This window comes from Lissotriton helveticus, chromosome 12 (assembly GCF_964261635.1).
Source record: "Lissotriton helveticus chromosome 12, aLisHel1.1, whole genome shotgun sequence".
Taxonomy (NCBI): domain Eukaryota; kingdom Metazoa; phylum Chordata; class Amphibia; order Caudata; family Salamandridae; genus Lissotriton; species Lissotriton helveticus.
This window is the reverse complement of record NC_136073.1, coordinates 817,668,724-817,740,144: the sequence shown is the minus strand read 5'-3', so window position 1 is coordinate 817,740,144 and position 71,421 is coordinate 817,668,724. Positions and strand designations below refer to the sequence as shown.

General features: G+C 45.3%; 1 protein-coding gene across 1 annotated transcript; it reads left to right on the top strand.

Moving 5' to 3' along the window:
• The first annotated feature begins 18,520 nt into the window (after positions 1-18,520).
• On the top strand, positions 18,521-66,194 carry LOC144798619 (mothers against decapentaplegic homolog 6-like). Its single transcript, XM_078669576.1, has 4 exons — positions 18,521-18,811; positions 37,700-38,166; positions 39,189-39,290; positions 64,986-66,194. Exons 2-4 carry the CDS (start codon positions 37,740-37,742, stop codon positions 65,519-65,521), a joined length of 1,065 nt encoding a protein of 354 aa, XP_078525702.1. The 5' UTR covers positions 18,521-18,811; positions 37,700-37,739; the 3' UTR covers positions 65,522-66,194.
• Positions 66,195-71,421: the final 5,227 nt, after the last annotated feature.

Sequence of the window (71,421 nt, the reverse complement as noted above, 5' to 3'; positions counted from 1 at the left end):
CACTGGGAGCTGCCCTCCCTTCAGCAATGTAACACTTGGAGCTGCCCTCCCTTCAGCAATATAACACTGGGAGCTGCACTCCCTTTAGCAATATAACACTGGGAGCTGCCCCCCCCTTCAGCAATATAACACTGGGAGCTGCTATCCCTTCATCAAGATAAAAATGGAATCTACCCTCCCTTCAGCAATATAACACTGGGATCCGCCCTCCCTTTAGAAATATAACACTGGGAAATGACAACCCTGACGCCTATTCCTCCCCGCATGACTCCCCATCGCCCTCTGACACCCCACCCCAGCCTCACATAGGATCGAAAACCAGGAATATAATTTACTGAATGCCTTGCCGAGAACTGCTAACATCAGTAAGTAGAAGCCTGGGCAAATCGTTGAATGTGAGAGTACAACTTTTAATTTATTGACTCCTGCTAACGTCAATAGTCTCAAAAGGACCTTTCAATCTATTGGGTAGCCCCTAAAGAAGCAACATGCTCAGAAAACTGTTGCATAGGCTAGCACATAATTATTAGTCCTCTCAATTCCATTAAATATTACTTTTCTTTTGTATCATTTGTACCTCACATGTGTGACACATGAATGTGAGAACTTGGGGCATGAAGTACATGCAAGGTCACATCAGGACAACTTACCAGTTGAAGTATGCTGTATTTTTCCTTTATTTTCCCAAAAATATGAGATCTAATTGAGAAGACTCTTAGGGCCTCATTTACAATATGTTGACGCACAGGAGCGCAGCAAGCCTTCGTGCAGAGTGATGTCATCATGTGGCCTAAGTTTAAATCAAAAGAGGCGGCAAGCAAATTAAACATAGCCACAGGTTCACAAGTGGGCTATCTTTAAGCATGTGAATTAGTTAAACCTACAATCAAGAGTGTTTCTATGGACGAATGCTTAAATTAGTATACATACACAGCTTCATGTTGTTAAATAACTAAAAAAAATAAGATATCTGTGTTTGTTGTAGGAAAAATGGACAAATAAAATGCCGCAAAATTGCCGCTAAATTTCCATATTTGTGCCGCTAAATTTCCATTTTTGTGCCGCTAAATTTGCTAATCCATGCCGCTATATCCTGGGGGGTCTGCCTTTAGCAAAATAACACTGGGAGCTGCCCTCCCTTCAGCAATGTTACACTGGGAGCAGTCCTCCCTTCAGCAATATAACAATGGGAGCTGTCCTCCCTTCAGCAATATATCACTGGGAGCTTCCCTCCCTTTAGCAATATAATACTGGAAGCTGCCCTACCTCCATTGACCTTCAACTGGGAGCTTCTCTCTCCTCACACTGTCAACGTCCCTCTTCGAAGTGCCTGTATACTTCAAGCTGCCCCTACCAACTTACACCTATCCCACATCCTCCACTTTGATCTCTCCCCGGGTGCTTCATATCCTGCAGTGATGTCACGCTCTGTTCTACCCTTCCTGCTGGGACCTCACCCTGAGAACTACACTATTATCAGTGACATCACTCTGAGAACTGCTCTTACTGTAGATAAACCACACTTAAAACTGCTTTTGCCATCAGAAGGACAGCTCACTTGGACTCTTCCTTTCAATTTAAAGTAGTGCAGGTACTCAGTACCAGACTATACCCACCCATTTAAAGCACTTCTATAGTAACATCACTCCCAAAGTAGATAATCTACTGAAAGCTGCCCTCACCGCACTGACGTGACACCTTAGCTGCTCCGGTTTCACGCTGGGTACTACCTTCAGCGAAGTGTACTCTCACAGGACTATCCTCACCGTGGAGGCTATACAATGGGTCTTCAGTGTGTTGATGTTAATCTGGCAGCTGCCTTTTTGTTTCCATCATGCCAGGCAGTGTCCTCCTTGTATTCCTGTCACATTGCAATGACATCACCTAGAGAGATTCCATTACTGCAGTGATTTTATAAATGGAGCTACCCTGGAAGATGTGATGTTATCCTTGGAACTTCTGTGCTTGTTGAGATGTCACATTGCACCTGCCTAAGTTTGCTACAATGTTTTTGGCAGGTGCCCCTGTAGTAGTGACGTCACATCGAGAGCTTTAATAATTGTAATGAAGTTGCACTGAAGGTACTCTTATTGCAGCGGAGTAACATTGGCAGCTGCCGTAGATGTTGCAGCTTTTCCATGGGGCGCTGAAGTGATTCTTGAAAGAAACACATTAATCCAACATTGGCAAAGCCCATAGCCCATAGTTCCCGACTCCCGCCCTCAAAAGAGCAATTGGCAGTGTCAATATTGTTTAGTCATGCTGTATAGCAGTGTGGCTTATGTGACGTGTGGCTGTATGTAAAATAAAAGTGCCATGACATGGTCAGGTTTGCCGCATAGCGGGGCTGACGGGGCAATACGGAGGAAGTGCAAAATGGAAAAAAGGCCCTCCTCTTCTAGTCACATGCCACATTATTGCACTTTTTTGAATAATATTGGACGACAATGAGTGTGGAGGCGACACAGGAGGGAGGGAGGGCGGTCGCGTTGGGAGGAACTTGTACAAAAAAGGATGTGAGGGAGGAGCTATGAGCAAGCACACAGAAAAAATGAAGAGGGTTGGGGCAATTAATGTGGGCAACATGGTGTCCATGGGTTACTGATGTGAAAATTAGACAAACTATAATCTAATACTAATCTGTGCCTGAGAAGGAATGATTTAGCAAATTTTGCACTGTATTGCCTTTAGTGTTGTTGAACCCAGCACTGTAACTATGCAAAAAGGCTTTCCAAAACACTTTTTGAAAACGAAGTAGAGTATTTTGTATTTTAAATGGATGTAAACATGTACATGTTTGTTCCTGCTGATGATAAAGCCCCTGCTCCACAGACATCTGAAGCTAAAACAGGACTTTTAACCCATGCTGGGAAAATGTCACCCCTTTTCTAATGCCAAAAAGATCAATTAACAAATGCTAGATTGGCGAACAAGTTGTGCAGTGCCCAAGTGCACTTTGCATGCATCCGTCACATCTAACTTAAAATTGTTGGAGCAGCTTATGTTGTATTTTTTCTGAAACCAGTAAGATCTACAGAGACAATTATCAACTATGTCAAACAAGAGCAACATCATGCAAGAAAGAGTGGCACTTACGAGAAATACATGGAAAAATAAAGTATTTACGAAAATAAAATGTGGGTGTCTGTGCCATCTCACAAATGCAAGCATTATTAAGAGTGATTTAATCAGCGTTAGTACCATGTGCTTCTGGGAGTAGCTGCTTTGCGCACGCACTGAGTTTACAATATAAGGAATTTAACAAAACCATGCTTTTCTAAGTGTAAAGTTTATACATGAGACAAAGAGCTTAGACCGCATTCAAACAACCTGAGCAAACTGGACTTTTAGAAGAGTCAATGCGAGGGAAAAGGGGCTACTGGGAGGAAGTCTGAACAGCACAAAATGAAAAGCCTAGTTTATTTTATCAAAAAAGGAATTATACCGCAAAGACGGCAGTTAAATGATTCAGAAAGATACAGAAGGCTCTTCCCATGCAGCCACGGGGGCAAAGGTTGACAAAGACCTGAAGCGCTGGGAACGTCAAGGTCTTTGTCATGCAGTACTGAGGTGAGCTGAGCTCTTCTTCACACCTCTTCCTCGGCCACGGGCATGACAATAGAGGCTGAATTGCTTTGCAGGGTCCCCACCCTGCACACCCATTAGGGGGAAGGGCTGCCGAGGAGGCCCGGCAATGGAAGAGCTCTTTTCCGAGGAAGGAGAGAATAAAATCTGCAAAGTACACTAACAGAATCTGCTGCCTTTGTCAAAGACAGATTCCATGCGTGTTATCCAGATAAGAAAAGGAGATCTGAGTACTTGTGTTTTCAGCTCTCTGAAAACAGGAATTTCTGCACCTTGATGCACAGGCTTGAAAATTCAATCTGAAAACGAACCAGCTTCTAAACAACAGTTTAGGTAAAGGGTTAAGTGTACATGACTCCAGGAACGCAAAATGTCTCTTTTTAAGTCTGAAAATAGTGTTATGTATTCTTGGATTACAGAGGGAGTGTTTTAAAGGCACAGACTGTGAAATGTTTGTATTGTCTCGTGCGCGTTCACTTATTTAACTTTATAGGTAAAATATCTGACTTTGTTTACAAATTTTCCATTCTGTGCTGCATGACTTCTCGACAGTAAGTTCTAGCAAGGGGCCTCTTTGTCATTAATTGGGATTACCCCTACATACATATTGAGCTCTCAAAGAGTAGTACATCTAATTCTATTTTAATCCTGTGCATTTGGGAACTTTATTTTCATCAGCATATATGAGAACGATAAGCCACAGAATGCAAAAAATAATAAAGACTGGTTTGGAGTGTTCACTATTCATGGTAAACAGATTTTTTTAAACAAAAAACATGGCACTCTTTGAACACAAGCATAGAGCTATGATTTTGCATTGCCCCACACAACAGAAAGACTTAAATGGCAATGCTCATCAAGGTAGCACAGACAATGTGGCGCAAGAAATTCAATACAATGATGTGCAGCTAAATACAGTGGCGGTAGGGAAGGTGGTGAGGGATTGTAAAACAAAAAATGGACAAGAAATAATAAAAAATTTACCAGCTGCTCGCGCCAGCTGTCGCCTCTATACAGCCTCTCCTCATTGCAGGGGAAGCACCCGGGGTCCCTGGCTTCCTAAGCCAATGACAACGCTGCAATGCAGCATTGTGATAGGTTCCCCTTAGTTCCCTTAAGCCAATCACAATGCTGCATTGCAGTGTTGTGATTGGTCTGAGTGCAGAGGTTCGGCGCTTAAATGGGGAAAGGGAGCCTGTGCCTGTTCCCCACCAGGCTGTGTAATACAGTCTCATGGGGAACATGAAAAGTGTGCATAAATGTATGGCAGGCCCAGGATGGCTGATCAAACATTCATGCGCACTTTGAGTGGGCAACCCACTCCTCCCCTCGCCCCCGCTCAGGCCAGCCCCCCCCTCCATGCACCTAGGAATGGAAAATCTGCATGTACTGTGGTATGCTGCAAACTTACAGTGGTCTACCATAAACTTACCATGGTGTACCGGAGTAAATATATACCAAATTTTTCATAAGACTTATAACTTCAATACTACATACAATATTCACACATACTACCAAAAATTACCATATACACCTCACAAAGTGTATTCCAGTCACATTACATCTACATCAGTTTTCACACTTTCACAATGCATCTGTTTCAATTGCTGCACTCTACTCTATGCTATGCCACTCTACACCACTCCACATTACGTCACTCCACTCTATGCCGTTCCACGTCACTCCACACCTCCCCACTCTACGCCACCCAACTCCACTCTGCCCAACTCCACTCTGCCCAACTCCACTCTGCCCAACTCCACTCTACCCATCTCCACTCTACCCATCTCCACTCTACCCATCTCCACTCTACCCATCTCCACTCTACCCATCTCCACTCTACCCATCTCCACTCTAAGCTAATCTACTCTATGCCACTCCACTCTACACCACTTCACTGTACGCTATTACGCTCTATGCTACTCCATTCCATCACACTCCAATCTACACAACTCCACTGGAGGCCACTCCACTCTACACTACTCCATTGCATTCTATTCCAGTGTACTCAACGCCACTCTACAACACTACAGTCTACACTATTTTACTCAATGCCACTTCACTGTATTCCACTACACTGTACTATACGCTATTGCAGTGTACGCCACTCCAAGACACGGCAATCCACTGTACACAATAATATTGTATACTGTACAGTGTACACTGTACACTATTCCATTCTACTTCACTATGATCTCCACGCTGTCACTACACTCTATGCTACTACACTCTATGCTATTCCTCTGTACTACACTCCACTCCACTCTATGCTTCTCCACTATATGCCACTCAACTCTGTCACTAAACTGTATGCCACTAAACCGTACGATATTCCACACTACAATTCTCCACTGTACACTATTCCATTGTATGCTACTCCACTCTATACCACTATTCTCTATGCCACTGCAATCTAAGCTATTCTACTGTACAACACTCCACTCCACAGTGCACTATAGCACTATATGCCGCTGCAGTCTATCCCAATGCACTTGACCTCACTCTACTCTACAACACTCCACTTTATGGTTTTGCATTCTACAACACTCCACTCTATGCCACTCATCTGTATGGCTGAGCCCAATGCCAGGAACCCTGGTCCAAACATCTTTCGCAGCCACACCATTGACTAACTCCACCTGCTCAACCCTGGACACTGCTACGAATGCTGCCGCCAAGCTGCACCTCAGTCCACAGTGGGCCCCTTTGCCTGCTGACATTGCCACTTCACCTGCCTCCACATGCCCACTCCCACCGCCCACACACAGACTGCACTCCTCACCAAATCAGAACAAAACAAGGTAAGGTAAATCCTAATTGGGGTGTGGATTGTGAGAAAAGGCATCATAGATGGGAGAGTAGCCCATGCTCTTGATGGCGAAACAGAAGTGTAAGTGTGTGAGTGTGATCTGAAGGGTATAATGAGCTTCTGAAGTAGTGGCCCTATGGGCAGGAGCCTGAGACACCCCTGGGATCCAGGGGTGAAGAAGGATAAGCACCGAGGGAGTACTGCCACTGCCTCTGTTAGAGGAGGTCATATACTATTTGGGTGGTAACCCTGGGAGGTGACCCCTTCTATTGTAGCACACCAGAGGAAGTATCTCCATTTTCCAAGGCCCCAGAGGAGGAACTCTGTGGTCTCGAAGCATTTGTGGAATGTTGCTGCTGGCGTCTGGGTTAACTGCCTTCTGCTGTGGCATCCCATTTACTCTTGACTCCCAAAAAATAGGCCCTCCGTCCATGGACTGTCAGTGTATAGAATGCAGAAAGCAGTGATTGTCGACCTGTATGGGGTCAGGACTCAGTGTCCTATCTTGTATTGCATTCCAGTCCTTATAATGTAGTATTTGGGCCACTATGGAACATGGAGGGCCTCCCACTGAGGCGGCAGGCCTGCCCTCTTGATGGAAAAGTAGGATGTTAAGCTGTGGTGGGAACCAGATGTTTTTACCAGGTAGTCACTCATATTGCAGCTTTCCCAACAATTGTTGGGGCAAGAGTGGTCCTCTGAAACTTCTGCTCTGTCCTAAGCTCTGTAACTGAGTATGAAGGTCAAATGTAGGTGGCTGTAGGTCAGCCAATGTTAGCTCTGAGTGGGTGATGTGTTCTGCAAGGCATCTGTGATTTTTCCACAGGAGTTTTACATCAGTTGCCACAGAATCCACCTTTACTTCCAGGGGATGCCGGAAATATCTATGGAGTTTAGTATAGTGTCTAGTTTGTCTGATTCGGTGGCTGCCAGGCTGGAGGGGGATTTGTAAAGGCAGTGACTTGCCCTAGTCTTTGCTGCTTTGTTGCATCATATAATTTACGCAGGTGGTGGAGACAGGAAAGAAGGGGATATTTGGGGGTGAGTGGACCCACTTGCAGCCACCAGCCTGGGAGCCCCACAGTGGACCAGTCACAGGGCTTCCCTGTTACATAGCTGTGTTATGTAGGGGCAGCCACACCGTAAAGGTTGCGGCTGAACTCCCAGGATCAAGGCCTGGAGAGTGCCCCCTGTTAAGTCTCTCAGCACCCACCTGCTCAGTACCAATAAAACTAGGCCCATCTACCAGAGTTCCATGCCTCAATTGCACCTCTAGACCAGTGTTCTGTGCTCTCCATGCCACTGGAGTCAGGTTATCCTGTCTGATGAGGGGTGAGACCCCAAAACCGGTCCTAGGATGCTTGTTACCAGTCCAGGGAGGACCTGGCCTGGCAGCTCAGCCTGGACTGTTCCCATTAGGCGGAGGGTCAACACTGATTTGCACATGGCTGGGTTCAAATTGTGATGGAATGGGGAGTGAAACATGATGGATTTAGGCCCAGATCTCTGCACTGGGGTGAATGTATGACATTGTTCTGCATTCTGTCCATCAATTGTTCTTTTTGCATTTGGCTGCCAGGTCGTGGCCTGTCTCTCTGGACTGCAGCTCTGCTGACTCGCCGTGTTTGTCCTTTGACTCCCTACTGTGTTCAGCAGTAGGGGACCACAGTGCACCAGACCCCCAGGACCAATTGATTTCCTCCAGGAAGCACTCCGCAGGTCACTTCATCCAGTCTATAGTGGCATTGCCAGGCCGAGGCATCCCCGTTTTTGCCCCCGGCCCATGAGGTCCAGCTGCCAGGTCTAGACTTTGGCTCAAACCAGGTCCCAGAAACAGGTGGTGTGGGGACATGCACATCACTATAATAATATACCATCCCTGATCCAACTTGAACATTCCTAAAATTATAAAGAGAACGAGCTAAAAGCTAAGCTTTAGTTAACCCAGACTTCGAGTCATCAGAAATAGGACCCCTTGCAGAGAGCCCATTTGGTTTACTGAAGAACCCTCACCCACCAACCTAGGTGGCTGCATGCTTCATCATAGGGTTCCCACCCAGGGGGCAGAGTGCCTCCTAGGTGTGTTTTGACACCGATTACAGTAGAGCTGCTTTTTGTTGTTTTGCATTTTTAGTGAGTAGTGAATACTGTGAGACTGAAAAATTTAAGAGTTAAAACTACATCAGGGTACTCTAATTCTTTATATTGTGGTCCCTGGGGTAGGGTTAAAAACAGGTTATTTCGATGTGAATGAAAGAGTTGAACTTGCACATCTCTATAAGTATGTGAAGAAATAATAATCCAAGTGAAGTGGTCTACATGTTTGAGCCAAAGTGTGACCAATTTATTGGTAATATAGACTTGGAACCAAATAAAACATGGCATCTCAAAAAGCACACTAATTGTAATTCCAGCAACGATATAATTTACATGTACCTGCGAGTTACGTTACATAGGAATGGCAAGTAGGAAGGTCAAGACAAGAATTTGTGAACATCAGGTTAATGTCAGATGTAAGCGTAATACTACCAAAATGGTGGACAATTTCCTAAGAGCCTGTCATACGACAAACGATGTGAAATGGGTGATAATAGATCAAGTAGACACACATCAAAGTGACCGTCGGAGTTCCCTCCTAGAAAAGGAACAAAGATGGATTTAATGCCTTTCCGCTCATAGACAGGGCTTAAATGATGACATACCCTGGAATTCATTAACACGTAGGAAAGAGGATTGTATGTCATTCTTTCACATTCACGCCCTGCTCGTAGTCACACAGAAAAGTCTCAGAAGCAAATAGGCTAGACCTTTTAAAAAACCTAGATCTTTCGAACTGAGAAGGTGCACTCCATATAGAAAGAGAATACGCCTTTCCCTAGTTATGGAACGCGTACTGTGGCATAGATGTGTATGCTAATTTGGTATCCCTCTTTAATCATCAACACCTGAATACTTAATGCCCAGTGCACCTCTTTATTTTAATCTTAAAATCTGCATTTACTTCCCGAACCACTTCTGTTCTAATGACCCAAATATGCGCTAAATGCCTCCATATGGTCAGTGCCTTCTCACTCCCTGTGGGAGGAGAGGGTTAACGCACCAGAGGGGCCCGCCCGCCCCTAACCAATCAAAATTCTGCATCCCAGTGTTAATGCGCATCACGCGTCAACATAGGCAGGATGACTCAGTTCTTAAACCTCCTGGGAATGGGGATATGGCTTTACCCAGTTCCCAGAAGTGATGTATGAGTAGGTAACTCAACAGGTGGCTTAACTTGATGCAGTGAGTAACTAAATAAGAATACCGCTCGCTCGAAAAGCCACTCGATAAGTACCCCTTGTGCTGATACCTTTTCTTTCTTTTATCTTTATCCCTATTACCATGCACAGAGTTTGTGAACTTGAACATCATTAGTTTCATACTTTCAGTAAAGAGATTTAAGCTTAGACTTTTCACACTATTTCAGTGGGAACTAAAACAGAATCCTCTTCACACACTATTTCTGTGGGGACATGAGCATCACTATAAAAACACACTAACTTCGTGGGTACCTGAAAATCATACTATAAAATACCATCTCTGTGTGCACTTGAGCATTCCTGCAACTACACACAACCTCTGTTTGGACATGAACATCATAAGCTTAACACTTACAGTTTGGGTAGTTAAGCTTTGTCTTTACACAAATATTTCAGTGGAAACTTAAATACAATCATATTTCCACACTGCCTCTGTGGGGACTTGAACATCACTATGATACCACAATATCTCTGTGGGGACATGAGCATCACTATAATAAAACATTATCTCTGTGGGGACTTGAACATCACTATAATGACACACTATCTCTGTGGGGACTTAAGAATTCCTGTAATTACATACAAGCTCTGTTTATACTTGAACATCATCAGCTTCACATTCTTTGTATGGGGCTTTGGGAATACTGAAAAGTAGTTAAAATAGACTTTTGGTCTAAGTTTACCTTTGTGAATACAGAAAAGTAGTAAAGTTAGACTTTTTGTCTAGGTTTACCTTTCTGAATCGGGCCCTAGTTTAATGAAGACTTAAACGCAATCACCTTCATGCACTATCTCTGCGGGGACTTAAACATCGCTATAATAACACACTATCTTTGTGGGGACTGAAACATCACTATAATAACATTACATATCTGTAGAGACATGAGCATTCTTGTAATTACACACATGGATTGTTTGGACTTGAACATCATCAGCTTCACATTCTCCACATGGTGCTTTGTGAATACTGAAAAGTAGTAAAGTTAGACTTTTTGTCTAAGTTTACCTATGTGAATACCGAAAAGTAGTAAAGTTAGACGTTTTGTCTAGGTTTACCTTTGTGAATCTGGTCATATTTTAATGAAAACTTAAACACAATCATCTTCCTGCACTATCTCTGTGGGGACTTACACATCGCTATAATAACACTCTATCTTTGTGGGGACCTAAACAACATAGAATAACACACTATCTTTGTGGGGACTTGAACATCACTATAATAACATACCATCTTTGTGGGGAGTTGATCATTCTTGTAACTACACACAAGCTCTGTTTGGACTTGAACATCATCAGCTTCACATTCTCTGTATGGGCCTTTGTGAATACTGAAAATAAGTAAAGTCTAAGTTTACCTTTGTGAATACTAAAAAGTAGTAAAGTTAGACTTCTTGTCTAAGTTTACCTTTGTGAATCCGGCCATATTTTAATGAGGACTTTAAACACAATCATCTTCATGCACTATCTCTGTGGGGACTTAAACATTGCTATAATAACACACTATCTTTGTGGGGACTTGAACATCACTATAATAACACACCATCTCTGTGGGGACTTGAACATCTCTATGAAAAAACACCATCTCTGTGGGGACTTGAGCATTCCTGTAACTAAACGCAAGCTCTGTTTCTACTTGAAGCACTCGGGGGTGCCATGAGGTGGAGGGTCAAGACTGATTTGCATTTAGCTGGGTCTGAACTGGGGCGGTGAAGTGAGCTAAAGAACGATGATGGATTCAACCCAGATCTGTGACTGGGGGTGAGTGTTTGAAATGTTTCAGCGCTCCGTCCATCATCTCCTTGTGTTTGTTCCAACTTGAACATCATCAGCCTCACATTCTCTGTATGGGCATTTGTGAATCTTGAAAAGTAGTAAAGTTGGACTTTTGGTCTAAATGTACCTTTGCAAATACTGAAAAGTAGTGAAGTTAGACTTTTTATCTAAGTTTACCTTTGTGAATTGGGCCCTATTTTAATGAGGACTTAAACACAATCACCTTCATGCACTATCTCTGTGGAGACGTAAACATCACTATAATAGCACACTATCTTTGTGGAGACTTACACAAAACCGTAATAACACACCATCTCTGTGGGGACTTGAACATCTCTATGATAACACACTATCTCTGTGGGGACTTAAACATCGCTATAATAACACACCATCTCTGTGGGGACTTGACCATCTCTATGATAACACACTATCTCTGTGGGGACTTAAACATCGCTATAATAACACACTATCTCTGTGGGGACCTAAACATCGCTATAATAACACACTATCTTTGTGGGGACTTGAACACCACTATAATAACACACCATCTCTGTGGGGACTTGACCATCTCTATGATAACACACTATCTCTGTGGGGACTTAAACATCGCTATAATAACACACTATCTTTGTGGGGACTTGAAAACCACTATAATAACAGACCATCTCTGTGGGGATTTGAACATCGCTATAATAACATACCATCTCTGTGGGGACTTAAACATCGCTATAATAACACACTATCTCTGTGGGGACTTAAACATTGCTATAATAACACACTATCTTTGTGGGGACTTGAACACCACTATAATAACACACCATCTCTGTGGGGACTTGAACATCGCTATAATAACATACCATCTCTGTGGAGACTTGAGCATTCCTATAATTACACACTAACTCTGTGTGGACTTGAACATCATTAGCTTCATACTCTTTATAATGGGATTTAAGCTTTGAATGTGCACACTATTTCTATGGAGACTTAACCACAATGAACTTCACCAACTATCTCTATGGGGATCTATTTTGGAAAAATTGTTAGCAGCTAATTAAGCTCTGGGTTCCACTTGACCATATTCCTTAGTTCCATGTGTTAATTTCTTTATGTGTTAGTTCCCTTACCTCCTAATATTTTAGGCATTAATAGATAGGTTAAATAGAGCTGTAAGTGTCTTTCTTTAAGCATGATATGAGATTTTCTGGAACATTAACATACTCTGTCTTTAATGTATACCCCTAGTAAAAATGCAGCAATTCACATATGAATAGATTGTAATGTTGTTTGTGTATAATATTGATAAAATAAACATTTAGCCATGTGCCTTCAACTGTATTCAACCACAAATAGTTTTACAGACTAGGTCCCCACAAGGATGGTAGCACATGTTCAAGTCCCCACCCTTCAACTGTATTCAACCACAAATAGTTTTACAGACTAGGTCCCCACAAGGATGGTAGCACATGTTCAAGTCCCCACAAGGATGGTGCTGTGCGCGCGATTAAACAACCATATATTTGCAAATTTGAAGCAGGATCCTGTATCATGAATTTTTTCTTAACATTTTTCTGTTATTAATGTATTTTAAAAACATTGGGAAAGGTTAGTCCCCACAAGGCAGGTATTCACACATAGTCCCCACAAGGATGGTAACACGTGTGTGTGTGTGTGTGTGTGTGTGTGTGTGTGTGTGTGTGTGTGTGTGTGTGTGTGTGTGTGTGTGTGTGTGTGTGTGTGTGTGTGTGTGTGTGTGTGTGTGTGTGTGTGTGTGTGTGTGTGTGTGTGTGTGTGTGTGTGTGTGTGTGTGTGTGTGTGTGTGTGTGTGTGTGTGTGTGTGTGTGTGTGTGTGTGTGTGTGTGTGTGTGTGTGTGTGTGTGTGTGTGTGTGTGTGTGTGTGTGTGTGTGTGTGTGTGTGTGTGTGTGTGTGTGTGTGTGTGTGTGTGTGTGTGTGTGTGTGTGTGTGTGTGTGTGTGTGTGTGTGTGTGTGTGTGTGTGTGTGTGTGTGTGTGTGTGTGTGTGTGTGTGTGTGTGTGTGTGTGTGTGTGTGTGTGTGTGTGTGTGTGTGTGTGTGTGTGTGTGTGTGTGTGTGTGTGTGTGTGTGTGTGTGTGTGTGTGTGTGTGTGTGTGTGTGTGTGTGTGTGTGTGTGTGTGTGTGTGTGTCTCTGTGTCTCTTCCTATAGGAGGGGTGGAGGGGTGTTCTGAGCAGGGTTACTAGCAGTCAGGTTTCTCTTCCTCCGCAGCAGTCAGCTGCTCCCCTCGGCTCCAGACAGCGCCGGATGCTGTCTGCTGACCTCCCGTCTCACTCCCAGGCTGAGATAAGAACCCCCAGCCCTCCAGGGCGCCCCCACGCTGGAGACTCGAAGCCACAGGGACAGACACACTGTCTAGGGGGGGGCAGTGTCTGATGGGGGTGACTCCAGACCTCTGCAGAGGGCTCCAAGGAGTTCAGTGAGACACTGACAGTCATGAGACTGCCAGGAAGGAGTGCATGTGGGCGGGACTCAGCTATTCATAGGAAGTTCATCCCCCTGTAGAGTGGTCATCATCGCGCTTCTCCGAGTCCAAGCAGCGCCATCGTGACCGACAACGCACATCAGTGGTGTGACCCGTCTCGGCTCTGTCCCGCCCTGGGTCTGTCAGATCTCAGACCTGTGCTATAGCGCCTCCTAGAGGTGCAGTGTTGTTGGGGCGCAGCTGTGCTGTGCACCGATGCTCTGCAGTGCACCCCACACTTGGAATACAGGGGCCCCTGCAAATCCAGAGTTGGGGGAAACACATTTCTGCCAATGCATAAAAAAATATTCCTTGTGCAATGTAACCGGTGCTCATGTAAAGCGCTCCAATACCTTCGGCCCGAGTTGGCGCTATATAAATCTGAAAAATAGGAGAAAAAAAAGCACCCGAATCCGACCCCCTTCGTTCTGACAGTCCTGTCAGTGCACAGCCGGGCGCTGCTGCCCCCGCCCTCGCACTGAGTGCGGATAGAAGCAGGACCCTCGCGGCGCCAGTAGGGGACAGGCTTATCTCACTGGGAAGTTTCAAACCGAGCAAACATTCAGAGCAGGAAGTGCCAGAGATACAGGGATAAGAGCAGTCACACCACAGTTTCCATGAACTCAGCCTGTGTCGGGCACCGCGAATGAGCGGCTGGCCGCCGCCTCCCTACAGCTCTAGGCGTCTAGGCGCTATGCCATCACAGCTTTAGCCTGATGGGTCATCGGTCGTCACTCCTAAAGACACCCCTCGTGCATATATGTCATGTATTTGTGAAGCATCGAGGCGCTTGACTCTTCAAATACACACATCAAGTGTCAACGTTCAAAAGGCTTCTAAGCGCTTTAATCCTCAGCAATTGACCATGTATCTACAACGTTTTCAAAGGCTGCACTCCTCCGATATTTATATGCACACTGTATTCACAAACTTCCAGCTACTATACTCTGCTCCAGATGTACACATCGTGTATATGCAAGGCTTCCAAGCACTATTCTCCTCAAATATACGTATACTATATTAACAAGACTAGCAAGCGATATATTCCATGGCTGTTCGTTTACTGTGTTGCCTTGCTTCTAGGCACTAGTCCAATCTGTATCTATATAATATTTGCATCAGTCAGATATTCAAGACCTGTACTCCAAATATGTGTATATTTGGTATTCATACGGGATCGTAGCGCTCAACGCCTTGAGTACGGTGTTCACAAGACTCCTAAGCGCTACACTTCTTCGGTATGCACAAAAAATGTAATGAACATGTTTCCAAGTGTTGTATACTTTTAGGATTTAAACACATGTTTCTAAGACCTTTAAACTAGGTTCCAGAGAATAATTCTTCGCAAGGCTTCTAAGCGCTACACTTCCCGTTATGCCCAAAAATGTAATCAACATGTTTTCAAGTGTTGTATACTTTTAGGATTTAAACACATATGTTGTTTAGGATCTTTAAACTAGGTCCCAAAGAATAATTATTCGCAAGGTTTCTAAGCGCTATGTGACCCTTGCACAGACGTTTTACAACCATACGTCTCTAAATGCCACATGAACATGGAATACATATAATGTATTTATAAGACTCCAAGGGCTGCGCATCTTGGGTACAGATGGAATTGTTTCATAAATGCTATTCAGAGACAGCAGAATGATTTTGAGTGTTAATCGCTCCCTCCTGTCTTCTGCTCTGATCTTAAAGTCACAATTCGAACGTCATAATGTCAACTTTTCTCTCTTTCAGTGTCACATGTCACCTGGACACTTTATTATTTGGTATTGGGAATAACCCTATTATGTACCTCCTAGGAGTTGCAAAACTGCGCCACCGAGCTCTGATAAGCGAAATGTATTCACCTGGCTTCTAAGTGCTATAAAACTCGAGTCCAGATATTTATTTTTAAGGGTTCTGAGCACTACACACCTTGAATTAAGACACAATGTGTTCATAACTTTCTAGGCACTACACACAGCAGCAATATAAATTATGATTTCTATGTTCTGTATTCATATAGCACCCTTGTTGTCTCGGGGCAGATGTTATCTATTATTGATAACGTTTCTAAACACATTTGGTATTGGGACATCAAGTAAATATATTAGGCATTCTTTAGACGTCTAGGCATTATTTAAGTTAGGCCTAAACATAATACGGTTCTTTAAGTCTTTTAAGCCATTTACGTTTCCCGTATAATTGATATATTGATAAGGCATCTAATTCATCTACACTTCGTGCACTGAAAATACATTCAGGAGGTTTCCAAGCGCTATCCATTTGGGTATTCATAAGGTTAGTATGTGTTTTACAGCTCTGATACTAAAATAATCTGTTCATTAGGTTTCCAAACCCTGTACCACCCAGGTACAGGCATTAATTATCCAAAGTGCCTCTATGAACTATATACCTCATCTAAAGACATTGGGGCAGATTTACAAGCCCCATGTGCCACTTTTGCGCCATTTTCCCCATGTTATAAATGACGCAAAAGTGGCGCAAGGGGCTTGTAAATCTGCCCCATTATGTTTAGGAGGGCGTTAAAACGTCATACACCTCGGGCAGAGACAATGTATTCACAAGAGTTCTAAGTTACTGAATAATGTACTTATAAGACTTCATAGCTTTGTACATAGATCGTTTTTTTAAGCGCTATACATTTGAGGCATCAAAAATGCATTCCTATGGCTTCTAAGCGCTCCATAGTTCGGCTATAGACACTGGTTGCAGCACGGCTCTCCTTTGACCTCATAGCACAACTCAGTTCAATAAAGTCAATGTATTTTATGTTACGTTGATGTATGTATGTCGCATGTAAGTATGATGTATATATGTATGTCGGCGCATTCACCAGTTACTAGGCGCTATGTACAAACTTCGCTCTGCAATTGTTATTCATTCAGCAATGCTTCTCCACCGTTGGGAGCTGCCCGGCGTAGACATATTGGGGCAGATTTACAAGCCTCTTGCGCCACTTTTACGTCACTTTTAACATGGAAAAGTGACGCAAAAGTGGCGCAAGGGGCTTGTAAATCTGCCCCATTGTATCTCAGTTCTTTATTAAAAATAGGGCAAATAAGGATCAGTAGTCAAATACCATCGCAGGAACATAAAGCACTGATCATACATAAACGTATAAGCAGAACAATGACAGAAGAAAAACAGAAGAAAAATTCTCCCAGTTCTGCTTATGCAAACATAAATGACCAGTCGTCTCAACAATATAAAAATGTATGCACCACAGCAGAAGAGATCATGTAAGCATTAAACTTTAAATATAGATAAACCCATCAAAACAAGTGGATACTAAGAGATCGGAACACCATGAACCTAAAAAAAGGTCCCAAATGTGATCAAAATGATAACTCAAAGTACTTTTTCTCAACAAGGATTGGGGTATCTAATGTTACTGACTCTGAACATGTTCACTCATTTCTCTTACCTTGTCCACTCCTCTTCCCACCCCCTCTCAATACCTTCATTTTCTCACTCCCCCTCTCTTCACCCCCCTCTCTCTCCTAACTTTTAATATTCATTTTCCACTTAATTTTATCTCTCTGTTTCTTTGCCCCCTTAGCCCTGTTGAATGCATTATCATACTGTAACTCCTTTTTGGCTTAATTGTTAATTTTATCTCATTATGTTCACCATCCTTGTAAAGCGCTCTGATACTCTTGGGTCCAGTAGCGCTATATAAAACCTTTGAAATAAATAAATAAATAAGCTGCCTTTTCATTTATTAATCATTTTTTCAAATCTAGCCACTTCAAATATATCCTTCAGCCAAGAATGAATCGTTGGAATGACATTTGTCCTCCAAAAACCTAGTATGTTAACTTTGGCTGAACTGAGAGCCGTGGAAAGCCATTTAAAGAAATGAATGTACATTGGAGACATATTGATGTGGGTGTCGGAGAGTGTGGGTTACCCTAACTGGGCCGTTCCGTAAAAGGGAGATTTGTTAGGGGAGGGCGTAGAACCACAGTGAATGATTATAGCTTCTTGGCGCTATCCAATTTATAAACATGCGTGCCGTGCTGAGATTGCTTCTAAACCACATACATATCAGAACAGGCATACTTCATGAAGGTTCTGAGGGCTTCACACTTGGGGGCAAACCTCGTGTTGGCGCTAGGTTTCCAGGCACCACACATGTCGCGTGTGACCGTAAAGTTTATTTAAGTTTGTGAAGTGGGAGTTTTCACTTCCTGCCCCAGCCCCAATGTAATTCCAGATTTCAGCACTCCTATCTGGGGCTAGCCACCTCGTCTGGAGCCTTATCAATGAATGTCGCCTCCCCCCCCCAACGCATGGGAAGTGAGTGCACAGGGGCTGAGGCTGGCTGGGACAGGAGGGGGCGCAGAGAAGCCTTTAAGAGCCTAGCGCAGAGCTCTCCTGGCCACCAGTCCACCGCAGGGGGCAGCAGGAGCCAGAGGGGAGGTGGCAGCTCTGAGCTGCCCAGAGTCTTAAAGGAGCAGGAAGGGGAGGGGGAGGCAGGAGGAAGACGCTGCAGGAGGGGGGGAGCCGGGCTGGGCTGCAGAGGGAGAGGAGCAGGGCATAGGGGCAGACAGGAGGCAGGGGCAGAGGGGGTATAAACCAGGGAACGTGTCAGAGGGGCTGTGGATAGACATTGTGCGAGGTGAGGCGGTGTTAGCGCACCGAAGACGCGCTGACGGAGCGGAGCACTACTGAAGGAGTACCGGAGGAGTACAGAGGTACGGGGCCTCTGTACTGTACTGAACTGGACATGGAGTGCTCCACCTGCGCCCACAGGCGGTGACTGAGGCCGGGGACCGGGCCCCGCCCTGTGGGCCACTCTCTGGAGGGCGACGAGCGCTGGTGCAAGGAGGGACCCCCGCAGGTGAGGAGTGCACCTTCAGGCAGAGGGGGGTCTGTCCCCAGGCTCCTCGAGCCATGATCCATGGACACGCCCCTGATCTCACCCTCACGAATGTAGGGCCTGACCCTGGTTTGTTGCTCTGAACTTTTAGTAGTGTTCCCTGGTTCTGAACTTTTAGTCGGATTCCCTGGTTCTGAGCTTTTAGTAGTGTTCACTGGCTCTGAGTTTTAATAGTGTTCCCTGGTTCTGAACTTTTAGTAGTGTTCCCTGGTTCTCAACTTTTAGTCGGATTCCCTGGTTCTGAGCTTTTAGTAGGGTTCCCTGGCTCTGAGTTTTAACAGAGTTCTCTGGGTCTGAACTTTTAGTAGTGTTCCCTGGTCCTGAACATTTAGTAATGTTCCCTGGTTCTGAACTTTTAGTTGGGTTCCCTGGTTCTGAGCTTTTAGTAGTGTTCACTGGCTCTGAGTTTTAATAGTGTTCCCTGGTTCTGAACTTTTAGTCGGATTCCCTGGTTCTGAGCTTTTAGTAGGGTTCCCTGGCTCTGAGTTTTAACAGAGTTCTCTGGGTCTGAACTTTTAGTAGTGTTCCCTGGTCCTGAACATTTAGTAATGTTCCCTGGTTCTGAACTTTTAGTTGGGTTCCCTGGTTCTGAGCTTTTAGTAGTGTTCACTGGCTCTGAGTTTTAATAGTGTGCCCTGGTTCTGAACTTTTAGTAGGGTTCCCTGGCTCTGAGTTTTAACAGAGTTCTCTGGGTTCTGAACTTTTAGTAGTGTTCCCTGGTTCTGAACTTTTAGTAGGGTTCCCTGGCTATGAACTATTAGTAGCGTTCCCTGGTTCTGAACTTTTAGTAGGGTTCTCTGGTTCTGAACTTTTAGTAGGGTTCCCTGGCTCTGAGTTTTAACAGAGTTCTCTGGGTCTGAACTTTTAGTAGTGTTCCCTGGTTCTGAACTTTTAGTAGGGTTCCCTGGCTATGAACTTTTAGTAGCGTTCCCTGGTTCTGATCTTTTAGTAGGGTTCCCTGGCTATGACCTTTCAGTAGCGTTCCCTGGTTCTGAACTTTTAGTAGCGTTCCCTGGTTCTGAACTTTTAGTAGTGTTCCCTGGTTCTGAACTTTTAATAGGGTTCCCTGGCTCTGAATTTTAACAGAGTTCTCTGGGTCTGCAATTTTAGTAGTGTGCCCTGGTTCTGAACGTTTAGTAGGGTGCACTGGCTCTGAGTTTTAATAGTGTTCACTGGCTCTGAGCTGTTAGAACTTAGCAGTGTTTCCTAGCTCTAAGCTGTTCGTAGTGTGTTCTGTCTCTGAACTGTTAGTAGTGTTCCCTGGCTCTAAGCTGTTAGAATTTAGCAGTGTTTCCGAGCTCTGAGCTGTTAGTAGTGTTCACTGGCTCTGAACTGTTAGTAGTGTTTCCTGGCTCTGAGTTGTTGGTAGTTTTCTCTAGTTCTGTGCTTTTAGGAGTTTTGTATACCTCTGTGCTTTTAGTAGTTTTCTATACCTCTGTGCTTTTTAGGAGTTTTCTATACCTCTGTGCTTTTAGTAGTTTTCTATACCTCTGTGCTTTTTAGGAGTTTTTCTATACCTCTGTGCTTTTAGGAGTTTTCTCTGACTCTGTGATTTTAGGAGTTTTCTCTAGCTCTGTGCTTTTAGTAGTTTTCTCTGGCTCTGTGCTTTTACTAGGTTTCTGGCTATGAGCTGTTAGTAGATTTCTCTGGCTCTGAGCTGTTGGTAGTTTTCTCTGGCTCTGTGCTCTTAGTAGTGTTTCCTAGCTCTGAGCTGTTAGTAGTTTTCCCTGGCTTTGAGCTGTTAGTAGTGTTCTCTGGCTCTGTGCTTTTAGTAGTTTTCTCTGGCTCTGTGCTGTTAGTAGTTTTCTCTGGCTCTGTGCTTTTAGTATTGTTTTCTGGCTCTGAGCTGTTAGTAGTTTTCTCTGGCTCTGAGCTCTTAGTAGTTTTCTCTGGCTCTGTGCTTTTAGTAGTGTTCTCTGGGTCGGAGCTGATAGTAGTTTTCTCTGGCTCTGAGCTGTTAGTAGTTTTCTCTGGCTCTGAGCTGTAAGTAATTTTTTCTGGCTCTGAGCTGTTAGTAGTTTTCTCTGGCTCTGAGCTGTTAGTAGTTTTTACTGGCTCTGAGCTGTTAGTAGTGTTCTCTGGCTCTGGGCTTTTAGTAGTTTTCTCTGACTCTGTGCTGTTAGTTTTCTCTGGCTCTGTGCTTTTAGTAGTTTTCTCTGGCTCTGAGCTGTTAGTAGTTTTCTCTGGGTTCTGAACTTTTAGTAGTGTTCCCTGGTTCTGAACTTTTAGTAGGGTTCCCTGGCTATGAACTATTAGTAGCGTTCCCTGGTTCTGAACTTTTAGTAGGGTTCTCTGGTTCTGAACTTTTAGTAGGGTTCCCTGGCTCTGAGTTTTAACAGAGTTCTCTGGGTCTGAACTTTTAGTAGTGTTCCCTGGTTCTGAACTTTTAGTAGGGTTCCCTGGCTATGAACTTTTAGTAGCGTTCCCTGGTTCTGATCTTTTAGTAGGGTTCCCTGGCTATGACCTTTCAGTAGCGTTCCCTGGTTATGAACTTTTAGTAGCGTTCCCTGGTTCTGAACTTTTAGTAGTGTTCCCTGGTTCTGAACTTTTAATAGGGTTCCCTGGCTCTGAATTTTAACAGAGTTCTCTGGGTCTGCAATTTTAGTAGTGTGCCCTGGTTCTGAACGTTTAGTAGGGTGCACTGGCTCTGAGTTTTAATAGTGTTCACTGGCTCTGAGCTGTTAGAACTTAGCAGTGTTTCCTAGCTCTAAGCTGTTCGTAGTGTGTTCTGTCTCTGAACTGTTAGTAGTGTTCCCTGGCTCTAAGCTGTTAGAATTTAGCAGTGTTTCCGAGCTCTGAGCTGTTAGTAGTGTTCACTGGCTCTGAACTGTTAGTAGTGTTTCCTGGCTCTGAGTTGTTGGTAGTTTTCTCTAGTTCTGTGCTTTTAGGAGTTTTCTATACCTCTGTGCTTTTAGTAGTTTTCTATACCTCTGTGCTTTTTAGGAGTTTTCTATACCTCTGTGCTTTTAGTAGTTTTCTATACCTCTGTGCTTTTTAGGAGTTTTTCTATACCTCTGTGCTTTTAGGAGTTTTCTCTGACTCTGTGATTTTAGGAGTTTTCTCTAGCTCTGTGCTTTTAGTAGTTATCTCTGGCTCTGTGCTTTTACTAGGTTTCTGGCTATGAGCTGTTAGAAGATTTCTCTGGCTCTGAGCTGTTGGTAGTTTTCTCTGGCTCTGTGCTCTTAGTAGTGTTTCCTAGCTCTGAGCTGTTAGTAGTTTTCCCTGGCTTTGAGCTGTTAGTAGTGTTCTCTGGCTCTGTGCTTTTAGTAGTTTTCTCTGGCTCTGTGCTGTTAGTAGTTTTCTCTGGCTCTGTGCTTTTAGTATTGTTTTCTGGCTCTGAGCTGTTAGTAGTTTTCTCTGGCTCTGAGCTCTTAGTAGTTTTCTCTGGCTCTGTGCTTTTAGTAGTGTTCTCTGGGTCGGAGCTGATAGTAGTTTTCTCTGGCTCTGAGCTGTTAGTAGTTTTCTCTGGCTCTGAGCTGTAAGTAATTTTTTCTGGCTCTGAGCTGTTAGTAGTTTTCTCTGGCTCTGAGCTGTTAGTAGCTTTTACTGGCTCTGAGCTGTTAGTAGTGTTCTCTGGCTCTGGGCTTTTAGTAGTTTTCTCTGACTCTGTGCTGTTAGTTTTCTCTGGCTCTGTGCTTTTAGTAGTTTTCTCTGGCTCTGAGCTGTTAGTAGTTTTCTCTGGCTCTGAGCTGTTAGTAGTTTTCACTGGCTCTGAGCTGTTAGTAGTGTTCTCTGGCTCTGAGCTGTTAGCAGTGTTCTCTAGATCTGGGCTCTTAGTAGTTTTCCCTGGCCCTGTGCTGTTAGTTTTCTCTGGCTCTGTGCTTTTAGTCGTTTTCTCTGGCTCTGTGCTTTTAATAGTGTTCACTGGCTCTGAGTTTTAATAGTGTTTCCTGGTTCTGAACTTTTAGTAGGGTTCCCTGGCTCTGAGTTTTAACAGAGTTCTCTGGGTCTGAACTTTTAGTAGTGTTCCCTGGTCCTGAACATTTAGTAATGTTCCCTGGTTCTGAACTTTTAGTTGGGTTCCCTGGTTCTTAGCTTTTAGTAGTGTTCACTGGCTCTGAGTTTTAATAGTGTTCCCTGGTTCTGAACTTTTAGTAGGGTTCCCTGGCTCTGAGTTTTAACAGAGTTCTCTGGGTCTGAACCTTTAGTAGTGTTCCCTGGTTCTGAACTTTTAGTAGGGTTCCCTGGCTATGAACTTTTAGTAGCGTTCCCTGGTTCTGATCTTTTAGTAGGGTTCCCTGGCTATGACCTTTTAGTAGCGTTCCCTGGTTCTGAACTTTTAGTAGTGTTCCCTGGTTCTGAACTTTTAGTAGTGTTCCCTGGTTCTGAACTTTTAATAGGGTTCCCTGGCTCTGAATTTTAACAGAGTTCTCTGGGTCTGAAATTTTAGTAGTGTTCCCTGGTTCTGAACGTTTAGTAGGGTGCACTGGCTCTGAGTTTTAATAGTGTTCCCTGGCTCTGAGCTGTTAGAACGTAGCAGTGTTTCCTAGCTCTGAGCTGTTCGTAGTGTGTTCTGTCTCTGAACTGTTAGTAGTGTTCCCTGGCTCTAAGCTGTTAGAACTTAGCAGTGTTTCCGAGCTCTGAGCTGTTAGTAGTGTTCACTGGCTCTGAACTGTTAGTAGTGTTTCCTGGCTCTGAGTTGTTGGTAGTTTTCTCTAGTTCTGTGCTTTTAATAGTTTTCTATACCTCTGTGCTTTTTAGGAGTTTTCTATACCTCTGTGCTTTTAGTAGTTTTCTATACCTCTGTGCTTTTTAGGAGTTTCCTATACCTCTGTGCTTTTAGGAGTTTTCTCTGACTCTGTGATTTTAGGAGTTTTCTCTAGCTCTGTGCTTTTAGTAGTTTTCTCTGGCTCTGTGCTCTTAGTAGTGTTTCCTAGCTCTGAGCTGTTAGTAGTTTTCCCTGGCTTTGAGCTGTTAGTAGTGTTCTCTGGCTCTGTGCTTTTAGTAGTTTTCTCTGGCTCTGTGCTGTTAGTAGTGTTCTCTGGCTCTGTGCTTTTAGTAGTGTTTTCTCGCTCTGAGCTGTTAGTAGTTTTCTCTGGCTCTGTGCTCTTAGTAGTGTTTCCTAGCTCTGAGCTGTTAGTAGGATCCCTGGCTTTGAGCTGTAGTAGTGTTCTCTGGCTCTGTGCTTTTAGTAGTTTTCTCTGGCTCTGTGCTGTTAGTAGTTTTCTCTGGCTCTGTGCTTTTAGTAGTGTTTTCTGGCTCTGAGCTGTTAGTAGTTTTCTCTGGCTCTGAGCTCTTAGTAGTTTTCTCTGGCTCTGTGCTTTTAGTAGTGTTCTCTGGCTCTGAGATTTTAGCAGTTTTCTCTGGCTCTGTGCTTTTAGTAGTTTTCTCTGGTTCTGAGGTTTTAGTAGTGTTCCCTGGCTCAATGTTTAGTAGTTTTTTCTGGCTCTGTGCTGGTACTAGTTTTCTCTGGCTCTGTGCTTTTAGTAGTTTTCTCTGGCTTTGAGCTGTTAGTAGTTTTCTCTGGCTCTGAGCTGTTAGTAGTTTTCCCTTGTTCTGAGCTTTTAGTAGTTTTCTCTGGGTCGGAGCTGATAGTAGTTTTCTCTGGCTCTGAGCTGTTAGTAGTTTTCTCTGGCTCTGAGCTGTAAGTAATTTTTTCTGGCTCTGAGCTGTTTGTAGTTTTCTCTGGCTCTGAGCTGTTAGTAGTTTTTACTGGCTCTGAGCTGTTAGTAGTGTTCTCTGGCTCTGGGCTTTTAGTAGTTTTCTCTGACTCTGTGCTGTTAGTTTTCTCTGGCTCTGTGCTTTTAATAGTTTTCTCTGGCTCTGAGCTGTTAGTAGTTTTCTCTGGCTCTGAGCTGTTAGTAGTTTTCTCTGGCTCTGAGATGTTAGTTGTTTTCACTGGCTCTGAGCTGTTAGTAGTGTTCTCTGGCTCTGAGCTGTTAGCAGTGTTCTCTAGATCTGGGCTCTTAGTAGTTTTCCCAGGCCCTGTGCTGTTAGTTTTTTCTGGCTCTGTGCTTTTAGTAGTTTTCTCTGATTCTGTGCTTCTAGTACTGTTCTCTGACTCTGAGATTTTAGTAGTGTTCCCTGGCTCAGTGTTTAGTAGTTTCTCTGGCTCTGTGCTGGCAGTAGTTGTATTTGGCTCTGTGCTTTTAGTAGTTTTCTCTGGCTTTGAGCTGTTAGTAGTTTTCTCTGGCTCCGTGCTGTTAGTAGTTTTCTCTGACTCTGAGCTTTTAGTAGTTTTCTCTGGCTCGGAGCTGTTAGTAGCTTTCTCTGGCTCAATGTTTAGTAGTTTTCTCTGGCTCTGTGCTGGTACTAGTTTTCTCTGGCTCTGTGCTTTTAGTAGTTTTCTCTGGCTTTGAGCTGTTAGTAGTTTTCTCTGGCTCTGAGCTGTTAGTAGTTTTCCCTTGTTCTGAGCTTTTAGTAGTTTTCTCTGGGTCGGAGCTGATAGTAGTTTTCTCTGGCTCTGAGCTGTTAGTAGTTTTCTCTGGCTCTGAGCTGTAAGTAATTTTTTCTGGCTCTGAGCTGTTTGTAGTTTTCTCTGGCTCTGAGCTGTTAGTAGTTTTTACTGGCTCTGAGCTGTTAGTAGTGTTCTCTGGCTCTGGGCTTTTAGTAGTTTTCTCTGACTCTGTGCTGTTAGTTTTCTCTGGCTCTGTGCTTTTAGTAGTTTTCTCTGGCTCTGAGCTGTTAGTAGTTTTCTCTGGCTCTGAGCTGTTAGTAGTTTTCTCTGGCTCTGAGATGTTAGTTGTTTTCACTGGCTCTGAGCTGTTAGTAGTGTTCTCTGGCTCTGAGCTGTTAGCAGTGTTCTCTAGATCTGGGCTCTTAGTAGTTTTCCCTGGCCCTGTGCTGTTAGTTTTTTCTGGCTCTGTGCTTTTAGTAGTTTTCTCTGATTCTGTGCTTCTAGTACTGTTCTCTGACTCTGAGATTTTAGTAGTGTTCCCTGGCTCAGTGTTTAGTAGTTTCTCTGGCTCTGTGCTGGCAGTAGTTGTATCTGGCTCTGTGCTTTTAGTAGTTTTCTCTGGCTTTGAGCTGTTAGTAGTTTTCTCTGGCTCCGTGCTGTTAGTAGTTTTCTCTGACTCTGAGCTTTTAGTAGTTTTCTCTGGCTCGGAGCTGTTAGTAGCTTTCTCTGGCTCTGTGCTGTTAGTAGTTTTCTCTGGCCCTGTGCTTTTAGTAGTTTTCTCTGGCTCTGTGCTTTTAGTAGTGTTCTCTGGCTCTGTCATTTTAGTAGTTTTCTCTGGGTCTGAGCTGTTAGTATCTTTCTCTGGCTCTGTGCTTTTCGTAGTTTTCTCTGGCTCTGAGCTGTTAGTAGTTTTCTCTTGCTCTGTGCTTTTAGTAGTTTTCTCTGGCCCTGTGCTTTTAGTAGTTTTCTCTGGCTCTGTGCTGTTAGTAGTTTTTTCTGGCTCTGTGCTTTTAGTAGTGTTTTCTCGCTCTGAGCTGTTAGTAGTTTTCTCTGGCTCTGAGCTCTTAGTAGTTTTCTCTGGCTCTGTGCTTTTAGTAGTGTTCTCTGGCTCTGAGATTTTAGCAGTTTTCTCTGGCTCTGTGCTTTTAGTAGTTTTCTCTGGTTCTGAGGTTTTAGTAGTGTTCCCTGGCTCAATGTTTAGTAGTTTTCTCTGGCTCTGTGCTGGTAGTAGTTTTCTCTGGCTCTGTGCTTTTAGTAGTTTTCTCTGGCTTTGAGCTGTTAGTAGTTTTCTCTGGCTCTGAGCTGTTAGTAGTTTTCCCTTGTTCTGAACGTTTAGTAGGGTGCACTGGCTCTGAGTTTTAATAGTGTTCCCTGGCTCTGAGCTGTTAGAACTTAGCAGTGTTTCCTAGCTCTGAGCTGTTCGTAGTGTGTTCTGTCTCTGAACTGTTAGCAGTGTTCCCTGGCTCTAAGCTGTTAGAACTTAGCAGTGTTTCCGAGCTCTGAGCTGTTAGTAGTGTTCACTGGCTCTGAACTGTTAGTAGTGTTTCCTGGCTCTGAGTTGTTGGTAGTTTTCTCTAGTTCTGTGCTTTTAGGAGTTTTCTATACCTCTGTGCTTTTAATAGTTTTCTATACCTCTGTGCTTTTTAGGAGTTTTCTATACCTCTGTGCTTTTAGTAGTTTTCTATACCTCTGTGCTTTTAGTAGTTTTCTATACCTCTGTGCTTTTTAGGAGTTTTCTATACCTCTGTGCTTTTAGGAATTTTCTCTGACTCTGTGATTTTAGGAGTTTTCTCTAGCTCTGTGCTTTTAGTAGTTTTCTCTGGCTCTGTGCTTTTACTAGGTTTCTGGCTATGAGCTGTTAGTAGATTTCTCTGGCTCTGAGCTGTTGGTAGTTTTCTCTGGCTCTGTGCTCTTAGTAGTGTTTCCTAGCTCTGAGCTGTTAGTAGTTTTCCCTGGCTTTGAGCTGTTAGTAGTGTTCTCTGGCTCTGTGCTTTTAGTAGTTTTCTCTGGCTCTGTGCTGTTAGTAGTGTTCTCTGGCTCTGTGCTTTTAGTAGTGTTTTCTCGCTCTGAGCTGTTAGTAGTTTTCTCTGGCTCTGAGCTCTTAGTAGTTTTCTCTGGCTCTGTGCTTTTAGTAGTGTTCTCTGGCTCTGAGATTTTAGCAGTTTTCTCTGGCTCTGTGCTTTTAGTAGTTTTCTCTGGTTCTGAGGTTTTAGTAGTGTTCCCTGGCTCAATGTTTAGTAGTTTTCTCTGGCTCTGTGCTGGTTGTAGTTTTCTCTGGCTCTGTGCTTTTAGTAGTTTTCTCTGGCTTTGAGCTGTTAGTAGTTTTCTCTGGCTCTGAGCTGTTAGTAGTTTTCCCTTGTTCTGAGCTTTTAGTAGTTTTCTCTGGTTCGGAGCTGATAGTAGTTTTCTCTGGCTCTGAGCTGTTAGTAGTTTTCTCTGGCTCTGAGCTGTAAGTAATTTTTTCTGGCTCTGAGCTGTTTGTAGTTTTCTCTGGCTCTGAGCTGTTAGTAGTTTTTACTGGCTCTGAGCTGTTAGTAGTGTTCTCTGGCTCTGGGCTTTTAGTAGTTTTCTCTGACTCTGTGCTGTTAGTTTTCTCTGGCTCTGTGCTTTTAGTAGTTTTCTCTGGCTCTGAGCTGTTAGTAGCTTTCTCTGGCTCTGTGCTGTTAGTAGTTTTCTCTGGCCCTGTGCTTTTAGTAGTTTTCTCTGGCTCTGTGCTTTTAGTAGTGTTCTCTGGCTCTGTCATTTTAGTAGTTTTCTCTGGGTCTGAGCTGTTAGTATCTTTCTCTGGCTCTGTGCTTTTCGTAGTTTTCTCTGGCTCTGAGCTGTTAGTAGTTTTCTCTTGCTCTGTGCTTTTAGTAGTTTTCTCTGGCCCTGTGCTTTTAGTAGTTTTCTCTGGCTCTGTGCTGTTAGTAGTTTTTTCTGGCTCTGTGCTTTTAGTAGTGTTTTCTCGCTCTGATCTGTTAGTAGTTTTCTCTGGCTCTGAGCTCTTAGTAGTTTTCTCTGGCTCTGTGCTTTTAGTAGTGTTCTCTGGCTCTGAGATTTTAGCAGTTTTCTCTGGCTCTGTGCTTTTAGTAGTTTTCTCTGGTTCTGAGGTTTTAGTAGTGTTCCCTGGCTCAATGTTTAGTAGTTTTCTCTGGCTCTGTGCTGGTAGTAGTTTTCTCTGGCTCTGTGCTTTTAGTAGTTTTCTCTGGCTTTGAGCTGTTAGTAGTTTTCTCTGGCTCTGAGCTGTTAGTAGTTTTCCCTTGTTCTGAGCTCTTAGTAGTTTTTTCTGGGTCGGAGCTGATAGTAGTTTTCTCTGGCTTTGAGCTGTTAGTAGTTTTCTCTGGCTCTGAGCTGTTAGTAGTTTTCCCTTGTTCTGAGCTCTTAGTAGTTTTTTCTGGGTCGGAGCTGATAGTAGTTTTCTCTGGCTCTGAGCTGTTAGTAGTTTTCTCTGGCCCTGTGCTTTTAGTAGTTTTCTCTGGCTCTGTGCTGTTAGTAGTTTTTTCTGGCTCTGTGCTTTTAGTAGTGTTTTCTCGCTCTGAGCTGTTAGTAGTTTTCTCTGGCTCTGAGCTCTTAGTAGTTTTCTCTGGCTCTGAGCTGTTAGTAGTGTTCTCTGGCTCTGGGCTTTTAGTAGTTTTCTCTGACTGTGCTGTTAGTTTTCTCTGGCTCTGTGCTTTTAGTAGTTTTCTCTGGCTCTGAGCTGTTAGTAGTTTTCTCTGGCTCCGAGCTGTTAGTAGTTGTCTCTGGCTCTGAGCTGTTAGTAGTTTTCACTGGCTCTGAGCTGTTAGCAGTGTTCTCTAGATCTGGGCTCTTAGTAGTTTTCCCTGGCCCTGTGCTGTTAGTTTTTTCTGGCTCTGTGCTTTTAGTAGTTTTCTGTGATTCTGTGATTCTAGTACTGTTCTCTGACTCTGAGATTTTAGTAGTGTTCCCTGGCTCAGTGTTTAGTAGTTTCTTTGGCTCTGTGCTGGCAGTAGTTTTATCTGGCTCTGTGCTTTTAGTAGTTTTCTCTGGCTTTGAGCTGTTAGTAGTTTTCTCTGGCTCCGTGCTGTTAGTAGTTTTCTCTGACTCTGAGCTTTTAGTAGTTTTCTCTGGCTCGGAGCTGTTAGTAGCTTTCTCTGGCTCTGTGCTTTTAATAGTTTTCTCTGGCCCTGTGCTTTTAGTAGTTTTCTCTGGCTCTGTGCTTTTAGTAGTGTTCTCTGGCTCTGTCATTTTAGTAGTTTTCTCTGGGTCTGAGCTGTTAGTATCTTTCTCTGGCTCTGTGCTTTTTGTAGTTTTCTCTGGCTCTTAGCTGTTAGTAGTTTTCTCTTGCTCTGTGCTTTTAGTAGTTTTCTCTGGCCCTGTGCTTTTAGTAGTTTTCTCTGGCTCTGAGCTGTTAGTAGTTTTCTCTTACTCTGTGCTTTTAGTAGTTTTCTCTTACTCTGTGCTTTTAGTAGTTTTCTCTGGCCCTGTGCTTTTAGTAGTGTTCTCTGGCTCTGTGCTTTTAGTAGTTTTCTCTGGCTCTTTGCTTTTAGTAGTTTTCTCTGGCACTGAGGTTTTAATAATGTGTTCCCTGGCTCAGTGTTTAGTAGTGTTCTCTGGCTCTGAGGTTTTAGTACTGTTCCCTGGCTCGGTGTTTAGTAGTGTTCTCTGACTCTCAGCTGCTTGCAGTGTTCTCTGGCTCTGTGCTTTTAGTAGTTTTCTCTGGTTCTGAGGTTTTAGTAGTGTTCCCTGGCTCAATGTTTAGTAGTTTTCTCTGGCTCTGTGCTGGTAGTAGTTTTCTCTGGCTCTGTGCTTTTAGTAGTTTTCTCTGGCTTTGAGCTGTTAGTAGTTTTCTCTGGCTCTGAGCTGTTAGTAGTTTTCCCTTGTTCTGAGCTCTTAGTAGTTTTCTCTGGGTCGGAGCTGATAGTAGTTTTCTCTGGCTCTGAGCTGTTAGTAGTTTTCTCTGGCTCTGAGCTGTAAGTAATTTTTTCTGGCTCTGAGCTGTTAGTAGTGTTCTCTGGCTCTGGGCTTTTAGTAGTTTTCTCTGACTCTGTGCTGTTAGTTTTCTCTGGCTCTGTGCTTTTAGTAGTTTTCTCTGGCTCTGAGCTGTTAGTAGTTTTCTCTGGCTCCGAGCTGTTAGTAGTTTTCTCTGGCTCTGAGCTGTTAGTAGTTTTCACTGGCTCTGAGCTGTTAGTAGTGTTCTCTGGCTCTGAGCTGTTAGCAGCGTTCTCTAGATTTGGGCTCTTAGTAGTTTTCCCTGGCCCTGTGCTGTTAGTTTTTTCTGGCTCTGTGCTTTTAGTAGTTTTCTCTGATTCTGTGCTTCTAGTACTGTTCTCTGACTCTGAGATTTTAGTAGTGTTCCCTGGCTCAGTGTTTAGTAGTTTCTCTGGCTCTGTGCTGGCAGTAGTTTTATCTGGCTCTGTGCTTTTAGTAGTTTTCTCTGGCTTTGAGCTGTTAGTAGTTTTCTCTGGCTCCGTGCTGTTAGTAGTTTTCTCTGACTGAGCTTTTAGTAGTTTTCTCTGGCTCGGAGCTGTTAGTAGCTTTCTCTGGCTCTGTGCTTTTAGTAGTTTTCTCTGGCCCTGTGCTTTTAGTAGTTTTCTCTGGCTCTGTGCTTTTAGTAGTGTTCTCTGGCTCTGTCATTTTAGTAGTTTTCTCTGGGTCTGAGCTGTTAGTATCTTTCTCTGGCTCTGTGCTTTTCGTAGTTTTCTCTGGCTCTGAGCTGTTAGTAGTTTTCTCTTGCTCTGTGCTTTTAGTAGTTTTCTCTGGCCCTGTGCTTTTAGTAGTTTTCTCTGGCTCTGAGCTGTTAGTAGTTTTCTCTTACTCTGTGCTTTTAGTAGTTTTCTCTGGCCCTGTGCTTTTAGTAGTGTTCTCTGGCTCTGTGCTTTTAGTAGTTTTCTCTGGCTCTTTGCTTTTAGTAGTTTTCTCTGGCACTGAGGTTTTAATAATGTGTTCCCTGGCTCAGTGTTTAGTAGTGTTCTCTGGCTCTGAGGTTTTAGTACTGTTCCCTGGCTCGGTGTTTAGTAGTGTTCTCTGACTCTCAGCTGCTTGCAGTGTTCTCTGGCTGTCACGTTTTAGTTGTTTTCCTTACTCTGACTCAACATGGCAGTGTCTTCATCGCTCCTGGTCCTATGAACTTGAGCAGCTCCTGTGTCCCCTGGTTTCTTGTTCTACAGCCCGGCTTTGTCACTGCCCCTCACTATTGCCTTGAATCTATGCTATGTCCACTGTCTCTGATTTTAATTTTTGTTTACTCCTCTGGTTGCTTACTGTCCAGGACTCTGCACCCTCGTCTTTGACCCGTCCCCTGCCCAGGGACATCCTAAGGATTTTGGGGGCCTTGGACCAAACATATTTGAGGGGCCCCTGTTCGGAACAGATTTGAATTTATGATCCAAATTCAGATCTTTAATACCCTCGTTGGTCACTGACAGCTCGTCGAAATTTTAAATGTGTTTACATCTAATATTCATTGATAGTGCCGTGTGTTTTCAGTATTGTAACACAGCAGTAGCTCACTAATATCATTGCAAATAATCTCTGTGACACCCTCCCATTTCTCATATGGGAGGTCCTGTTTTATGGATGTTGCATGGAACATAAACACAAAATTTCTCTGCAAAATGTTTGCAACAGACTCTCACACATCACCCACATTAAAAATAAATTAATGGAAATCCGGTATTTAAAACTATGTTTAAGGATTATTCAAGGTCATCAGGGCAAGACTATCTGCAGAGCAGAGTTTGCTCTATCCAGGGGTCCCCTGAAAGGCTATGGCTCTGGGCCAGAAGCCCACTTTGCCCATGCCTTAAAACGTCTCTGCCCCTGCCCGTGATCTTGGCCCATTGCTGTGTCTTATGTCTCCTTGCTGTGCCCCCTGCTCCTTGCTCTCTTCTCGGCTCCTTGCTGTTTCTTGTGTCTCCTTCGTGTGTCTTGTGTCTCCTTGCTGTACCCCCGGCTCCTTGCCGTGCTTTGTGTTTCCTTGCTGTGTCTACTGGCTCCTTGCTGTGCTCGCGGCTCCATGCTCTCTTCTCGACTCCTTGCTGTGTCCACTGGCTTCTTGCTGGGCCCACGGCTCCTTGCTGTGTCTTGTGTCTCCTTGCTGTGTCTTGTGTCTCCTTGCTGGCCCCCTGGCTCCTTGCTGTCCCCCCTGGCTCCTTGCTGTGTCTTGTATCTCCTTGCTGTGTCTTGTGTCTCCTTGCTGTCCCCCTGGCTCCTTTATGTGCCCCCTGTCTCCTTTATGTCCACCCTGGCTTCTTTATGTCACCCCTGGTTCCTTTATGTCACCCCTGGCTCCTTTATGTGGCCCATGGCTCCTTGCTGTCCCCCTGGCTCCTTGTTGTCCCCCCTGGCTCCTTGTTGTCCCCCCTGGCTCCTTGTTGTCCCCCCTGGTGCCTTGCTGTGCCCCCTGGCTCCTTGCTGTCCCCCCGCACCTGGCTGTGTTTTGTGTCTCCTTGCTGTGTCTTGTGTCTCCTTGCTGTGTCTTGTGTCTCCTTGCTGTCCCCCTGGCTCCTTGCTGTCCCCCTGGCTCCTTGCTGTGCCCCCTGGCTCCTTGCTGTCCCCCCGCACCTGGCTGTATCTTGTGTCTCCTTGCTGTGACTTGTGTCTCCTTGCTGTGTCTTGTGTCTCCTTGCTGTCTCCTTGGCTCCTTGCTGTCCCCTTGGCTCCTAACTGTCCCCTGCACCTGGCTGTGTCTTGTATCTCCTTGCTCTACCCCCTGGCTCCTTGCTGTCTCCTCTGGCTCCTTTATGTGCTCCCGGCTCCTTTATGTCCCCCCTGGCTCCTTTATGTCCCCCCTGGCTCCTTTAGGTCCCCCCTGGCCCCTTTATGTGCCTCCTGACTCCTTGATGTGACCCCCGGCTCCTTGATGTGCCCCATGGATCCTTGCTGTCCCCCCGGCTCCTTGCTGTCCCCCCTGGATCCTTGCTGTCCCCCCTGGCTCCTTGCTGTGCCCCCGGCACTTTACTGTGTCTTGTGTCTCCTTGCTCTCCCCCCTGGTTCCTTGCTGTCCCCACTGGCTCTTTCATGTGCCTTCGGCTCCTTGATGTGACCCGGCTCCTTTATGTGCCCCCTGGCTCCTTGCTGTGTCTTTTGTCTCCTTGCTGTCCTCCCTGACTCCTTGATGTCCCCCCAGCTCCTTGTTGTCCCCCCGGCTCCTTGCTGTCCCCCCGGCTCCTTGCTGTCCCCCTGGCTCCTTGCTGTCCCCCCTGGCTCCTTGCTGTCCCGCCGGCACCTTGCTGTGTCGTGTGTCTCCTTGCTGTCCCCCCTGGCTCCTTGCAGCCCCCCTGGCTCCTTGCTGTCCCCCAGCTCCTTGCTGTTCCCCCGGCTCCTTGCTGTCTCCCTTGGCTCATTGCTGTCCCGCCAGCTTCTTACTGTCCCCCTGGCTCCTTGATGTGCCCCCAGGCTCCTTGATGTCCCACTGACTCCTTGATGTGCCCCCTGGCTCCGTTATGTGCCCAATGGCTCCTTTATGTCCCCCTTGTCTCTTTGCTGTGTCCCCTGGCTTCTTTCTGTCCCTCCCCGCTCATTTCTGTGTCCCCTGATTCCTTGCTGTCCCCCCGGCTCCTTGCTGCCCCCCGAAACTCCTTGCTGTCCCTCCTGGCTCCTTTCTGTCCTCCCTGGCTCCTTGATGTGCCCCTGGCTCCTTTATGTGCCCTTTGGCTCTTTGCTGTGTCTCCTGATTCATTGCTGTCCCCCATGGCTCCTTGCTGTACCCCCATGGCTCCTTGCTGTACCCCCTGGCTCCTTGCTGTCCCCCCAGCTCCTTGCTGTCCCCCCCAGCTCCTTGATGTGCCCCAGGCTTCTTGCTGTCCCCTCCCCCGGCTCCTTGCTGTCCCCCATGGCTCCTTGCTGTCTCCCCAGCTCCTTGCTGTCCACCCGGATCCTTGCTTTCCCCCCAGCTCCTTGCTGTCCTATGGCTCCTTGCTGTCCCCCCTGGCTCCTTGCTGTTCCCCCAGCTCCTTGCTGTCCCCCATCTCCTTGCTGTCCCCCCGGATCCTTGCTGTCCCCCGGCTCCTTGCTGTCCTCCCTGGCTCCTTGCCGTCCCCCCAGCTCCTTGCTGTGCCCCCTGACTACTTGCTGTCCCCCCAGCTCCTTGCTGTGCCCCCTGGCTCCTTGCTGTCCCCCCAGCTCCTAGCTGTCCCCCTGGCTCCTTGATGTGCCCCCTGGCTCCTTGCTGTCCCCCCCCCGCACCTGGCTTTGTCTTGTGTCCCCTTGATGTGTCTTGTGTCTCCTTGCTGTCCCCCTGGCTCCTTTATGTCCCCCCTGGCTCCTTCATGCCCCCCGGCTCCTTCATGTGCCCCCAGGCTCCTTCATGTGCCCCCGGCTCCTTGCTGTCCCCCCTGGCTCCTTGCTGTTCCCCCAGCGCCTTACTGTCCCCCTGGCTCCTTGCTGTCCCCGGCACCTTGTTGTGTCTTGTGTCTCCTTGCTGTCCCCCCTGGCTCCTTGCTGTCCTGCCAACTCCTTACTGTCCCCACAGCTCCTTACTGTCCCCCCCTGGCTCCTTGATGTGCCCCTGGCTCCTTGCTGTCCCCACAGATCCTTACTGCCCCCCTGGCTCCTTGATGTGCCCCCTGGCTCCTTGCTGTCCCGCTGGCTCCTTGCTGTCCCCCCTGGCTCCTTGCTGTCTCCCTAGGCTCCTTACAGTCCCTCCAGGCTCCTTAATGTGCCCCCTGGCTACTTGCTGTCCCCCCTGGCTCCTGATGTGCCCATACTCCTTTATTTCCCCCCTGGCTCCTTTATGTGCCCCCTGGCTCCTTTATTTGCCCAGTGGCTCCTTTATGTCCCCCTGGCTCTTTGCTTTGACCCCTGGCTTCTTGCTGTCCCTCCCGGCTCATTTCTGTGTCCCCTGACTCCTTGCTGTCCCCCGAGACTCCTTGCTGTCCCTCCTGGCTCCTTGATGTGCCCCCTGGCTCCTTGCTGTCCCGCCTGGCTCCTAGATGTGCCGTTTGGCTGTTTGCTGTGTCCCTTGATTCCTTGCTTTCCCCCGGCTCTTTGCTGTCCCCCATGGCTCCTTGCTGTTCCCCCTGGCTCCTTGATGTGCTCCCCGCGCCTGGCTGTGTCTTGTGTCTCCTTGACGTGACTTGTGTCTCCTTGCTGTCCCACGGCTCCTTGCTGTCCCACCTGGCACCTTTATGTCCCCCCTGGCCCCTTTATGTCCCTCAGGCTCCTTTATGTCCCCCCGGCTCCTTGATGTGCCCCCCGGCTCCTTGATGAGCCCCTCGGCTCCTTGCTGAGCCCCTCGGCTTCTTGCTGTGCCCACTGGCTCCTTGCTGGGCCCCCTGGCTCCTTGCTGTCCCGTCGGCTCCTTGCTGCCCCCCCCCGGCTCCTTGCTGTCCCCCCCCGGCTCCTTGCTGTCCCCCCCCCACGGCTCCTTGCTGTCCCCCCCCCCGGCTCCTTGCTGTCCCCCCCCCACGGCTCCTTGCTGTCCCCCCTGGCTCCTTGCTGTCTCCCCGGCTCCTTCTTGTCCTCTCCCGGATCCTTCTTGTCCTCTCCCGGCTCCTTGCTGTCCCCCTGGCTCCTTTATGTGCCCACTGGCTCCTTTATGTCCCCCTGGCTCTTTGCTTTGTCCCCTGACTCCTTGCAACACCCCCTGGTTCCTTGCTGCCCCCCCTGGCCCCTTGCTGTGTCTTGTGCTCATTGCTGTGCCCCCAGATTACTTGAGGTGCCTCTGTTTCCTTGCCATGTTACCTGCTCCTTGATGTACCCATTGACTCTTTACTGTGCCCCTCCCCCTGAGTCTGTTCCTAAATCCTGACTCCTTGCTCTGTCCCATGGCTCTGTCCTCTACTCCTTCCTGTCCATTGGCTCTGTTCCCTACAAGCTCTGTCCCATGGCTCTGTCCCTGACCCCTTGCTCTGTGGCTTGACTCTACTTGAGTGGCAGAAAGAAGCAGTGCACCCTTGCGGTGCACGTGGTATCATCAGCGCTGATTTTACAGGGCAGGACAAACTCCCGGTGCTAAAAAGCAGCACAAACAGCGCGACCTATCCCACTCCACTGCTTGCGGAACCCTGTATTGTATTGTATTGTAATTGCATTTATATAGCGCTTACTACCCCTGACGAGGCGTCAAATCGCTTTTTCAGCGAGTAGCACGCTACTCCGGGTCCCATACAGGATCAGTGTTGAATTAGTACAGTGAAACATGCAAGTACATTTTAAGTGGTGGATAGGTTAGTCAGTTATTTGGATTTGGAATGATAGCAGAAGGATAGAGGAGGAAAAAGGTTTGTATTTATATAGCGCTTGTTACCCCTGATGGGGTGTTGACCCACGCTATTCAGGAAGCCCATAAAGGATTAGTGGTGAATTAATATGGTGGAGCACGGGCCGATTTTTTTCGGCACTTTGCGGAGTTGCACGTAGCAGAACTCCACAAACTTCCCCAGGCCTGTTTATTTGGGATATGGACCTGATTTGGGCTTCCAAAAATTAAACACATTTGTAGGTTGTGTAGAAGTGAACTAGTATAAATGCACCATATTTTGTTCCATTGCACTGGCCTTTGTGGAATCTTTCTCTTCGCACCAGTATGGAAGTTTGGCTGAAGGGGGTACATTTGAGCTAATTCAAGGAGGAATACAATTTCTTAAAAAATGAAGGCCTTATTTATTATTTATAAAGTTTTATATAGCGCTGGCTAGACCTGAAGGTATCAGAGCGCTTTACATAAGGTTCCACAATGTAACAGAAAATGATAACAATTTACACATTATGTTAAAAAATAAGCAAAAAATTGAGAGAGTTGAAATTGAGAGAGGCCTTGAGTCACAATTTTTTCTGTGGGTAGGCGTGATTTACTTTTGGCTTACTTCTACTAAATAACTCCTGTTGTATAATGAGTAGGTTACACCTACTCAAAGCAGAAAAATTTGCCAATCGGATCCCAGCGAACTGATAAAAAAAATCACATTTTGCTTCAAGAAAGAGAAGTGATAATGTGGGTCGTTACTACTGTTTCATGATTCTTTGTATGTTGTATATACTGATTTAGTTGAGTTTAATAGTAAAACCTTAATGAACTTCTATGTGTTACTACAAAGCCTGAAGAATTGGTGTTGGATGTCTGTATGTCAAGATATGATAGACCCTGACCGGAAGCATGATATTCTTAGATCAACAGATGACAATTGTTGTACAACAAGCAGCGAATAAGTTTGGAGGCAAACGCGTATGTATTGGTATCTGATATATGTATGTTTCTAAGGCAAAGCATGACGAGCTCTTGTGCAACTTGACATTACAAGTGATTATCATGGGCCTTCCATCCTTTTGTAAAGTGCTCTGATATCCTTCGGAATCTTATTCGCGCTATATAAAACTTTATAAATAAATAAATAAACAAGAGAGGCGAGAAGCCAAGGGCTAAAGGGTGAAAACCATAAGTCAAGAATTGGCCAGCAATGGTTGACTCTTGCATGAAGTTTTCGAGAAGCCTCAACCAGAGATTAAGAGATAAAATATATATTTTCCGTTGAATAGTTTAAAAAAAATCCTGTTAAATGTCAGATCCTGGTCAACAGAGTTGTTTGCCAACCTTAATGGTTTCTTCTTCTCCGTCTTCCCCTATTCAGGTGAACCACCTGGACATACCAACGAGTTCTGATCCATCATATGTTCCGCTCGCGGAGGTGGGGCCTGGTGAGACGGCTCTGGAGGCAGCGTTGTGCGTCGACCCATTGCGGGCTGAGTGCCCGTGGGCAGAGCGAGGGCCCGGAGGAGACACTCAATGCCCTCAAGGCCTCGGCTCACAACTTGTTCAAGAAGCTGAGAGACGATGAGCTGGAGCTACTGGTCCGGGTCCTGGCCAGTCGAGGCAGCTGGGATGCTGGCTGTATCTGGTGCCCGCGAGCTGAGCTGTGGGTGGGCAAGCAGACGGTGGCCCCACATGTCCTGCTGTGCCGCCTGTACCGCTGGCCTGACCTGAGGCATGCCTGGGAGCTAAAGAGGCTCTGCTTCTGTGAGGCCTTCTGGAGAAGGGGCAGTGAGGGGGGCTCACTCTGCTGCAACCCTTACCACTACAGCAGGCTCTGCAGCCCAGGTGAGTGCCAGGAGGCCAGGGGCGTTATTCTTGCAACAGGAGGCTGTGATGCAGGTCAGGACTGGGAGTATTGGTGGATCTGTGGAGGGTTGGAGGCTCAAAAGTGGTGTTGCTGGGTGTACTGATCTCTACTGTTACTGATGAGGGATGATGCCCTGAAACCGGTTCCAGGATGCTTGTTTTCCGGTCCAGGAAGGACCTGGCCTGGCAGTTCGGGCTTGACTGTTCCCATGAGGCACAGGGGCAAGACTGATTTGCATATGGCTGGGTTTAAACTTGAATGGAATGGGGAGCAAAAAAACAATGGATTTAGGCTCAGATCTCTGTATTGGGGTGAATGTTTGACACTGATCAGCATTCTGTCCATCAATTGTTCTTTTTGCAGAGTCCTGCAGCGTCCTTCTTCTTCAGGAGTCAGATCTGCCAATAATCTTATTTCTGACCTGCTTCAACTTCTCCTGTTGCACTCTCAGGAAATCACACCCTTGACTTTGCCACTCGAGACCACGCATAGATCTGCCAGTGTGCCTTACTTATGAAGCTTGGCACTCCGCTATTCCAATACTGCATCTCTGCCAGTACACCTCAGTCCTGAGCGAGGCATCACCTTCGATTGAGGCACTGAGGTGCTCAGAGTGGTATCCTCCGGCATCTCAGCCCTGCAGCACCACTACTGTTCCAGTACTAAAACTCACATATAGCTCTGTCTGTACATGTGCAACTCAAACATGACCTACAGCATGTTGATGTTCCATTACTGAACCCCAAACACAGCGCTGCCAGTACATCTCAGTCCTGCCCTCCCTACAGAACACCTGCTGTTCAGTACTGAGACCCATACGCAGCTCTGCCAGTACATCTCAGCCCTACCATCACTACAGAGCACCTCCTGTTCCAGCACTGAGGCCCACACACAGCTCTGCCTTTGCAGCTCACTGTTGATATCTCTCTCTCTCTCTTCTGGCTGTCCTATGCTTGGATGAGAGGGCTTTCTAAGCCTAGAGTTGTCTGTTTTGTTTCAGAGACTCCTCCCCCCGGCTCCTCGAAGGCCTCCACCGCCGATTCCTCCAAGCTCCAGACCTACGAAAGCTCCCATAGCGGACTCCGGCATCACCACAGAAATGGTAAGGAGATGGGTCAGTGTGAGCGGTGGGGGAAGGGGTGGAGGTATATGTGATGCAACAGAAGAGTGACGTCAAGGAGCTATGAACCAAGCTCAAGTTTTTCTGTTTAAGTTCTTTACGTTGTTTGTTGCAGGTTCTCTTTAGAGCAAACATACCACCTTCAGACACTTCGAAGCACTCTAAGAGTGTGTACATCAGTGGTGGCTGCCTCGGAACAGGGGTGGTGGGGCAGTGGGGGTGGATTGAATTAAAAATAAATGTTTAAAAAATAAATTTTCCTTCTCCGCTGCACAGCCTCCCGCCGCCGCACGCCTCTCCTCCGTCCTTGGTCTGCTGGACGCACTGGGAGTACCCAGGCTTTCGAACTCTCCCAGCCAATCACGACGCTGCGGGACAGCGTCGTGATTGGTCTGAACGCCCTGTTTGGACACTCAGGCAGTGCCTTGGAGCCTGGGCATGTTTTCCACGGCGCTGTGCAACACAGCCCAATGGAGAACATGCCAAGTACGCTTGATGGTTTGGCCGGCCCTAGAGGGCTGGCTAAACAGTCATATGCACTTAGAGGAGTGCAAACCACTCCTCACCTGCGCTGGCTTCTCAGAACCCAGCCCCGCCCGACTCCCTCTTAGAAAAATAAAATGATAATAATGTCCTGTTATTATCATTATATTTTTATTTTTTGCACTGCTGAAATAGCAATGGGGCGACACACCTCCACCTTAGTGGAGGAGCCTTCACTGGTTTACATACGGAAATGCCACAGTGAGCAAGGTGAGCAGCGTGCACCAAGGACTACGCACTCGAAGGCGATGCACTTGCTTGGTGATCTGTGATCCACTCCCAAGGACCCACAAAAGGTCATAGCGCAGCATCCGCAATATATATCAATTTCACAGGACCAGGAGCATGTTGCAGTGAAGTGCGCTTTGGTCCAGGTCTTTTTAGTGCAAATGCCCTGATGAAGGCTCTGGTCACTGCATAAGGGATACAAGCAGCTTTGGCAGGCAGGCGCCAATTGTTTCGGTTGAGTTCACCATAGGTGGGACGCGGGCTCTTTCAAAAGTTAACGTAACCAGTCCTTTCCCGCTCTCTCCCTGTGCTCAGTTGCCACTTTCTGTTAACCGCGGTCCTCTGTGAGATCCCTGAAATCTACAAGTGATGTATTATCTTAGTGAGAAAGATAGACCTCTTTCCTATACTGTCTTCTCTGTGGCTGATATGAATTGGGCATTTTAGGGCCAGATGTGGATTTGTAAAATAGTCTTGATGGCTTTGAACCATTGTCTGTCATAAGGTAGTTGGGTTTGACTTCTTGAGTTACTGTGCTTATAGCTGAGCCATGCCCACTGAGTTTCACAGGATGCTGTTCCTTGTCCTGACAGATTTCAGTCGAATGGCAGGCACCAGTACTTAACTTTGTAAGTGCAGGGATCCAATGCTTTATTTAAGAGCCCGTCATCAGTGCCGACGAATGTCGAGGTAGCCGACTACCAAAGATGCTGATTTTTGGTTCCACCATACATCTTTCTTCCTCGTCCCCATACTCCATGTCTGCTTATCTCACCCCTATAGTCCTTTTTCATTCCTCGTTCTCCATTTGTTGCTGTTTTCCTTTCTTTCTCTTCCCCTCCCTTGCTCCATTTTGTGCCTTACCCTTGCCCTGGGTCAAAGTCTTATGATGAAAAATATGTCCTGTTCTTCAAACATGGTAGTCTCTGCCCACAATGTTCAACCTTTAGCACAAGCTAAGCACTTTTGGCACCAGTTGACACTTCTGTAGCCTAATCGGCCAGAAGGTAGAGGGCTTGTTCATCTTCATAATCCTATTCTGATGGAGAAGATATGAAGGTTCACACTCACTACATTACATCCGCTACATCATGGGCCACTGCATCATGCGATATTACATGAATAATAAGATATGGGTACCAATATGGGTTAAGTAAGTTAAGAGTTAAAAGATAATTAAGAGAGGATGAGGGTTACTAATTAAAAATGGCCACAAGATGATGTATTGTTCCATGATTTACTCCCTCCGGTATTGTGCTTCACTATGTCCAAACCACACAAAAAGGGAGGAGGAGGGTAGGCCACCGTACGTCCCTCCGCAAAATGAAACCTATCACATGAACGGGGGCGATAGAATGAATGGGAGCTCAGAGAAACAAAAATTCTCTATCTTGTCACCTAACAATTCTATGAACAGACGGGAAACCAAACTTTTTTGGGACTTCTACTGCGTTTGTGAAGAAAGTCATCCTTTATGGAAGAGGAAACCTCACACACATAATAGTGTCATGCTTAATCATTGGCATCCTCTTCCTATCCCGGTAGGTAAATACCACCAGGGCGGACTCAACCTCCTCGAAGACTTAAGTGGAAGGGAGTTCTTGAATAAGACTAACTGGACAAAGACGGGATTCAAATGTTATTAAAATTGCCTTAGTGTTACCAGGTTAATACCTTTGTTCAAAGGGACACTGGGTAGCTCTAAAAAAAATCTTGAATGGGTATAATAAGGACAATGGCTCAAACCCATTCCTCATCTGCCAACATGTTTCTGCCCAAGCAGGGATAGCCAAAACAGCCTGGGGCATTCTTCAGGGTTTATGGATCCCTCTCAAAGTATCTGTGGCTTCTAACAGTCACCAGAATGAAATAATAATAAAGATGTAGACTACCTTTAAACCCAGGTGATTCCTACCTGGTTCCGGATCTAGTGTTCAATAAACTCCCTAGACCTTAGAAGATACTGGCTTCCAAATCTTGAAGGGTGTGCTGTTGTTTGTAGTCACATTCGTCAAAAGGTACACCACGATTGGTTACTACGTATATGCCGCTCCAGACCATGTGACAGGGGCTTCGCTATGTAGCGGTTTTGGATATTGTGACATACATCCGATATCGGACTTTTTCCAGTGCTATAGATCTTTCTTGTATATATCTGGGGCTAAAATAAAACATGAGGTTACAGTTTTCAGGGAAACATCCTTTACAACGGAACCGCTACAACGCGGTACCGTTACGACGCAGTTTTAACAACGAAAGTCGTTACAACGACTTTGGCTGGAGGGCGCTCTAGGATAGGGGATAGTTTAATTTACTATCCAACACCTTCCCTACTATCCACGGGGACTGGTGTTGGAATAGTAAATTAAACTATTCACTATCCGCGCCCCCCAACGCAAGTCGTTGTAACGGCTTGCGTTGGTAAAACTGCGTCGTAAAGGGACGCGTTGTAACGGTACGCGTTGTACCGTCATACATCCCAGTTTTCCTCATTGCCTGGGATTAGGTAATAATTTACTGCAGGAGTTCCCCATCCCTTGCCACAATTGTTTAGTGCAGATAAACTCTGCTGTAGAAAAGGTAAAGAGAAATCCTGTCGGACGAGAACCATAGATATCTTGTATCTTTCTCTGCTTGTTAAACATGTCTTGCCATGGTGGGGTTTGCTTTCTGGACATTTTTTCTGTATTTAACCTAGGCTGGGACTACAAGACTGAAAGTGTTTTTTGTGGAAATGTTTCCTGTATGTATCAAATGTATGTTTCCTATGCTGCTCTGAATGTGCTACCAGGATTATCCATTTCTACTTGGTTCCCCAAGTTTGATTCCTTAATGAGACATAACATTGGGGTATCCAAATCAATATAGAATTGTCAGCCACAGCATGAGCCTGCCTACACCAGTGCTTATTTTGTAAAAAAAAAGTGCCAGGGCTCTCGTCAGGGGGCCATGGCAGCTTGCACCACACATTGCCCCTGCTAATGCGCCAATGATAGTAAAAACACAACTACTAACCATCACACTCCTACAAGTGTGACAATTCAGACTATTTCTGGCACCCAAAGCTATAAGAATGGCTTGGGCCACAGGTAATAGTAACTTTTTTTAATGTATATTGAATTAATAATTAACTGCTATTGTGGTCAGCTCTAAATTAGCCAGACAGTGCCACCTTGTGGCAGACAGTCACAATTGCTGGTGTTGACAATTAAGTGCCGGTGCCAAGCACCGGAAACCACCGGCTCAAATTAAGCACTGTCCTACACAAGCTCGCCACAGGATTCACGAGTCCTCACTGTCCTTCTGCACGAGCATGCTTCGCGCCATTAGAATGGGGGTACTGTTGATTCTTCTTTTCACTCCAAAAGGGCCCCATGGCAACCCACTCTCTAGTTAGATCTAGACACAGCACCTGTGATTATGTCCAGCATCCAGGTCCCACAAATGATGGCACCTGTGGATGCGTGTGTAGAGAGGACGTCCAGACTGAGGTCTACATGAGCACAATTCTTGTTAACCGTAAGATCACAGCCATGGACACCATGCAGCTTAAAGTAACATGTAAACAAATGCAAGATTCTTTCACTTTTTGTTCCCTTTAAGAAGACATATTTGGTTCCTAGTTGTATGTCCAGATTGGCTCCGATAATCTGTTTTACAGACACCCGGTGTGGTAAGAAAGCTTTTGGTCCTTAATGGTGGCTTCCACTCCTGTCACCATAGGGTTCTTAACTGGCCACCTCTATATGTGTTGCAGATTATGAAAAGTGGTTCTTTAGTGTTGCAGTGCCATAGAACGTGCAAGTAAATTGAAGTAAGCCTGATCTAGATATGTTTTGTTGTCATATTACAGCCCTACATATGAAGCACTAGCATTTGTTTAACCTGCATGGGTCGTGAAGTGAGGCTTTATGTATGTGTTTTTTCACACGTTTTTCGGTACATTGTTATGTTATGTTATTTTCATTTATACCGTGCACAGATACTACAAGAGTGTTCCAGCGCGAGCCTTTAGAGATATAGAGAGGGACCAGATTTAGGGGAATAGGAAGGTTTTCAGCTTCTTTTTAAAATGAATTGGGTTCTGGGAGCGTCAGAGATCAGGAGGCAGTGTATTCCAAGCTAGAGCTGCTTTCACAGCCAGAGAGCTGCCGCACGTCCTTTGCAGGCAGCAACGCGGGACTTGGGCTAGGAGTTGAGAAGAAGAAGAATGCAAGTATATTGTAGGGGTGTGAAAAAGAAAGTGTTTCTGAAGGTATATAATATAAAATATAAATCTATGATTAGTGAGGCTAAGAAAAAGTTTTATAGCCATAGAATCGAGTTATCCAAAAATTCCAATAAGGCGCTGTACGAAACCACTAAGCAGTTAGCTGGTTACTCTTCTAACCGCACACCACCTCCCTCCCAACTATTATATGACGCCTTGGCCAACTTCTTTTTTAGTAAGGTCAACGACATTTGCGCAGCCTTTTCAAATAACACCGATACACCTTCCATAACGTCATCTGTCACCTGTACAGGTCCTACTCTCACTCAGTTTGCAGATATTTCCAATTTCCAGACAGCGGACATTATATCTACGATTAGATCTGGCTCTGCACTTGATCCTTGCCCTTGTAAAGTAATATTACCAGTTATCGATGTCCTTCTCCCAGCTATCACCTCAATTTGTAACTCTATGTTCAGGACAGGTATTTACCCAGCCACTCTTAAAAAAACCCTCCTCAAGCCGTTATTAAAAAAATCAACTCTCGATCTGGCCGATCCAAAAAGTTACCGCCCGATTGCTAGCCTTCCAGTCCTGGCAAAAATTGCCGAAAAAGTACTGAACTTACAACTCTCTGTTTTTATAGAGAAACACCACCTACTGGACGAATCCCAGTTCGGTTTCCGCCGATTCCATGGGACAGAGACGGCTCTGATTAAAGCCGCGGATGACATCAGATCCATCCGTAATGCCGGGGGCACAGCAGTTTTAATACTGCTGGATATATCGGCGGCTTTCGACAAGGTCGATCATGCTACCTTAATCGACCGTGTCGAAAACATGGGTGTTCGACAAACTGCCAAGGAACTCTTGGCCTCATTTCTTGCAGACAGGACTCAGGTGCTCACTTTAGGACCATTTCATTCCTCCACTCTGTCGCTGCCATGTGGGGTCCCTCAAGGCTCATCCCTAAGTCCGACACTCTTCAATATCTACGTGTCGGACCTAGCTAACGTCATTCGAGCTTACGGGATGAGTCTTACCTCATATGCAGATGACACTCAGTTGGTCCTTGCCATCAAGAATGATGGCCATAAAATAGCCGAAGTTTTTAAATCGGGCATGTTGGCAATTGGGGATTGGATGGCCTCCAATTGCCTAAAATTAAATTCCGACAAGACGGAAGTAGTCATCTTTGGACATCTCACCCCTGAATGGTCATCCTGTTGGTGGCCCGTGTCCTTAGGTCCTCCCCCTAAGCCAGTCAGTAAGGTGAGGAACCTGGGCGTCATCTTCGATGATCGACTTAGCTTTTTCCCACATGCCAATCAAATCACATCCTCCGCCTTTCACAAACTGAGACTCATCAAAAAAATTCTCCCTTTCCTCCCTGACACAGCTGGCAAAACGTTGGTTACCTCCCTGGTACTATCCACTTTGGACTACTGCAACGCCTTGTTCATAAATGCTCAGGGAAGAGTCATAAACAAACTTCAGACCATTCAAAACTCAGCCGCCAGGCTTCTGGGCAAGATCCCCAAATATCTATCTGCCTCAGAAACAATTAGAGATCTTCACTGGTTATCCATCAGAAACAGGATAAAGTTTAAAACCCTGTGCATTGTGTACAAGGCGTTGCACAACTCCGGACCAGTTTTTCTCACTCAAAATCTGACTCCTTACTGTCCCAACAGAACACTGCGCTCTTCCACCTCAAATGACCTCATGATTCCCCGTACTAAATCGGTTACCTGGGGCGACAGAAGATTCTTGGTGTCAGCTCCTAAACTTTGGAACACATTGCCGCACGCCATAAAAACAAGCCCCTCTCTCTGGTCTTTTCGAAAACGACTCAAAACCTGGCTCTTTAATCATTAAATCCAGTTTCTCCTTCTCTGGTTAAATACTGCAGATATCTCAGCGCCGAGACGCCCACGGGCTTTTGTTCGCGCTTTAGAAATGTTATTAATAAATAAATAAATAATAAATAAGGTAGCCAGGCCCTGTCGCTTACAGAGCACGGTGGGCAATGATTAAGGACTTGAAATTAACCCTCTCCACTACGGGCAGCCAGTGTAGGGTGCAACGATGTTGTCTCACGCTACCCTTCTGGAATGTTGAGTAGGAGCCTGGCAGCCGCATTCCGCACTACTTGTAGTTTATTTAGTAAATAAGTTGGAGCGCCGATGTATAAAGCATTGGTATAATCTAGCCTAGAAAGGATAAGGGCTCGGGTAACTGTCTCCTTGGCCGCCTGAGATAGAAGGTGGAGGAATTTCTTAAGAATTTTTAAAAATCCAAAGCAGGTCCCTGAGAGCTTTTTGATCTGAGTCGAGAATGTGAGGTTCTCCTTCAACCAAACCCCTAAATTCTTGACGGGATTCCCTGATGACACAAGAAGCGTCGAGTCGGCCGGCAAGAGTGTTTCCCTAAACAGAAGGAAAAACTTTCCAAAAAGGAGGATTTCTGATTTCTCCTCGTTACATTTAAGTTCTGCGGCAGCCATCCATCGAAAAACTGCAGTCAGGCAATGTTTGGCGGCAGAAGTTGAGTACTCGTTTTTCCCCATGTGACAGGAGCTGGGTATCGTCGGTGTATGCCATTATCTTCGCACCTAGATCCTCAGCCAGCTAAACCAAAGGAGTGACATAGATATTAAAAAGAAGAGGGCTCAGGGAAGAGCCCTGCGGGACCCCAGTGGTCACATTCTTAGGCGAGGAGGAAAACGGTGGGAGCCACACCTTCTGCGTCCGATCCTCGAGGAAGGATTTGAGCCAACCCCAGGCCGTGCCTGATATGCCAATCTCAGCCAGTTGGGAAAGCAGCAAACCGTGGGGAACTGTATCGAATGCCGCCGAGAGGTCCAACAAAACCAAGGCAGTCCTCCCGCTGGCATCCAAACAGTCCCAGATGGCTTCGGGAATTTCCACCGGAGCTGATTCGGTACTGAAAGAGGACCTAAAACCCGACTGTGCCGGATGGAGAATGCCTGCCTTTTCAACAAAATCGGTCAGCTGTCTAGTGACCACTTTCTCACATACCTTTGCCACACTAGGCAAAAGGGAATTCGGCTGGTAGTTTACCAGACACATGGGGTCTAGTGAGGGCTTTTTTAATGGGGGGATAATCAGGCCTGCTTCCAGGTCGCCGGGACAAAAGCTCAAGGAGGGACATGGTGATAAGTCTATTGACTTCGGGATTAACAGTGTCTTCTAGGGCAGCCAGAAGTCTGGCAGCACAGGGGTCCGAAGGGGATCCTGATTTCAAACCCTTTAAAATTTTGAGTGATCTGGGTAGATCAATGGGGGTAAAGGCCGCCAACGAATGTGAAGGAAGGGTTCCTGAGGCCCTTCCAACCATTGGAGTGCCTGAGTCCTTTGTGCAAGAACTAAAAGATGCCTGAACAATGTGAATTTTCTCCATAAAAAATTGGAGCGATCTTCACACCAAGAGACAGAGGATGGGATCATACTTGATTGAGCTTTAGGAGCCAGGAATCTGTGAACTATGGCAAACATTTCCTTTGAGTTATTCTTCGCTGCATCAATTCTGGTCTCATAGTAAAGGCTTTTGGCCTGCACTATAGCTGTATAGTAAATGTTTTGGTTTTTCCTCAGCATTAAGTTTATCCCCAGGGTGATACTCCTTACACCAGGCTTTCTCCAGTTTCTTGCACTCCTGCTTCAATGTCCTTAGCGCAGGAGTGAACTAGGGATTAGAAGGAGAGTCTCTGGAGTACCTCTGACGATTGGAGGGGGCTATCAGATCAACGGTGTTAGAGATCCAGTTTGCGAATCCAGAAAGCTTGCCTACAAGATTGCTGGCAGGAAGGGGTCTAGTGGCCTCCAAGGCCTGGTTGAATGAGAGCAGATCAATTTTAGCAAGACTGGCTCTCGCTGATAATGAGGCGAGAGGTTGCCATCTAGCAGTTCCCAAGAAAAATATGTCAGAAAATTATCTGACCAGGGCACTGGAATGGGGGTTTCAACCGCAATAGAAAAAATAGAGCAGATGGGGTCTAAGGTGTGGCCCCCTGAGTGTGTCGTGAGGCCAAGCCATTGCGTGAGCTGAGCAAGGGACAATGTGTCTTATGCGATCCTGTGCGATCATCCTGAGGAGGCCTTGACCAATTACAGGCCGAAACATGTCGACCATTATAACAACAGTAGTCCCTGCTTACATAGATAAATCTTTGGGCTTTGTCCCTTTTATATAAAAAAAGTTGGACTCCAATGCAAGCAAGCAGTCTTTGGTTCTGCCAGGTGCATATTGTGAATACCTTTTAGGTGTATTGCACACATTAGATGTTCATGGGAACACCACCAGGAAATAATACAAAGACTGTATCAATCAGACTGTCACAAAAAAAGTTCATGTAATTAAGATTTTTGTGGTAATTACAGAATACATGTTGTGAATGAAATGCACTTTTTTCTGTATGTGGGTAATGTAATATACAAAGAAAAGGCTTATTGAATAGGCTTGCCCAACTTTAGTCAGATTCGTATGTCCAATAGTGATATTATTGTTGAACCAGTTTAGAATTTTGAATGATTACCAGTCTGTAGGGAACTGCTTTGTTTGTTTAATTGCATAGCCCAGATTCCATTAGATTGCTGTTCTCAGGCTCCCTGCTACATATATTTCTCTAGGTATTGGCACCCTTGGATGCCATTGCTCAGGCCCCACTTTCCATGTTGGTATTCTACCACTGCACGTGTGATGGATGCACTGGAGTTACAGAAGATAGGAATCTCTGGGTGACTGAGACATAGGTTGGGTGGTTTCTCTCCAAAGACTCACTGTGCAGCTGCCCACTGCACCCTGCGTGCAACCCTACAGAGCCGCTCTTATATATCACGAATACCCCATCATTGTGTGTGCGGAGTTGCTTGTCTGCGTAGATGTTTAGTGGCGGCCACAGCACCGCCTCCACATTTTCTTGCGGTTCCTTGGTAAACAGCAGCCCTGGGATGTTGTTTACTGCGCTGACTGCCGCCAACTAGGAGGATGTAAGACAAACAGGAAGGGCTGTGAAACCTTGAGGGACCTTGGGCTAAGCCCTTCACACTGCCCTGCACACTAAACAAGAGCTGTACAGAGGTGCTTGTGAATAACCATCATGTATTGGCACAGGCACTGGGGTTAAGAATCTGCAGCAAAATAGATCCTGTCCAACATAGTTTTACCTTCATTGACGCATCGAAGGGATGTGAACGCCAACTGCGAAGAGGCTGTGAGCCAGCAGAGGAGTTCCCTGGACTGTAGGGCACTGCCCCAAAGTCTTTATGTTAGCCCAAAGAAGTTATGGGCAAGTTCAGTGACTGGTGAACACCCCTTGTTAAAGCAAAGCAGTTATTTGACCAATTTTACAATCCACTAAAGACAATATATGCAATTTTGGGACTTTTGACATCACTTTTCCAATGGTAGGTAGGGTGTTAGAATGTTGTTATTTCACGAAGCTATATTGTAAACAATAGGCCTGATTCCCAAAGGTAAACTTAGATCAAAAGCCTAAGTTTACGAAATTCGGTATTCGCAAAGGTGAGTTACGAGCATTCAGGTGGAATCTTCTTCCGCTCCGAGTGCGGAGATTACACTCTGGGCGTGGAGTGGAATCTCCACACTCAGGCGGATCTACGCCCCAAGTGCAGAGATTCTGCCATGAGTGCGGACATAAAGATACTACTCGTAACTCACCTTTGTGAACACCAAAAGTCGTAAACTTAGACTTTTGGTCTAAGATTACCTTTGTGAATCGGGTCCAATAAATGAGACCACAGTGTCGAGGCATCATCTGTGGTGGATATTGTTATGTACCATTGATGTCCCAACAGTATTTTATTCCTTTAGGATAACCTGGGTGCTCCCTATGTGCACTCTATTCTTCAAGATGAGTGACCACGAATAGTAAATGCTAACTCCAGGAAGTTGTAAATGGATTTCAACTGACGGTAATCACACTTCATACTCTCAATGTTTGGTCAGATTCATGTCGCTTGAAGAGATTAGGGGCCTAATTTAGAGGCGCGCGGTACAGAACAAAACCCCCAAAAAGTGTTTTACACAGTGCTTAATTTGTGCCTGTGTTTTCCGGTGCTTGGCACCAGTACTTAATTGTAAACACTGGACCCTACTAATGAGAATCCACCACATGGTGGTGCTGTGTTTGTTATTTATAAACCCAGTGTATTAGTGGATCCTTTACTTGTTTAATTTATCTTTAAAAAATATATAAAACGTGGACTGAAACCTTAAGTTTAAAGTGGTATGTGGGTTGCACCAACTGCAGTTGCCCCATGAGGAATAAGTTGGGCCCTGGCACTTAATTTTTTGCAAATTAAGCACTGGTTGTACGATTCGTACACCTCTCCCCCTCCATGTTCTTGTTTTTAATGTCCTTCGCTTTGGCATCAAAGCGGCCCTCGGCCCTCGGTCAGACCTCTGATTGCACTTTTGGTCCATGGGAAAATGTGTAGATTTTTCATAAAATTACATATTTATTTGAGGCTGAAAATAGAGGTGCAGGATAATTCAAATCACAAAAATTCCCCAGTTGTTCTACAAACCCTATATTTGAATATTCAGTTCATTTCCTGATTTTCAAATGGTATTCTGTGGCGTATGCTTGGATAGTTCGGACCTGCTTTGCTCTACCTTTCATGCATGCGCCCTGAACCTTTCACAGCAGCTGAACGATTTGTATGTGGGACATCAGCAGTAAAGCGCATAGATACCACTGGATGTGCAGCCCATGCAGTGGCTTTTTTTTCAAAAAGTGGTGGGACCTACACAATTCTGCTGGTCACACGCTTGACTGCATTTTTGCCAACAATACTGACGTCATGCTGATTAAAACGTCTCCTCTTCCCTGGACTGATCACATGGCGATACACTTTAACATCAAGTTTACACAGCCATCTCAGCCTGTCACAAATAAATTAGCTAGTATAAAAATTAGACAATGGAATAAAGTCCAAGGGTTGGAGTTGGAGCAGGCCCTAAACAGCTGTCCTCCCTTACAGGTCTCTGATAACAATGAGGTGGCCATCCAGTTTGATAACTGGATAGCTATGGCAGCAAATAAGGTGGTGCCCGAGAAAGTTATCCGATTAAGAAGATCCCAGGTGATATCGCCTTGGTATGGTCCTGAGCTGAAAAGACTGAAAGCCATCTGTATGAAAATTGAACGCTTATGGAGAACTGAGCATAGTAGAGAGCATAAGGCAGCTTATAATATAGGACTGCAACAATATAAAGAGGCTATTATACAAGCAAAAACGACTTCCTATACTGCAAAAATAAAGGCGGACAAAAACTCCTTTAAGGAGCTGTTTAAACCCATTCAATCGCTATCTAAACCACAACAGAACACTTTATTCAGTCCAGACCACGCATTTTGCAACAAAATGGCGAACTTTTTCCAAACGAAGGTACAATTGATCTATGACGACCTTCGAAACAATATGCAGGTAAATGAAAATGGCCTAAATATAATAATGAAGGATAAGACGTTGCACTGTCATTTTAACAGATTCAGCGCGCTTATGCCTAATGAAGTCAACAATATCCTGCTATCTACCAAATCAGGGTCCCCGAAGGATCCATGCCCACCGGCCGTTATACATCAGGTTTCTGCATCTATAAGTAGACACTTAACTCCCATCCTAAACCAAGTAACAGAGTCAGGGATTTATCCGTCGGCCTGGAAAAATAGCCTGCTTTAGACCAATTTTGAAAAAGCCGGCCCTTGATACCTTGGAGGTCAAGAACTATCTTGTGTCTGCTGATTGCAGCCAAAATTCTTGAAAGGTCGATATACCAGGAGCTGACTGCATATCTAGATGTTAACAATCAGCTGGACTCAAGTCAGCATGGTTTCCGGTCGTGTCATTCAACAGAGACTGTGCTTGTCATGGCAACAGAAGAGATTCGGAGACAGGTAGATGGGGAGAAGGGCCATCCTCATCCTCCTACCTATCAGCAGCATTTGACACCATGAATCGCACAGTGTTAGTGCAGCGGCTGAAGGCAGTGGGGATTGGGGACTCGGCTCTGTCCCTCCTCTCCTCATTTCTAGAGGCTAGGGAACAGACCACACATTGGGAAAATCTACAATCTGAATCCTTCCTTCTCCCGTGTGGCGTGCCGCAGGGATCGGCACTGTCGCCAACTCTGTTTAATATATACGTCACCCCACTCGCCAGTCTCATCAGACAGCATGGTTTCTCGTTTGTGTCATGTGCGGATGACTCACAGATTGTCATCTCTGTATCTGAACAGTCTGAGTCCACTGCCGCCAGTTTCCATGCTTGTCTGACTCACATCGTGAGCTGGATGAGTTGTAACTATCTTAAAATCAACATGGATAAGACGCGTTTCGGTAGTATGGCAGCTTGTTAAAAGGATTAATAATCAAAAGAAGATGGACAAGGCTGTTCCTAGAGAAGAAGAATTGTGTGGTGTGCTGGTCACAGGGAAGAGGAAGCGTGGTGGTTAGCGTTTGCAAGCCTACCACTGGGTATCCATTACGTTGGATATAGTTGCCTCACACACCCTTGCAGGTGTCATGCTTCATCATTGGCAGTGCTCCTCGTTGGGTAGGTGGTCCAATACCCAACGGGCACACCTCAAAGAGGGTCTCTTTGGCGGAGATCTTTTAATCCAACTGCCTATGGGTGAGGTGCAGATGTGGGGCCAGGGGGGTTGTAGACCGGAATGTGAATTAAAATGGAGCAAAGGGTACCTGAGACTACTTTATTCGGGCGGTCTCTCGCTACAATTAAAAGTGAAGCTAGTCTGGGCTTGCTGGAATTTAATGTTTCCTTGCTCTAGACTAGACTAGGAAGTGTTAAAAAATCGGTCGACATGTTTCTCGCTATGGTACATTGACTCGCGATTCATCAGGACCTCTGTGGTATAGTCTACAAACAATAATGATAATGCCTACATCAAATTTATGTGCTCATTACCGGTTGCGGGAATGTTGTACCTCTGTAGCACTGTTCCTTGCCTAATAGTCAAGATTTATATGCAACATCAATGCCCGGCGGGTCGTACATCTGGGATGATGCCTCTGTGTATAAGGCTCTAGTCTCCTGTGTCGTAGGCCAGTGTCCTACCCCTCTCTCCGCCGGGATTGTAGTGGGCTACTTCTCCTCACCGGATCGCAGGATCTGCTAAATGTCACATATATCTTCACTACTTGTATGTCACCAGGCATTCGGCCACCCGGTTGGGACCCCGATGATGAAGCATGACACCAACCAGGTTGGTGTGTGAGGGGTCTTTTAAACACCCAATGGGTCCCAACTCATGCCACAAACAGTGACAACAAGTACTCACAGGCACATAGTGAACAAAGAATAGTGTCAAGAATATCTGGGACAAAAATGTAATGAAGATAAGTTTCTATAGGTGAGCAAAGTTTTACTATAAATAACTCCACATATATGTACCTTGACGATATATAAATATATGGTCAAGGTGCATAGATGTGGAGTTAAGAATAGTAACTCTATACTTACCTATTTGCACATACCTTCTCGATCTTTGGCACCTCTATATTTATTCTGTCCACACAATATTTTTGTTTCCGATATTCTGTCAGTGATCCAGAGCTACAGGGATGGAATGGACGCTCTTTTTTACCACAACTGTTTAGCCACTATGAGTAATCAAACAGAAGGAGCTCAGGCAGATTCATCGCTGCCACTGGTGGCAGCCGGTGAGCACTGGAACACATTTTTGTGGATCAGGAGGTATTTTCACCATCAGAGATTGGTCCAGACCAAGAAAGAGACAAGAAGAAAGGGAAGAAAGACTGAGGAGATATGAAAACAGTAACAAAGGAGAAAGGAGGGATGAAAGAGAACTGCAAGAGTGAAACATACTTGAGTGTAGGGTGGTGGAAGACATAAGCATGAGGTAGAATCCAGTCTAGGCAATCGTGGCATTCGGCATCCCCGGCATCTGGCAGCGGGCTACAAGAACATAGTTTGCCGTCTGCACGTATTTACTTTTCAGGAACTAAGTGGCGGGTCTTATATAGCTATTCCACCAAACAGACGGTTCAGGTGAAAATGAACACAGTTAACACGTAAACAATAAACATTAGAGTGAAAAAACTAAATAAAGAAGAAGAAGAAGAAGCCTATATACACACATTGACGGATTTTCAAAATCAGTTATAATTTATTCTATAAATATTTTTCATAAAAAATTCAAAAAAGAATCATAGCGCTCAAAGAAGAGTTGGCAAATACAAAAGCAAACATTCCACATGCCAAACTAGTGGCTAACAGACAAACATTATCAATACAAAAAGGAACAACAAAAACAAAATGATGTGTCCTTAACCCCTTCGGTGCTCATGACGGAACGGTTCCATCATGAGCGTCGGTTGGCCTGTGCTCATGACGGAACCGTTCCGTAATGAGTCCATAGGTTCTTTAGAACCTTCAGCACTGCAGAGGAATTCGCGCAGCACTGAAGTGGTTAATGAATTATGGCCACACAAAGCGTCGACGGCGTTTCAACCGCATGGAAATTACGCGGTCATCTTCAGGACAGATCATTTTTGAGCGTACAATTCCTTGTTCTACAGCCGGCCAATCAAAAATGATTTAGCATGAAGGTCGAAATTCCACTCCAACAACTGCAGGTTTACAACCATCCAATGTTTAGGATCCAAATATATTCACTAAAAAACTTCAGTGGCAGGAACTCAATACTGCGCTTTTAATTGCTCGTGTCGGTCTGCTCCATAAATCAGCAGCCGAAGATACGGGCCGGAATCCGCACATCCGCACATTGATGAAAGAGGCCCTAAAACCCGACTGTGCCGGATGGAGAAGGCCTGCCCTTTCAACAAAATCGGTCAGCTCTCTAGTGACCACTTTCTCACATACCTTTGCCACACTAGGCAAAAGGGAAATCGGCTGGCAATTTATCGGACACATGGGGTCTAGTGAGGGCTTTTTTAATAGGGGGAGAATCATGGCCTGCTTCCAGGTCACCGGGACAAAAGCTTCAAGGAGGGACATAGTGGTAAGTCTATTGACTTCCGGATTAACAGTATCTTCTAGGGCAGCCAGAAGTCTGGCAGCACAGGGGTCCGAAGGGGATCCTGATTTCAAACCCTTTAAAATTTTGAGAGATCTGGGTAGATCAATGGGGGTAAAGGCCGCCAACGAATGTGAAGGAAGGGCTCCTGAGGCCCTTCCAACCATTGGAGTGCCTGAGTCCTTTGTGCAAGAACTAAAAGATGCCTGAACAATGTGAATTTTCTCCATGAAAAATTGGAGCGATCTTCACACCAAGAGACAGAGGATGGGATCATACCTGATTGAGCTTTAGGAGCCAGGAAACTTTGAACTATGGCAAACATTTCCTTTGAGTTATTCTTCGCTGCATCAATTCTGGTCCCATAGTAAAGGCTTTTGGCCTGCACTATAGCCGTATAGTAAATGTTTTGGTTTTTCCTCAGCATAAGTTTATCCCCGGGGTGATACTCCTTACACCAGGCTCTCTCCAGTTTCTTGCACTCCTGCTTCAATGTCCTTAGCGCAGGAGTGAACCAGGGATTAGAAGGAGAGTCTCTGGAGTGCCTCTGACGATTGGAGGGGGCTATAAGATCAACGGTGTTAGAGATCCAGTTTGCGAATCCAGAAAGCTTGCCTACAAGATTGCTGGCAGGAAGGGGTCTAGTGGCCTCCAAGGCCTGGTTGAATGAGAGCAGATCAATTTTAGCAAGACTGGCTCTCGCTGATAACAAGGCGAGACGTTGCCATCTAGCAGTTCCCAAGAAAAATATGTCTGAAAATGATCTGACCAGGGCACTGGAATGGGGGTTTCAACCGGGATAGAAAAAATAGAGCAGATGGGATCTAAGGTGTGGCCCCCTGAGTGTGTCGTGAGGCCAAGCCATTGTGTGAGCTGAGCAAGGGACAATGTGTCTTATGCGATCCTGTGCGATCATCCTGAGGAGGCCCTGACCAATTACAGACCGAAACATGTCGACCATTATAACAACAGTAGTCCCTGCTTACATAGATAAATCTTTGGACTTTGTCCCTTTTTATATAAAAAAAAAGTTGGACTCCAATGCAAGCAAGCAGTCTTTGGTTCTGCCAGGTCCATATTGTAAATACCTTTTAGGTGTATTGCACACATTAAATGTTCATGGGAACACCACCATTAAAGAATACAAAGACTGTATCAATCAGACTGTCCCAAAAAAGTTCATGTAATTAAGATTTTTGTGGTAATTACAGAATACATGTTGTGAATGAAATGCACTTTTTTCTGTATGTGGGTAATGTAATATACAAAGAAAAGGCTTATTGAATAGGCTTGCCCAACTTTAGTCAGATTCGTATGTCCAATAGTGATATTATTGTTGAACCAGTTTAGAATTTTGAATGATTACCAGTCTATAGGGAACTGATTTGTTTGTTTAATTGCCTAGCCCAGATTCCATTAGATTGCTGTTCTCAGGCTCCCTGCTACATATATTTCTCTAGGTATTGGCACCCTTGGATACCATTGCACAGGCCCCACTTTCCATGTTGGTAATCTACCACTGCACGTGTGATGGATGCACTGGGGTTACATAGGGTAGGAGATTCTGGGTGACTGAGACATAGGTTGGGTGGTTTCTCTCCAAAGACTCACTGTGCAGCTGCCCACTGCACCCTGCGTGCAACCCTACAGAGCCGCTCTTATATATCACGAATACCCCATCATCGTGTGTGCGGAGTTGCTTGTCTGCGTAGATGTTTAGTCGCGGCCACAGCACCGCCTCCTCATTTTCTTGCGGTTCCTTGGTAAACAGCAGCACTGGGATGTTGTTTACTGCGCTGACTGCCGCCAACTAGGAGGATGTAAGACAAACAAGAAGGGCTGTGAAACCTTGAGGGACCTTGGCTTAAGCCCTTCACACTGCCCTGCACACTAAACAAGAGCTGTACAGAGGTGCTTGTGAAGGACCATCATGTATTGGCACAGGCACTGGGGTTAAGAATCTGCAGCAAAATAGATCCTGTCCAACATAGTTTTACCTTCATTGACGCATCGAAGGGATGTGAATGCCGACAGCGAAGAGGCTGTTAGCCAGCAGATGAGCTCCCTGGATTGCAGGGCACTGCCCAAGTCTTTATGTTAGCCCAAAGAAGGGTTGGGCAAGTCCAGGGACTGGTGAAAACCCCTTGTTAAAGCAAAGCAGTTATTTGACCAATTTTTCAATCCACTAAAGACAATATATGCAATTTTGGTACTTTTGAAATCACTTTTCCAATGGTAGGTAGAGTGTTAGAATGTTGTTATTTCACAAAGCTGTATTGTAAACAATGGGCCTGATTCCCAAAGGTAAACTGAAACCAAAAGCCTAAGTTTACGACATTCAGTATTCGCAAAGGTGAGTTACGAGTAGTATCTTTACGTCTGCATTCGGGCGGAATCTTCTTCCGCTCCGAGTGCGGAGATTACACTCTGGGTGTGGAGTGAAATCTCCACACTCAGGCGGATCTACACTCCAAGTGCCAAGATTCCGCCACGAGTGCGGACATAAAGATACTACTTGTAACTCACCTTTGTGAACACCAAGAGTCGTAAACTTAGACTTTTGGTCTAAGATTACCTTTGTGAATCGGGTCCAATAAATGAGACCACAGTGTCGAGGTATCATCTGTGGTGGATATTGTTATGTACCATTGATGTCCCAACAGTATTTTATTCCTTTAGGATAACCTGGGTACTCCCTATGTGCACTCTATTCTTCAAGATGAGTGACCACGAATAGTAAATGCTAACTCCATGAAGTTGTAAATGGATTTCAACTCACGGTAATCACACGTTATACTCTCAATGTCTGGTCAGATTCATGTCGCTTGAAGAGATTAGGGGCCTAATTTAGAGGCGCGCGGTACAGAACGAAACCCTAAAAAGTGTTTTACGCAGTGCTTAATTTGTGCCTGTGTTTTCCGGTGCTTGGCACCGGTACTTAATTGTAAACACTGGACCCTACTAATGAGAATCCACCACATGGTGGTGCTGTGTTTGTTATTTATAAACCCAGTTTATTAGTGGATCCTTTACTTGTTTAATTTATCTTTAAAAAATATATAAAACGTGGACTCAAACCTGAAGTTTAAAGTGGTATGTGGGTTGCACCAACTGCAGTTGCCCCATGAGGAATAAGTTGGTCCCTGGCCCTTAATTTTTTGCAAATTAAATACTGGTTGTACGATTCGCACACCTCTCCCCCTCCATGTTCTTGTTTTTAATGTCTTTCGCTTTGGCATCAAGGCGGCCCTCGGTCAGACCTCTGATTGCACTTTTGGTCCATGGGAAAATATGTAGATTTTCATAAAATTACATATTTATTTGAGGCTAAAAATAGAGGTGCAGGATAATTCAAATCACTAAACTTCCCCAGTTGTTCTACAAACCCTTTATTTGAATATTCAGTTCATTTCCTGATTTTCAAAGGGTATTCTGTGGCATATGCTTGGATAGTTCTGACCTGCTTTGCTCTACATTTTATGCATGCGCCCTGAACCTTGCACAACAGCTGAACGATTTGTATGTGGGACATCAGCTGTAAAGCGCATAGATACCACTGGATGTGCAGCCCATGCAGTGGCTTTTTTTTTCAAAAGTGGTGGGACCTACACATTCTGCTGGTCACACGCTTGATGGCATTTTTGCCAACAATACTGACGTCATGCTGATTAAAACGTCTCCTCTTCCGTGGACTGATCACATGGCGATACACTTTAACATCAAGTTTACACAGCCATCTCAGCCTGTCACAAATAAATTAGCTAGTATAAAAATTAGACGATGGAATAAAGTCTAAGGGTTGGAGTTGGAGCAGGCCCTAAACAGCTGTCCTCCCTTACAGGTCTCTGATAACAATGAGGTGGCCATCCAGTTTGATAACTGGATAGCTATGGCAGCAAATAAGGTGGTGCCCGAGAAAGTTATCAGATTAAGAAGGTCCCAGGCGACATCGCCTTGGTATGGTCCTGAGCTGAAAAGACTGAAAGCCATCTGTAGGAAATCGGATCGCTTATGGAGAACTGATTATAGTAGAGAGCATAATGCCGCTTATAATATAGCGCTGCAACAATATAAAGAGGCTATTATACCAGCAAAAACGACTTACTATACTGCAAAAATAGAGGCGGTCAAACACTCCTCTAAGGAGCTGTTTAAACCCATTCAGTTGCTATCTAAACCACAACAGAGATCTTTATTCAGTACAGACCACGCATTTTGCAAGAAAACTGTGAAATTTTTCCAAACGAAGGTACAATTGATCTATGACGACCTTCGGAACAATATGCAGGTAAATGAAAATGGCCTAAATATAATAATGAAGGATAAGACGTTGCACCGTCATTTTAACAGATTCAGCGCGCTTAAACCCAATGAAGTCAACAATATCCTGCTATCTACCAAATTGGTGTCCCCGAAGGATCCATGCCCACCGGCCGTTATGCACCTGGTTTCTGGGTCTATAAGTAAACACTTAACTCCCATCCTAAACCTAGTAACAGAATCAGGGTCAAGTGGAGTAGTGTGGCCCACTGGTTAGAGGCGGCAGGCCCGAGAGCAGAAGTTGGCCTGGGACCAGGGTTCAATTCCCAACGCGGCAGGGTCGTGGACCTTGGTCAGCGGACTCGAAAATTCTCGCTTCGGTGCTTACTCTAATCAGGGGTTCCACTCGGCAACTCTGGGCATTAGCTTGCCTAATCTCCACAACAGCCCCACCAATTCCGGGGATGCCTGGCTCCACCTTGGGGACTCCCACCAAGGGACCATCCCACAGGGAAAGCCAGGACGGGTTCCCCAGAGTTATACAGCGCCAAGAGACCTATGGATGGGTAGCAGTGCGCTTTACAAGCTCAAAAACATTTACATAACAACATTTACATTTATCTGTCGGCCTGTGAAAAAGCTTGCTTTAGAACAATTTTGAAAAAGCCAGCCCTTGATACCTTGGAGGTTAAGAACTATCTTGTGTCTGCCGATTGCAGCCAAAATTCTTGAAAGGTCGATATACCAGGAGCTGACTGCATATCTAGATGTTAACAATCAGCTGGACTCAAGTCAGCATGGTTTCCGGTTGTGTCATTCAACAGAGACTGTGCTTGTCATGGCAACAGAAGAGATTCGGAGACAGGTAGATGGGGAGAAGGGCCATCCTCATCCTCCCACCTATCAGCAGCATTTGACACCGTGAATCACACAGTGTTAGTGCAGTGGCTGAAGGCAGTGGGAATTGGGGACTCGGCTCTGTCCCTCCTCTCCTCATTTCTAGAGGCTAGGGAACAGACCACACATTGGGAAAATCTACAATCTGAATCCTTCCTTCTCCCGTGTGGCGTGCCGCAGGGATCGGCACTGTCGCCAACTCTGTTTAATATATACGTCACCCCACTTGCCAGTCTCATCAGACAGCATGGTTTCTCGTTTGTGTCATATGCGGATGACTCACAGATTGTAGTCTCTTTATCTGAACAGTCTGAGTCCACTACCGCCAGTTTCCATGCTTTTCTGACTCACATCATGAGCTAGATGAGTTGTAACTATCTTAAAATCAACACGGATAAGACGCGTTTCGTTGGTATGGCAGCTTGTTAAAAGGAACCACCTTCGTGGTACATGTAGGATTGTAACTTATGATCTGGTTATTTATTGTCTTATCCTAGAACCTTCCCTTGTAGTGGGCTACTTCACCTCACCGGATCTCAGGATCTGCTAAATGTGACATATATCTTCACTACTTGTACGTCACCAGTGACATACATCCCAGTAACAAAGGAGAAAGGAGGGATGAAAGAGAACTGCAAGAGTGAAACATACATTGAGTGTAGGGTGGTAGAAGATATAAGCATGAGGTAGAATCAAGACTAGGCAATCGCAGTATTCGGCATCACCGGCATCTGGCTATAAGAATATAGTTTGCCGAGTGCACGTATTTACTTTTCAGGAACTAAGTGGCGGGCCTTATATAGCAGTCTCTCTAGTTTTTCCTAAGGAGGAGAGGAGGTAGGGACAGTGTTTTTAGAGATGCCTCCTGAGGCAGCGGTTGCATTTTATAAGTTTTACTTCATTCATTTATTACTCAGTGGCGATTGGGTATCGACCGAGGACTTAGGGAATTAGACACTGGCACTTTAGTGGCATCTAATAACCATCCTCCATAGTGGATTGACACACGTCTTAGTGGAAGCATAAAACAATTTATTAGGGAAATCTAGTGGCCAATCCGTGTTTTCCATCTTCTATAGATATTGGTGCTACACTGACACTCAGTGGCCAGTTACAGCATGGCACTCGATAAAGTCCTAGAGGGGACAGGAACCAGTCATGCAGTGACACCTAGCGGCCAGTCCCAGTACGCCGCTTGCTGAGATCCTGAATGAAATTTACATAAACAGATGCAGCAAATATACACCATGGCAAGCAAGAGTCCGATATCGACTCAGGTGCTGCCGGGTACATATGTGGCACAGCGCTACTTGGTGACAATTCACAACATGGCATCAACTGAGATCTTTTGGAAGAAGGCGCTGGTGCAGCAGTGACCCCCACAGGCCAGTCACAATATTGAGAGGAGGAGGTAGGCACAGCTGAAGCGGTGACATGGGTAGCAAGCCCCTATATGGCATTGGCAAAGCCTAAAAGCGAACACAAAGATGAGAGGTGGAAAGCTTGCAAAAGACTCGGCCACTGGAAATCGACCTGGAAAGCATTACAGACTATCTTTTTTTCACCTACTATTGCACTTCAGAGAGAGACCAGCCATATGCAAATAAGCCTTGGTCCTGTTCCAATAGGATCGGTCCGGTCCAAACTATTGTCAGCTCCACCCTGAACGTGCAACCAGAGGCCGGTGCTGATCCTGTGGAGAACCAAAATACACCCCTGAAGCAGTCAACCTAAGTGCAGGGCCACAGGAATTATGCAACGAGGAAGATCAAATTATGCGTCAGAGTTTGACTAAATTATGTGGCAAGAAAATAATGTGGCGTAATGCAGCACGTATTGTGTTTAGATTTACTGATGGGCACAGATTCAACCCCGTTAGTACCAGTTTAAGACCAAATACAGCAAATAAACAACTGAAAAATGACGAGGCAACTGTTGCAAATGGCCTTCCATAGCACATGAATGCACAAAATGTTTAGTAACCCTTGATGCGGTTGAGCCAGGACCATTCTTTTTCGTAAAAATCTGCAGCTTATTTTAGCAGACAATGGATTGTGTAGCAAAGGCAGCAGATCAATAACTATGCGGAAAACTCATAATCTCATAATTCAAGGCACCTTGCCTATGTGGAAAGTCACAATTTTGCCCTGGTCGAATTACTGGGTGCAGGAAGTTCATGTTAGTATTGTAGTGACACCGAGAACCCATGGAGAGTAAGACCCTGGCTTAGTTCCTGGATGTTGTAGGCAGACACTGGTGCAACAGCGACGCCCAGTGGATAGTCACGGTATCACACTAGCTGTGGAGGTGGAGGGCGATCCCTATGTGACACCGATGCACGCACAGTCCAGCACGTTGACCGCGTGGGTTTCTAAGGACGCTGCCTCTTTAAATATTTAGCATAAGTACAAGCACGGGCTCCCGCAGTCAGGAAAGGAAATAACAAGCAAGCAGAGGAAAAACGCCGGTGGCCTCCGGCTTCCGCTCCCTAAAAACAATCAAGGGGGCGGGGGACGGGTTTTTCCCTGGCTCCCTCCAGCATGGCTATTTTAGGACAAGCCCGACCCTTCTGTGGGGAGGAAACGCAATTCAGGGGAGCGTGATGTCGTGACGCACGCGTGGGGCCTACTCTGAGCTCAGCACACCTTCCAAGTTTACTGCCCACCAAACCAGCCCTTAATCTGGTCTGACCATAGTCTTTCTCCAATGCTGGTCTACAGTCTCCCTCCCACTTTTGCCTGGCTGGTCATCGAAGGGGGTCCAGGGAATCTGTTCAATGCTCCCCCGCCACGTCTGACCCTCAGCAGAGTCCTTAAGATCTAGCTCCTCCAGGCCAGATGTTTGCTTTTTATTCTGGGGCATTCCGTCTTAAATAGCTAATGGAATCATTAAGACTACAAGTCCCAGAATGCAAAGTTAATACCTGGAATGGATGAGGTGCCCACGCGTGCACTTTGGAAACTTCAGAGCGGTGTTTCTATTGGTCACTTGGGACCACCGCTTCCCTTCTTCCTGCATGTCCACTGCCCCCCCCATTATCCCTTCCCCATGGTTCCCATCATGTCTGTTTGGGCCTGGGTGGTGAGCCTGGGACCCGCCGCTTCTCCTGACTGCTCACTAGGACCCGTCTCCACGACGGGCCTGGCCCAGGCTCAGCAGGAAGGGAGCCTTCCGGGACCGGCACCAAACACAGCCGCTCTGTCTGGGAGGCACAAAGGCGCAGTCCCTGCCAAGGCCCTGGCGCCCACCCGCGCATACCATCCGCTCCCAGAATGGCTGTCGCCAGCCCTCCGCCGCCCAGCTCTCTCCCTCCTTAATGGCTCTTGTTTCCTTCTCGCTGCTTCTTTCTCTCATCCTGCTCATTATGTTTCATTCTGTGCTCCTCTCTGTCTTGTTTTTGATTCACTTATTGTCTTTTAAAAAAAATATATTTCGCTCATCTACTTGCCCCACTGCCTAGTCCCACATCTTCGCTCTCTTTTTCATTCTTTGCCTTCAGTGTTTTTTGTTGTTGTTTGTTTTTACATGTTTGCTTCTATACCCCATGCCTCTTGTCTTCTTTCGTTTCACGCCCCCAATCTTCTTCTGTTACCTCCATTCTTTGGAATTAAATGTTTTTTATGTTTCTTTTCCATACCTGTTTCCCTCTTTCTCTCTCTCGTTATCTCTTTTTATATCAGTCTTTTTCTTTTCTCTCATCTACCTCTCGCCACTTCTCACTCATACCTTATGTGTCTGTCTACTATCACACCCGCCCCTCTGTCTTACTTGCGCCTCTTCTCTCTCCACCACCCACACTCCACCTCTCCACTCCTCCGTTTAGAGAGTATCTTAATGTAAGTGACAGTACCTGGGTTGGGCAAATTCTGCGGCAAAGGAACGCTTAGCGGCATGTTCTAGGGAATATTAGATGGATGTGTTCTGTGGCATAGTGTTGATGAGCACATATTCCAAAAGCACTCCTTTCCCCTGATTTGCTCACCTAGTACCATGTTAATTTTGAGGCCATCTTCTGTGTCCCAGTAACTGTAAAGAGCATATTCTGTTTCACAGTAAATATGAGTTGCATGTTCTAATGGAACCTGATTTGATGTCCAAATTTGTGTCACAATACTACATGGAATATTTTCTAGTTAATTAATTGAAAACGTTCAAAGTTTCCACTCGTGACCCAGGCCCAGTCGTGCCCTAATAAAATGAGAATACATTGAAATTTGGCATCAGGGATCATTCATTGATTTTGTGAGCTCTTTCCCCGCTCCCAGAAACTTCTTCGTCCAATCTCCTTTCGATCAGAACAATATTCATGACTGATTTAGAACAACTGTCCCAGTGAAAATGCCATTCTTGACTCGCCTTTCAGAGACAGTGATCTGTGTCCGGAAATGTCGCCATTTCCCAGTGTGCAATGCTTGTGTTACGCAATGTTGCTGAGCTTTTTCGATGTTCACTTCTATCTTTTGTTTTCCCAGACACAACGATCTCCAGAAATACCATAAACGATGGCTACTGGTGCAAGATTGCCTACTGGGAACACCGTGCCCGTGTTGGCTGCCTCTATGCTGTTCACGAGCCGTCCATCCAGATCTTCAGCGACCTGCCGAAGGGCAATGGCTTCTGCCTCGGCCATCTTGGTATTGGGGCTCGCAGCGATACGGTGCGCCGGACCCGGGGAAAAATTGGTCAGGGCCTGCTACTGAGTCAGGAGCAAGATGGCGTCTGGGCCTACAACCGCAGTGAACATCCCATCTTCGTCAACGCCCCCACGCTAACGTCAAGCAGCCAACGCAACCTGGCGGTGCACAAGGTGCTGCCCGGCTACTCCATGAAGGTCTTCGACGCCGATAGATCGCCCGCACATCGCAGCCCCTTCAGTGCAGGAGATGGGCCCTGTGACCCTGACAGCGCCCGCATCAGCTTTGCCAAAGGTTGGGGGCCGCGCTACTCCAGGCAGTTTATCACCTCCTGTCCCTGCTGGCTGGAGATCTTACTAAACAGACCTGGGTGAGGGAGAATCCACTGTAGAGGAGGCTACGCAAGAGTAATCTACTTACCTCCAAGACTCCATGGCTGGTACACCCACTCCAGAGCATGGATCTAACCATTCTATAAACAACTAGTTGGATAAACCCCTACGTCTCCATGACCTCTACAAAGCAAACACAAGCTATTACATTACAAGCTCTACAAATAGAACTGTAGTTATTCGTTCAGTTGTCAACTCTACAGCCGTTCCACTTCCATTTCTGCTAAGATGCCAGACGTGACATTACAATCTCTCGTTGAATCAAGTACCAGCCATTCCATCATCAATTCTCCAGATCACCTACTCGTCACACCATGGCACACTTTACAAAGCGGGCACCAGTTATTTAAATCGCAGCTCTACAAATTGTATCTTAGTTGCCCAGTCTACAAATGGTACCCTGGCCATTCCATTCCCTTATCTGGAAATCTGATACCTTTCATTCCATTGCCATATTCAGTCATTCCAACATTTACTTTGCAAGTTGCACTCTGGTGATTTCATCAACAAATCTATGAATCATAGATCATTACTCCATTGCCTGTCCTAGAAAATGGACCTCATTTGTACCTATTCCCACTCTGTAAATCACAACATAGGCGTTCTGTGGACTACGTTGCAAATCTGACCACAGTCGTTCATCGGCCCACCCTGCACATGGAATCCCCATCACTGCTTCACAACTTCTACAAGTCGAATGCCAAAAGTGTCTTGAATGCACTCTTCAATTGAACCACAGGCATTCTGTGGCCAACTCAGCAAATGGAATAACCAGTCGATGCATCGCCACCTCTACTTGCCAAACCCCCAAAATTTCATGACTTCACTCTGCAAATCGGACCATGGTAATAGGACCACTTTCTCTATAAGGCCAGGGTTTTCATTGGGATGAAAAAGGCAAAGGATCTCTAAAAGGGACGTGGCCAAATAAATGCAGCTATGAATCCATGGAAGGAGGCATGGCCTGTGTGATTAAATACATAGCATAATCATGTGAACTAAAATCCTGTGCTTCACACAGTGTGCCGGCTAACTAGCATTTGAGTGCCTCTCTGTGAGCTTTCTGCTATTGCGTCCAGACATATCACACAAAAGGGACATGTGCCTAAAACGAGCGAGGCCTATTGCCTTTGTCAATGTTTGCTAACTCTATCAGATGGATGAGTATCAACAAAGATCTTGCTGTCAGTAATTAAAATTGAAACTGTTTTAATTCTGAAACTGTGAATTAAGCATCTGCGGTAGGGGTAGTGGCCTTCAGAGGGTCGCAACCACTCATGCTGTCCACGCCAGTTTCCTCTGAGGCCTCCCTGTGAGACACTGACACTCTTTTGCCATGTCTTGATGAAATCCTTCATCTGCCTATTTCACGCCAGATCTCTTTCCTGCTTCACAACCTCTTGTCAATCTCTCCTCCATGTATGTCCTTGCATCCCCTTCACTCTACCATGCCCTACACACACAACTCACCCATTCACCTGTTTTTACATTCTGCATTTTCTTTCACTTTCGACCTGTCAATATTTCAGCAGCTTTGTTCCTCTTCACATTTTTCAAAATATAATCTCAATGACAATTGTCACATGGCACCATTTTTCTGTGTGCTCTGCAGTGATGTCAAAGGTTGGATGACCATGTATTCCGAACACATTTATTGCCCATTGACGGGCGCGGTGAGAACCTTGCTATGTCTTCAGCCTCAACTCTAGAGCTCTGAATCGTGGTCTGTTATAAACACCCACCCACTACCTTGACTCGCACAGGCACTTAAAGATTATCTTGTTCACCGTCAGCATAAACAAAGTCATATGCTGCATTAAAAAAAGCGACAGAAAATCAACATTCTGCAAAAAGCAAATACCCATATGGAAATAAATTAAGTAAAACATTTGAAACGTAAACAGGAGCTACCATGCCTGGTATGGATTGCCTTAATGGTTTTTACAGCAACCAAGATATTGATGTTGAGAAATCAGTCACTGTTTTTGCCCTGTAATGAACAGCAATATGTGCCCGAAAGGGACCCTTTCAAAGTCCGTTTTAAATTACTGTTGCCTCTGAGACCCAAAAGGACACATCCCACTTAAAACCCTATGGAAGTGTAACCCCAAAAATTCTATTATTTGCTCTCAAATAGGACCGCAGTCATTCCTTTACCCACTCTGGAAATTGTATCACACTTATTCAAGGGCACGCTTTACAAATCCGACACTGGTTTGATGTTTGCGGACTATGGAAATTGGACGCTTTACTTTCCCTGCACCACTTACAAGCCAGACACCAGCCAACGCCTTGTGTGCATCCCATTCTGGTAGTACCGCTGCTTCAGGCTGTTTCCCTCAAAGCCTGGGGGGCCATGGTCCATGACGTTTTGGAAGGAAGTGGAAAGTGCATGGATTGTATAGTACAGCCAACAATGGTGGGATAGGAATTTAAGTAACGTAAAGTTACTATTCTGGGAGATGTTCCTTTTTTAGAGTGGTAAATGCACAGTGGGCATTTTGGGAGTAAACTGCTTTCCCAGCAAAACAAAATGGAAGTCTGGAATAAGGTGTGGTGCCCAGTGTAAGCAACTGACGTATGCTCTCAATTTTGAGATTAAAATAGAAGTCACTGGAGCCAGAGAGATTTTTTTGAGTCCTAATCTGTCAATGAGAGAATAGTGATAGACCCGGAGAGACATCGAAAGTGGGAAAAATAGACTTCTGAAAGATTACAATTGTTTTGAGTCTCCAAATCTGAAGCCATAATTCATACAAATACAATCTAGGAAAATGTCATTGGCTCATAAGTTTAAGGTTATTTCTTCTCTTTTCCTGCATTTAAAAATGTTGATGCACCTCTGGCTCGGAAGGGGATAGAAGGGAGGCTTGCCAGGAGCTTTTGTGGCGCTCAGGTCACAAATGAAATGCAGGGCCGGTGTCTGGGTTGATTGCAATACTTTGTAGCAGTTAAGGATACCAGCCTTATCGAGAATATATCACAAAAACAGATTTATAGTGACATATTTAGCAGTGTCAGCAAGGGGCCCTGAAAATAGAAGAGCCCGGGGCAAATAACCTGAGCAGTGCCCCCTTTGTGAGGATCCTGGTAATGTCTGAATCTCAGGTTCTGGCGCCCTATTGAACGGCACCAATGTAAAACAGTCTTGGTTAAGATGTATTACTAATGATTACCATTAGGCGGCAGTAGTGCCACACATATCCTCATTAAGAAGGCTCAAAAACTGCTTTTCGTGTATTCTCACACCTGCGTTATCATCAGGGAATAAACTGGGCCACTGGAATTATGCGATTGTACAGCTGTGGCATTTTTCTCCTAGTTATCGAGTTGGCGCATTTGCCACATAATCCATAATTTGGTACATAATCTGCAGATTTTAACAAAAAAATTGTTTCAAGCTCAATTAGTTCAAAACTTACTAAAACACACTAACATGCTACTGTGCAGTGGGAGGCCATTCATAAGGGTTGAATGGTCACCTTTCTGGTGCTTATTGATATATTTGGGTGTTAAACTGGTTCTAATGAGGTGCAACCAATGCCCAGACAATGTTTACAAGCTCAGAAATGATAAACTAATGAAGTAATACTATCACACAATGTGCTGTATTACGCCACATAACTTGCCCTTTCTTGCTGCATAATTTACTCAACCCTGCCTCTTAATTTGGCCCAACTTTGCCGCATAATTCCAGTGGCCATGGATATAAGCAGAGCCATAGCTTTCGGCATCCAGTGGTCTTTTTGCGGGCATTAGTGTGCAACCTGCAGGACACACCTTCGAATTCAGCTGTAAATGACTACTATTGAGGTGTTTTATATTGAAGCCTCACAGGCAAATCAGTTTGTGGTGCGCATTGCATACATTGACTCCGGTCAATATCACCATCTTGACCAATCCGAGCTACGGAAACAACACTGCCATTATAACAATAAAAACTTTGCGGGAAAAAAAGTTCAGACAGGGATTTAAATAATTTGGTTAAGTGATCTGGCAAAAGCTAAGTTTTCGCCTTTATAGGAGGACATAACCATTGCTGTTATTAACCCCTTCGGGGCTGATGACGAGCTGAGCTCGTCATGAGCGTAACGTGCCGTGCGCTGATGACGAGCTGAGCTCGTCATGTAACGCGGTAATTTGAAAAACGCAGCGCACAGCGGGAAAACCGCTAGCGCGCATGCGGTTAAGAAATGGGCTGTTGCAAGAATCACAAGTGTGTTTAAAAGATTCCTTAAGTGCCTAAGAACTGGACCCTTTGGAAAACATCTTTTTGCCTTACCAAAGATAGTTTATAATATTGTTACATTGTATATCTATAATCATATTTTAATATATTTAGAGCACGAGACTCACATGCTAGTTGTTTATTACACAATGAATTTATTGTATGCGCCTGGGATTTCAAGCGCAAAGGCATTAGAGAGCATGTTTTAAATTTAAAGCTATTACTGAGTTTATATGTACTGAAATTTTATTTATGCGTATTTAAAGTATATTACTGGAAAGAAAAACTTGAGGGGAAGTGGCATGTTGGGGTTAAAAAAAGTGTGGAAAAAGTACGTACACGAGATTCTGGAAATAAAGTATGTGAGGAAGAATAGACTGAGTAAAAGAGGAACATGTGAAAGACACATGTCACAGTCAGTGAGAAAAAGGAGACATATCAGGATGACAGAGAAAGCTTGGTTGATCAAAGTGCACAGGACAGAAGGTGAGAGAGAGCTGGTGTAATGGAGTCATAGATAAAATTAGAAAGAAAGAGAGGAGTTAGATTGTGAGAGGGGAATGAGAGAGAGATTGAGTAGGCAGTGAGTATGGAATTCCTAGGTAGTTAAAGAGAAACACTGAGCCCAAATAGTCAGAGGAAGAAAGAGAGTAAGAGAGGTGCACAAGATTTGAGAAAAAGGGAGAGGTAGAACTAAAGAGAGACTAGGTGACAAAGAGCCATGAAGAAAGAGAGAGGGAAAGGGGAAAAGGGAGAATGTGGGAACAAAAAAAGGAAGAGCAAAAGAAAGTTAAGGCAACACAAATTAAATATTGGAAAGAGCAGGAGAACGGTAGAGAGAAAAAAAACAGTGTAAGAGGGAGAGAAGGTCAAACTGAAAAAAGAGAAAAGAACAATGGGATAGAGCAAGATAAAAGAGAACTGGAGAGAGAGAAGGACTTAGAGCCACATATATCAACATTTGGAATAACTATTACCTAATTGCGATAATCAGCAAATTGTAATTAGGTAATTGCTATTCCAAATGTATGAAACTTCCAAGAGTTTCATTTAGCGATTCGTATGGGCTCGCAAATCTACCTAACTCATTAATCTTAATGAGGTAGGTCGCACTTTGCGACCCCCTAGGAATTGCGAAAATCACAGGAATCGTGCCTTCTGAGTTTGAAAAGGTCTATAACTAGAGAATGGATCTTAAAAGGTCTATAACTAGAGAATGTATAGCTAGTGTATTCTTATATAGGGGTCCTCTACTTCCTAAACAATCGTGCCTTCTGAGGTCAGCAGACCACCATGTCCATGACTGCTTGTAAATAAAGCAATAATTTTTTTAAAAAATGCTGCCCGTTTTCCATAAAGGAAAACTGGTTGTGTTTAAAAAACAAAAATGTTAAGTTTTATTTACATTTTTTAGGAGCAGGCAGTGGTCCGTGGGACCACTGCCTACTATTACAAAATGTTTTCGCCACTATTCCTAAAGGGGAAGGGGTCCCTTAGGGGACAAAGGAGAAGGGGTCCCTTAGGGGACCCCTTCACATTTGCGAATGGGTTACCCCCAACTTGAAGTTGGTGATAAATTGCAAATGTTTTGCGACTGCTTTCATGGTCCCCAAACATTAATACATACCACTGCGATTCGCTATTAGGAAGGGAT

What these genes read in the sequence shown, in the direction of transcription:
- LOC144798619 (XM_078669576.1), top strand. Translation starts at nt 37,740, where the DNA reads ATGTTCCGCTCGCGGAGGTGGGGCCTGGTGAGACGGCTCTGGAGGCAG. An exon ending in CAGCAGGCTCTGCAGCCCAG is followed by an intron (nt 38,167 to 39,188) that starts GTGAGTGCCAGG and finishes GTTTTGTTTCAG; the next exon opens with AGACTCCTCCCCCCGGCTCC. An exon ending in CCGGCATCACCACAGAAATG is followed by an intron (nt 39,291 to 64,985) that starts GTAAGGAGATGG and finishes TTGTTTTCCCAG; the next exon opens with ACACAACGATCTCCAGAAAT.